The 72,089-nt window shown below is 46.2% G+C and overlaps 2 protein-coding genes across 2 annotated transcripts; one reads left to right on the forward strand and one right to left on the reverse strand.

The window, feature by feature from the left end:
• The first annotated feature begins 3,831 nt into the window (after window positions 1-3,831).
• On the forward strand, window positions 3,832-4,788 carry LOC138671858 (olfactory receptor 52D1-like). Its single transcript, XM_069759988.1, has one exon. The coding sequence runs from the start codon at window positions 3,832-3,834 to the stop codon at window positions 4,786-4,788; it is 957 nt and encodes a 318-aa protein (XP_069616089.1).
• A 32,116-nt stretch (window positions 4,789-36,904) lies between these two features.
• Window positions 36,905-37,879, reverse strand: LOC138671859 (olfactory receptor 52K1-like). Its single transcript, XM_069759989.1, has one exon. The coding sequence runs from the start codon at window positions 37,877-37,879 to the stop codon at window positions 36,905-36,907; it is 975 nt and encodes a 324-aa protein (XP_069616090.1).
• Window positions 37,880-72,089: the final 34,210 nt, after the last annotated feature.

The following is a 72,089-nucleotide window of genomic DNA, read 5'->3' on the forward strand; positions in this document are numbered from 1 at the left end:
GTGCCGTCCATGTGCATTTTTCACGAAAAAATTATCTCCTACTGAGAGGAATTATGATACTGGTAACAGGGAGCTGTTGGCAATTAAATGGGCATTTGAAGAATGGTGCCATTTTATGGAGGGAGCACTTCACCCAGTCATGGTGATCACAGATCACAAAAATCTGTTGTATTTAGAATCTGCAAAGCGTCTTACACCTAGGCAAGCTAGGTGGTCTCTGTTCTTCGCCAGGTTCAATTTCTACATTACATACAGGCCAGGAAGCAAGAATGTCAAGGTTGATGCGTTATCCCGTTGTTTTCCAGGGGGTGGGGATAATTGTGAGCCAGGTCCTATACTGCAGAAGGGTGTAATTGTCGCCGCAATTAATTCGGATCTTGAGAGAGAGGTGTTAAAGACGCAGGGGGACGCCCCAGCAGCCTGTCCTTTAGGTAAACTTTATGTTCCTGCTAATCTTCATCTTAGGGTCATCAATGAACATCGTGATTCAGTTCTGGCCGGACACCCTGGAAGTAAAGTTACCTCGGACCTTCTGACTCGGCGTTTTTGGTGGTCTGGGGTAAATCATGATGTACAGGAATATGTCGCAGCCTGCTGTGTGTGTGCGTGTTCCAAGACCCCTCGTACTCGCCCGTCTGAGTCTCTCCAACCTCTGGAGATTCCCAATAGACCTTGGACCCATTTGTCAATAGACTTCATCATTGACTTACCGGTTTCTGAGGGTCATACAGTTATTTTAGTCGTAGTTGACAGATTTAGCAACATGTCACATTTTATTGCTCTTCCCGCATTACCTAATGCCAAGACTCTGGCACAGATCTTTATCAAGGAGGTTGTGAGATTGCATGGTGTTCTTTCAGATAGTGTGCCAGACCGTGGGGTGCAGTTTATTTTTAAGTTTTGGAGGGCTTTCTGCAGCTGGTTGGGGATTCATTTGTTGTTTTCTTCAGCTTTTCATCCTCAATCCAATGGTCAGACAGAACGTGTAAATCAAAATCTTGAAACTTATCTCAGGCGTTTCATTTCAGAAAATCAGGAGGACTGGGTTAAGTACTTACCGTTGGCAGAGTTTGCAATAAACAACCGTACTCATGAGTCCACTGGTAAGTCCCCGTTTTTCGGGGCATATGGTTTTCATCCTCAATTCAGTTAGTTTAATAGGAAGGATTCCTCGGGGGAGCCTGAAGAGGACAGGTTTTCTTCGTCCATCACGTCCGTATGGCAAGGTGTTCTTGATAAATTAAAGAGGATGGGTTCCAGATATAAGAATGCGGCTGATCGGAGACGTATGAAAGGTCCGGACCTATGTGTGGGTGATTGCGTGTGGTTGTCCTCAAAGAATATTAAGCTGAGAGTTCCTTTGTGGAAATTGGGCTCTAGGTTCATTGGCCCTTATAGGATTGTGGCCGTCGTCAATCCTGTTGCATTTCGGCTGGCTTTACCTCAGTCGTTTATGATCCATAATGTTTTTCATCACTCCTTACTCAAGAGGTTTGCGGCGTCACCTAATCCATCACCTTTACCTCCCTCTCTGGTCCTGGTTAATGGAAATCTCGAGTTCCACATAGCCAGGGTCATGGATTCTCGATTTGTTTTCCGGTCTCTACACTATCTAGTACAGACCTGGGCAAGATGTGGCCGGCAGGCCCCATCCGGCCCGCCTGATGATTTTAAACGGCCCGCCAGCTACCTGTCACTTCTGACAGCCACCCCCGGCACCGCTCGGCCAGACGCTTCTGAGGAGGACTGCTGGCGGCTAGAGTGGAGGCCCCGAGCTCATCCACACGCTGTCGGAACTGTATGCGCTTGCAGCGCATACAGTTTCTGGGTCAGGATGTGATTGACACAGCATCAGGAGCCATTGGCTCCCGGCTGTCAATCATTCTTGTGACCGGAGGCAGCATTATGCCACCGGTCACAAGAGGCTGAGCTCCGCATCGGCCCTGTACGTCACGTGCATACGTCACTCCAGCGCCGCGCGGGATGTGCTGTGGTGAAGCAAGTTGCTGGCTGGCGGTCTCCTTCGGGTGAGGGTGAGTATCCGCGCGGTCGGGGGGAGAGGGGGTCCCTGTGTTGCTGGGGAGTGTGAGGGAGGGGGGCTACTACATGGGGCTGCCGCGGCTATCACATACTGGGGGGCGTGGCAGGGGTGATTGCTATCAGTGGGGATCACCTACAAGGGATGGCTACATTAATGGATATTACATATTGGGTGCTACATGGGGAATACTACCTAAAATGGTGATATCACATACTGGGGAGGGGGACGGGGGGGATTACTAGAGGCACAGAGGGGTCTGATCCCTATATGCAGGGACATAGGGGTTCTATTTTCTATATGGAGGCACAGTGGGGTGTGAGGGCACAGATGGGACACTTTCATTATGTGATAGAGGGGTCCTAAATACTATTTTTTCCTGCATCCACACCCCCACCTGGCCCATAGTTGACAATTTCATATACAGCGATACCAGATATGTTTATTTTTTTCCATAGCTATATATGGCTGCATCCATTTTCTCCAGGCAGTGGAATCCAGTGGAAAATTTGCACTTGCAAGAACCCGTACTTTCTGTAAGCTCATTCATCTCTAATCATTGCGTAGAAATCATGTGTGGTGCCATTGAGGTGACTGTGTGTTTTCTACACCTCCAGCTATTATTCCTGAATTAGACTCTGATCAACGTGTCTCAGCAGAGAGCATCCAGCCAGACATACTGTGTGTTTATGAAAAGATAGCATATGACATATGTAGACTATTGGGTAAGAATGAGTTCATTATATTAGTCCGGCCCTCTAAAACCATCCCAATTTCTCATGCCGCCCCATGGCAAAATTAATTGCCCACCCCTGATCTAGTAGATTGGAAAGGGTACGGTCCTGAGGAGAGGATGTGAGTACCTGCAGCCAATGTCCATACGGTTAGGTTAGTCCGGGCATTTCATACAGCTCATCCTGAGAAACCTGGTCCTGAGGTTCTGGAGGTCCCTCGTAGAAGGGGGGGTACTGTCACGGGGCTACCGCGACAGAGAGGTGCCAGAGAACCGCAGCGCTCTGGGCCTCATTCACAGACGATGAACAGAAGCTCTTCTGAATTCTGACCTGGCTGCTTTGTGCCAGCAGGGCAGGAGTTAAACCATATTGCTGAAGTTGCTGAGAGCTTGGTCTCTCAGCTGAATTGGTTTTTGTAATCTCCTCTCCGATATAGACTCAGCTTTGACTACAACTGTTGTCAGTGATCAGTTCTGCTGCCTGGCTTGAAGTGGGAAGGAGCGTGGTGTTGGAGCTTGGAGGTTTATCTACTAAGATTGTTGTCTGCTTTTTTGGTTGCATGTTAAACCTGTTTTCCTTCCTAGTTTTTTCCCCCCCTCTTCCCTTCTCTGTGTTTCCTCTGTGGCTGTGTGAGCATTTGGTGAGTTTGAGATTTTAGTTACCTTGTCTGCATACCCTGTTTACTTGTCATATTAATACTCTGGTGCAGTCCACCTCCCTTGGGGGGAGAGGGGGCCACTGATAGAGCTTGCACAGGAGACAGGGATGCGCTAGAGGCTCAGGCCTCCTAACCATTATAGGTACCCCTGAGATAAGGGAAATCCAAGGCCCCTTTATAGTGGCAGGGACAGGTGCGGGTCCCAGTACGCCGTCCTGCCCCTTTATCACCATAAACGGCGTGACAGTCTTCCAGGAGGATTGTGATTGATTAAGATGCCTGTGACCGCCACAATATTAACTCTTTGCTGCATATTCCATGCCTTTTCATGGTTTGTCTTCACATTGCCTCTATTTGCCTCTTAGTGGTTTAATTCCCATAGGTAACAACCACTGTTTCACATGGACAACACCAGCTCCCACATCCCATCCACATTCTTCCTCATCGGAATCCCTGGTCTAGAAGATGGACGTTTATGGACATCTATCATCTTCTGTGTCCTCTACATCTTGGCCATTCTTGGAAACTCCTCCATAACCTACATAATCTGCATTGATAAGAGCCTCCATGGACCAATGTACATCTTCCTGGCCATGCTGGCCGTCAATGACCTAGCCTTGCCCAGCTCCACTGTGCCAAAGATGCTGGAAATCTTCTGGAGGAACGATAGCCGCATTGATGCTTCTGCTTGTCTCATCCAGATGTTTTTTGTCCATTTTCTATCAGTGGTGGAGTCGGGAATCTTAATCGCCATGGCTTATGACCGGTACATTGCCATCTGTTCCCCGCTCAGATACTCGTCCACCCTCACTTATACTGCTCTGAAGAGAATTGTCGCTTCTATTCTGGTCAGAGCATTCATCTTTGTCTTGCCCATTCCCATCATGGTTGGCTGGTTGTGCTATTGCGGAAAAGACGTAGTGTTGCACTCGTACTGTGAGCACATGGCCGTGGTGGAAATCAGGTGCGGTGATACACAACTGGCATATCTTTATGGCTTCATAGTAGCACTGTTCCTCGCCAGTTTGGACGTACTACTTATTGTTTTGTCCTATGTAATGATCTTAAGAGCCGTATACAAGATGCCCTCACAAGACGCTCGGCAGAAGACGACTGAAACTTGTAGCACCCACGTCTGTGTGATTATCATTATCTATTCCTCAGCTTTTTTCTCTTTTGTGACATACACATTTGGGAAAAGTGATGTTATCCGTACTGCTCATATCTTCCTGGCCAATACTTACATCTTATTTCCAGCTTTCTGTAACCCAATCATCTACGGAGTGAGGACCCAGCCAATCCGAGAGCACTTCCTAAAGATTATGTGCCAAAACAAACAAAAAAAAAACAAGCAATAAATAGTAACAAGTAGAAATGGATGGATTGATTCACGGTACTTTGGCACTTTCGGCGTGGTCAGTAGTCTCTGGCCGCTGGATGGGAGGTTCCCATGTCTCATACTTTCCGGAATCCTCAGCTAGGCTTTATATTAGTCGACATCATGCCACAATCATGACTTCGCACCTGTCCAGCTAAGGAAACAATGGACGGTAAGAGATTCCGGCAGACAAAGACTCCTGTCCCGGCTGATGGATCGGAGTCTCATGCAGATCCGCCCATCTCTAGTCTTGGGTATACGTCAGTGGCATGTCCTAACTTCAAGTCACTGGCTCACACATTACTGATATGTCCTGGATTCACGTCACTGGTCCACACATTCCGGATATGTCCTCAGTACATTTTACTGGTATGTTCTGGATACCTGTCACTGGTATGTACTGGGTACATGTTTCTGGTATGTCCTGGGTACACATTGCTGGCCTACACATTCTTGGTATGTCCTGGGTGCACGTCGTTGGTCCACACATTCCAGATATGTCCTCAGTACATTTTACTGGTATGTTCTGGATACCTGTTGTAACGCTCGCGCCGAGACTGGTTGGCGCGGGCGTTTGGGGGTGTGGCCCCACTGGACCACAAACCAAACTTCCCTGGAAGGGGCGTAACTAAGTAGCTTCCTAGGTGTTCGCTGGAGCCTCTGAGGGTGAGGTCAGACTTGTGCAATATGAAGCTACCAGGTGCCACTCCAGGGTGGAGTCGGACTGTGGATGCTGATCCCACCAGGGACAAGACACGGGCAGGCAGGCACGGCTGTGACACTGGCTGACAGACGGGTATGGCAGAGGCCCTGACGGGCAGACTGGCTTGACGGAGATACAGACAGGCAGACGGGCACGGCTGGCACTCTGGCAGACAGGTGGGCATGGCTGGCACTGGCAGAAAGGAGGACAGGGCTGATACTCTGGTAGGAACTGGTATGCAGGCGGGTGTATGGAAACAGGTAAGAACCTGTTCAGACTGGTGAATATAAACAAACAGGTACGGAAAGTTGCTGAACAGAGGTAGAGCAAGAGCGGATGCAAAGCAGAACCACAGGAGGCGGAGCAAGAGCAGAGAAGGAGAAGGTGGAGCTAAGAGCAGAGAAGGAGAAGGTGGAGCTAAGAGCAGAGAAGGAGAAGGTGGAGCTAAGAGCAGAGAAGGAGAAGGCGGAGCTAAGAGCAGAGAAGGAGAAGGCGGAGCTAAGAGCAGAGAAGGAGAAGGCGGAGCTAAGAGCAGAGAAGGAGAAGGTGGAGCTAAGAGCAGAGAAGGAGAAGGTGGAGCTAAAAGCAGAGAAGGAGAAGGCGGAGCTAAGAGCAGAGAAGGAGAAGGCGGAGCTAAGAGCAGAGAAGGAGAAGGCGGAGCTAAGAGCAGAGAAGGAGAAGGCGGAGCTAAGAGCAGAGAAGGAGAAGGCGGAGCAAAGAGTAGAGAGAGAGAAGGCGGAGCTAAGAGAAGAGAAGGAGAAGGCAGAGCTAAGAGCGGAGAAGGAGAAGGCAGAGCTAAGAGCAGATGAGAAGGTGGAGCTAAGAGCAGGAGGCGGAGCCACGTGCAGAAACGCAGGAGGTGAAGCCAAGAGCAGGAGGCGGAGCCACATTCAGAAACGCAGGAGGCGGAGCCAAGAGCAAGAGATGTAGAACTGCAAGGAGCGGAGCCAGGTAGAACCGCAAGGAGCAGAGCCACAGAGCTAGAGCTGAGTGGAGCCGCAGAGCAAAGGCGCAGAGTGCAGAGCAAGGTCAGGGTGCAGAGCAAAGTTACAGAGAGCAGAGCTGAGAGCAAAGCCACAGAGTGCAGAGCTGAGAGACACAGAAGCACAGGTTGTGGCAGAACTGAGCAGAGAGAAGCAGAGCCATAGACAGTGGCGAACAGAGCAGCAAGATAAGACGGAGGTACACACAGCAGAGTGGGAAATTACTAATGACAAAGGAGGAACAGGAACGGACATAGACCAGAGTTCAGACAGGAACAGACGTAGACCAGAGTTCAGACAGGAACGGACACGGACACACAAACAGAACACAGATGAAGGCCTGCTAATTGCAGCCCTCTGAGATAGGAAACAGACGACCTGGCAGCTCAGAAGCAAATGCTAACTGAGGGAAATAGTTTGCTCAGGCCTCCTCCAATGGGTGAGGATGCCTTAAATTTCAGAGGACACTAGGCCATAGGCCAGGGACACCTTAGGGAGGTGCACACAGTCTCAATAAGAATCCAGAGTGGCTGGCGCCGCCCCCCTATGCACACAGCCAGGAAGTGTACACAGAGCTGGCCGCCATGAAGCACATGGCATGGAGCCGGCAGCAGACAGATCTCACAGCATGGCACTGGGTGAGTGAGTAGATGTAACAGGCAGGTGGGGAATGGAAGGCCATGCATTGATGCCGGCAGGGTTGTTACACCTGTCACTGGTATGTACTGGGTACATGTGTCTGGTATGTCCTGGGTGCACATCGTTGGCCCACACATTGGACCTTCACACGATGCAAGATCGAGACCTGACTCTTCCCATATGGAGATGGAAGAACTACCTCAAACTACACAATGAACATTATATATAAAAAAGTGACCCTAGAATGTAAGAGATGCATCAAAGCGTGTACGAACAGAAGGTGGTGAAGTCACTTGTAGCAACCAATCAGATGTTACCGACCATTTTGTAGAAGCACTTTGGTAAGTTTTTGTACAGTTTTGATTGATGCCAAATTTCTGGTGTATATTCTAGAGACCCTGTCAGGGGGTAAGTGACTTCACCCCTACGCTAAGCCCCACCTACTCATAGAAGCATGCCGGAATGGGCATAAAAACATAAAAAGTAAAAGTCTTGTGCATTTATTTTGCAAATATCTTGGACTCTCAGCCAGGAGCCACTTTTATAGGAGACCAATTTAATACAATGCCAAACTCTTAACAGGGTTGTCCATGGTTATACAAACATAGCAGTTGTCTTCTAGTCATAGCACCATGCCTGATCATGGGTTCATCTTGCATTGCTGTGCTGCCTCATAGAAGTGTATAGGACCGAGCTGCAATCCCAAACACAGGCCTGTTGAGGCACTATAGTGGGAAAATAGGAAAACTTTTCTGAAGAAACACCCAAACGGGACATATCTGCTGCAAAATTTCCTCAGCGCTGGTTGGATTTTCTCCTTAGTGCATGGATACTGTGACGGTGATACACAGTAGACAATAGTATATCCGGCGCCTGCGAAGGCACCTAACCACGGGCAATCCATCATCACCAGGATAGGCCATCAATGCTAGGTCAGAGGAGGTCCGCTTCTCCACCCACATCATCCAGCTGTTAGAAGGGGCTGCAACAAGCCAATAGCACTAAGCTACAATACCAAATACAACAACTACTAAACTGCCAGATAAAGAATGAACGAGACGCGGCGCTCCTAGTAGCCGATCACTGGAGGTGCCGAGAATCAGAACCCCACAGATCTAGTATCGATGGTCAGGAAAGTAGCACTCCGGCACTTTAATCCATTTGTAACCTGCACCCAATAACTACAGTTCATCCAGTATTACTGTAGTGAGTTGTTACTTTCTATCTGAATAGTCTTGGCTTCCTTCTCTTCTGTTGGGGCTTGTTGTGATCTCATTGTGACGCCTATGAATTGCCCGCTTTTCTATTCTGTCTGGGGATCACCAGATCTTCATGTATGAAATCAGCCCATGGACTGCACCATACCTAACACTTTCAGACAGAGACTACTATCACAGTTACTGAAGATGATTAGACAGACCCCAGAACTTCCTATATGACGCCATCACATGGACTGTACCAGACAGGCTCTCCGTAATGGAAGATAGCAACTTGTATCACAATTACTAATAATGACTTGACAGGCTCCGGAACTTCCAGTATGATGTCATCCACATGGAATGTACCGTACAGGATCTCAACGGAGAAAATCAGAAACTCCTATTACAGTTACTGATGATTATTGTACAGGCTGCAGTACTTCTTATATGATGTAATCACATAGCCTGTACCACACAGTCTTTCCACAGAGGATGATAGCAGCACTTCCAGTATGATGGACATTGTCACATGGACTTTGTCACTCAGGAACTTCACATGGGTGAATAGCAACTCATACAACAGTTCATGAGGATGATTTGACAGGCTCCTAAGCTTCCAGTATTATGTGTCCTGGAAACCCCTCTGTAGGGAGAGTTTTGGGGGAGCAGCAAGGGGTCTTCTGTATTTGCCAGGTTTGACCCAATGAAGATGTTGACCAGTCAGAGACGAAGTACACACAGGGGGTTGTGTACAAAGCCTGTCTGCTGGGCCCTATGACAAGCATGTTTATTATTACCAATTTAAAAGAGGAAGTGAATAGTGGTAACACCATACAGTGGCATCTAAAAGTTTGTTCACCCCTGGTCACAATTACTGTCATTGTGAACAGTTAAGCAAGTCGAAAATGAAATGATCTCTAAAAGGGATAACATTAAAGATGACACATTTCCTTTGTATTTTAGGCAATAAAATATGTGTTTTCATGCTTTACTTTTTAAAAATTACAAAAATGAAAATGGACCTATGCAAAATGTTTCCAGTTCTGTGAGATTCCAGGGTCGTCTTGCATCCTCTGCTGTTTTGAGGTCTAGCTGCAGATTGTCAATGTAGAGATCAGTGGACTGTGAGGGCCATTGTAAAAGCTTCATCTTGCACCTTTTGAGGTTGTCTATTGTGGATTGTGACGTGTGTTTAGGATCATTATCCATTTGTAGAAGCCGTCTTCTTCCTCTTTTCATCTTCAGCTTTTTTACAGATGGTGTTATGTTTGCATCAAGAATTTGTTGAAATTTCATTGAATCCATTATTTCCTCTACCCGTGAAATGTTCCCCTTGCCATTGGCTGCAACACAACCCCAAAGCGTGATTAATCCACCCCCATGCTTATTGGTTGGCGAGATGTTCTTTTCCTGACATTCTGTGCCCTATTTTCTCCACACATACCTTTGATCATTATGATCTAATTTCTATTTTCACCTCATTGGTCCACAGTAGAGTTGAGCGACCTTGACCTTTTTAGAGTCGAGCCGGGTTTTGCAAAACCCGACTATGTCCAAAGTCGGGTCGAGTGAAATCGGCCGATTATGACGTAAAGTCGGGATCGACCGAAACACGAAACCCAATGCAAGTCAATGGGGCAGCATAGTCGGCAGTGAGTGGGGGCCAGGAAAACACCTAGAGTACCCATTTTAATGTCAAAACCATCCATTCTTCTTAATGAAGCTTGTCAAGCGTAATTTACCTTATAATAATTGGAAGGCATTTGAAATTGGGGGTCATTTGGCTAAAGTTGTGGGGGGTAGGGCTGGTTCAAGTAATTAGTGGGCCCAGGAAATCTGGACCACGTCACGGCAGTGGAGCAGGGAGAGGTAAGTATTTCAACTTTGCAAGTGCTGTGAACCTGAGCAAGCAGGGGGGGCCCACTCGTTGGCATTGGCACTGGCACAGGGCCCCTCAAAGTACAGCGGTGTGTTTGCACGGCGGGGGCGCCTCCCACCGGCAGCAACACTTTTGCGTACTATGAGAGGCCCTGTGCCAGTGACGTCGCCAACTAGTATTCCTCCCCCCACCTGATGAAGGAACCTGCACTTTCATCTGCACCTTCCTCTTTGTCCCCGTGTAAGGTGGTATGGTATGCGGGAAGAGCAACCTGACTTTCAGCAGGGTCACAATGTTGTTGTGTAGCGTGCACGGGGAATGTTGCGTTATGGGTCAATGTACCAGCAGACTCATCTATCACTGGCTGGGCAATGGGCACGATGAAGTGGAAACACAGATATAGGCCCAAAGAAGAAAGTGGGCTAAATGCAGTTCAAAATTGGTAACACAGGAATAACCAGGGGGCATTGCAGTGGAGGACAACTGGAATGAGAGGCTGACACAGAGAGTAGGGCCAAATCAGTAAGTAGTCGAAATGCAGATCAAAATTGGCAACCGTAGTAAACAGGCGGCACAGCTTTGTTCAGTGGAGGAGAACAGCAAGGAGTGGCAGACACCGATAGTAGGCCCCAACCCAACTAGTAGGCCAAATGCAGTCTAACATTAACAACTACTTAACGAGAGGCTGAAAATGGAATTTCAGGACAGGAAACCAGGAGAACAGCAAGGAGTGGCAGACACCGATAGTAGGCCCCAAACCAACTAGTACGCCAAATGCAGTTGTTCCATTTAACCACAATTTAATGAGAGCCTGAAGATAGAAGCTCAGGAAAGGCAACCTGGGGAACACCTTGGAGTGTAACACACCATCTCTCTCCACCCCATACCCATTTTGTAGGCCTAATGCTGTGTACTTTTCTACAACTACTAAACGAGAGTCGGAAGACCGAAGCAATGGCAAGGAAACCTGGGGAACACCTTGGAGTGTAACACACCATCTCTCTCCACCCCATACCCAATTTGTAGGCCTAATGCAGCCTACTTTCCGACACCTACTAAACGAGAGCATGAAGATCGAAGTTCAGGAAAGGCAACCTGGGGAACACCTTGGAGTGTAACACACCATCTCTCTCCACCCCATACCCATTTTTTAGGCCTAATGCAGTGTACTTTTCTACAACTACTAAACGAGAGTCGGAAGACCGAAGCAATGGCAAGGAAACCTGGGGAACACCTTGGAGTGTAACACACCATCTCTCTCCACCCCATTCCCCATTTTTTAGGCCTAATGCAGAATACTTTCCGACACCTACTAAACGAGAGCATGAAGATCGAAGCTCAGGAAAGGCAACCTGGGGAACACCTTGGAGTGTAACACACCATCTCTCTCCACCCCATACCCATTTTGTAGGCCTAATGCTGTGTACTTTTCTACAACTACTAAACGAGAGTCGGAAGACCGAAGCAATGGCAAGGAAACCTGGGGAACACCTTGGAGTGTAACACACCATCTCTCTCCACCCCATACCCAATTTGTAGGCCTAATGCAGCCTACTTTCCGACACCTACTAAACGAGAGCATGAAGATAGAAGCTCAGGAAAGGCAACCTGGGGAACACCTTGGAGTGTAACACACCATCTCTCTCCACCCCATACCCAATTTGTAGGCCTAATGCAGCCTACTTTCCGACACCTACTAAACGAGAGCATGAAGATCGAAGCTCAGGAAAGGCAACCTGGGGAACACCTTGGAGTGTAACACACCATCTCTCTCCACCCCATACCCATTTTGTAGGCCTAATGCTGTGTACTTTTCTACAACTACTAAACGAGAGTCGGAAGACCGAAGCAATGGCAAGGAAACCTGGGGAACACCTTGGAGTGTAACACACCATCTCTCTCCACCCCATACCCAATTTGTAGGCCTAATGCAGCCTACTTTCCGACACCTACTAAACGAGAGCATGAAGATCGAAGCTCAGGAAAGGCAACCTGGGGAACACCTTGGAGTGTAACACACCATCTCTCTCCACCCCATACCCAATTTGTAGGCCTAATGCAGCCTACTTTCCGACACCTACTAAACGAGAGCATGAAGATCGAAGCTCAGGAAAGGCAACCTGGGGAACACCTTGGAGTGTAACACACCATCTCTCTCCACCCCATACCCATTTTTTAGGCCTAATGCAGTGTACTTTTCTACAACTACTAAACGAGAGTCGGAAGACCAAAGCAATGGCAAGGAAACCTGGGGAACACCTTGGAGTGTAACACACCATCTCTCTCCACCCCATTCCCCATTTTTTAGGCCTAATGCAGCCTACTTTCCGACACCTACTAAATGAGAGCATGAAGATCGAAGCTCAGGAAAGGCAACCTGGGGAACACCTTGGAGTGTAACACACCATCTCTCTCCACCCCATACCCATTTTGTAGGCCTAATGCAGCGTACTTTTCTACAACTACTAAACGAGAGCATGAAGATCGAAGCTCAGGAAAGGCAACCTGGTGAAAACCTTGGAGTGTAACACAACCTGTCTCTACACCCCATACCAAATTTGTAGGCCTAATGCAGCGTAGTTTCCACCAACTACTAAACGAGAGCCGGAAGATCGAAGCTCATGAAAGGCAACCCGGGGAACACCTTGGAGTGTAACACAACCTCTCTCTACACCACGAAAGGGCTGATTCTTAGGAAGGAAGGCTGTTGTAAATAAGCATTGCGCGTCCGAGGGTGATTATATTCTTATTCGGTATCTACTCACCCTCGGACGCGCCATGCTTCTTGATTTGTAATTAATGTTTATTTGCAATGTGCTTTTGACTTACTCAATTATTTTTTTAATTATTGATTTTATTAAATTAATAGTTTAACATCTTATTGGAAATAATTTAAAGGAGACGCGACAGGACAACACTCGGTGGATGCCATATCTGTGTTAACAACTCCAAAAAACTTTCAGTTAACTTCTTGCAGGAGAAAGAAATTGTAGCTGTTGGACCTTTGTAGTACAGTTCCAGATATTTGTTGTGTGTTTGTTTTGATTGTTAAAATGTCTGCATTTGAGATCTCAACACGATCTTATTTTTTATAATCAAATTAATTTTTTAAATATTTTATTAGGTTGGTTCAAGGGGTACACGGGCCGCAGTAGACAGGTCAGTGGAGGCCTAGTGGAAGGAGGGACCGCAGATGCGCCACTGTTTCACCCATACACAATTAGTAGGCCTAATGCAGCGTAGTTTCCAACAGCTACTAAACGAGAGCCGGAAGATCGAAGCTCAGGAAAGGCAACCTGGGGAACACCTTGGAGTGTAACACAACCTCTCTCTACACCACGGAAGGGCTGATTCTTAGGAAGGAAGGCTGTTTTAAATAAGCATTGCGCGTCCGAGGGTGATTATATTCTTATTCGGTATCTACTCACCCTCGGACGCGCCATGCTTCTTGATTTGTAATTAATGTTTATTTGCAATGTGCTTTTGACTTACTCAATTATTTTTTTAATTACTGATTTTATTAAATTAATAGTTTAACATCTTATTGGAAATAATTTAAAGGAGACGCGACAGGACAACACTCGGTGGATGCCATATCTGTGTTAACAACTCCAAAAAACTTTCAGTTAACTTCTTGCAGGAGAAAGAAATTGTAGCTGTTGGACCTTTGTAGTACAGTTCCAGATATTTGTTGTGTGTTTGTTTTGATTGTTAAAATGTCTGCATTTGAGATCTCAACACGATCTTATTTTTTATAATCATATTAATTTTTTAAATATTTTATTAGGTTGGTTCAAGGGGTACACGGGCCGCAGTAGACAGGTCAGTGGAGGCCTAGTGGAAGGAAGGACCGCAGATGCGCCACTGTTTCACCCATACACAATTAGTAGGCCTAATGCAGCGTAGTTTCCAACAGCTACTAAACGAGAGCCGGAAGATCGAAGCTCAGGAAAGGCAACCTGGGGAACACTTTGGAGTGTAACACAACCTCTCTCTACACCACGGAAGGGCTGATTCTTAGGAAGGAAGGCTGTTTTAAATAAGCATTGCGCGTCCAAGGGTGATTATATTCTTATTCGGTATCTACTCACCCTCGGACGCGCCATGCTTCTTGATTTGTAATTAATGTTTATTTGCAATGTGCTTTTGACTTACTCAATTATTTTTTTAATTATTGATTTTATTAAATTAATAGTTTAACATCTTATTGGAAATAATTTAAAGGAGACGCGACAGGACAACACTCGGTGGATGCCATATCTGTGTTAACAACTCCAAAAAACTTTCAGTTAACTTCTTGCAGGAGAAAGAAATTGTAGCTGTTGGACCTTTGTAGTACAGTTCCAGATATTTGTTGTGTGTTTGTTTTGATTGTTAAAATGTCTGCATTTGAGATCTCAACACGATCTTATTTTTTATAATCAAATTAATTTTTTTTATATTTAATGATGTTGGTTCAAGGGGTACACGGGCAGCAATAGACAGGTCAGTGGAGGCCTAGTGGAAGGAGTGACGGCAGACAGGCATCAAAGGCCTAACATTGGGCTGGCTGTAGGCAAGTTAAAATTGGTTCCAGGGGAACACGGCCATCAGTGGCCTGGTCAGTGTAGTTGTAGTTGAAAGAACGGGACGCAGACAGGCTTCGAAGGCCTAACATAATAACATAGGGCTGGCTGTAGGCAAGTTAAAATTGGTTCCAGGGGAACACGGCCATCAGTGGCCTGGTCAGTGTAGTTGTAGTTGAAAGAACGGGACGCAGACAGGCTTCGAAGGCCTAACATAACAAACTTGGGCTGGCTGTAGGCACTTTTAAATTTGTTCCAGGGGTACATGGGCAGCAGTGTATGGTCAGTGGAAGTCTAGTGGAAGGAGTGACCGCAGACAGGCTTCCAAGGCCTAACATTACAAACTTGGGCTGGCTGTAGGCACTTTTAAATTGGTTCCAGGGGTACACGGGCAGCAGTGGTCTGGTCTGTGGAAGTCTAGTGGAAGGAGTGACCGCAGACAGGCTTCGAAGGCCTAACATAACAAACTTGGGCTGGCTGTAGGCACTTTTAAATTGGTTCCAGGGGTACACGGGCAGCAGTGGTCTGGTCAGTGGAAGTCTAGTGGAAGGAGTGACCGCAGACAGGCTTCCAAGGCCTAACATAACAAACTTGGGCTGGCTGTAGGCACTTTTAAATTGGTTCCAGGGGTACACGGGCAGCAGTGGTCTGGTCAGTGGAAGTCTAGTGGAAGGAGTGACCGCAGACAGGCTTCCAAGGCCTAACATTACAAACTTGGGCTGGCTGTAGGCACTTTTAAATTGGTTCCAGGGGTACACGGGCAGCAGTGGTCTGGTCTGTGGAAGTCTAGTGGAAGGAGTGACCGCAGACAGGCTTCGAAGGCCTAACATAACAAACTTGGGCTGGCTGTAGGCACTTTTAAATTGGTTCCAGGGGTACATGGGCAGCAGTGGTCTGGTCTGTGGAAGTCTAGTGGAAGGAGTGACCGCAGACAGGCTTCGAAGGCCTAACATAACAAACTTGGGCTGGCTGTAGGCACTTTTAAATTGGTTCCAGGGGTACACGGGCAGCAGTGGTCTGGTCTGTGGAAGTCTAGTGGAAGGAGTGACCGCAGACAGGCTTCGAAGGCCTAACATAACAAACTTGGGCTGGCTGTAGGCACTTTTAAATTGGTTCCAGGGGTACACGGGCAGCAGTGGTCTGGTCAGTGGAAGTCTAGTGGAAGGAGTGACCGCAGACAGGCTTCCAAGGCCTAACATTACAAACTTGGGACACAGAAACTGGACACAGTACTCCATGTGCGGTCTAACTAGGGATTTGTACAGAGGCAGTATAATGCTCTCATCATGTGTATCCAGACCTCTTTTAATGCACCCCATGATCCTGTTTGCCTTGGCAGCTGCTGCCTGGCACTGGCTGCTCCAGGTAAGTTTATCATTAACTAGGATCCCCAAGTCCTTCTCCCTGTCAGATTTACCCAGTGGTTTCCCGTTGAGTGTGTAATGGTGATATTGATTCCCTCTTCCCATGTGTATAACCTTACATTTATCATTGTTAAACCTCATCTGCCACCTTTCAGCCCAAGTTTCCAACTTATCCAGATCCATCTGTAGCAGAATACTATCTTCTCTTGTATTAACTGCTTTACATAGTTTTGTATCATCTGCAAATATCGATATTTTACTGTGTAAACCTTCTACCAGATCATTAATGAATATGTTGAAGAGAACAGGTCCCAATACTGACCCCTGCGGTACCCCACTGGTCACAGCGACCCAGTTAGAGACTATACCATTTATAACCACCCTCTGCTTTCTATCACTAAGCCAGTTACTAACCCATTTACACACATTTTCCCCCAGACCAAGCATTCTCATTTTGTGTACCAACCTCTTGTGCGGCACGGTATCAAACGCTTTGGAAAAATCGAGATATACCACGTCCAATGACTCACCATGGTCCAGCCTATAGCTTACCTCTTCATAAAAACTGATTAGATTGGTTTGACAGGAGCGATTTCTCATAAACCCATGCTGATATGGAGTTAAACAGTTATTCTCATTGAGATAATCCAGAATAATATCCCTCAGAAACCCTTCAAATATTTTACCAACAATAGAGGTTAGACTTACTGGCCTATAATTTCCAGGTTCACTTTTAGAGCCCTTTTTGAATATTGGCACATTTGCTATGCGCCAGTCCTGCGGAACAGACCCTGTCGCTATAGAGTCACTAAAAATAAGAAATAATGGTTTATCTATTACATTACTTAGTTCTCTTAGTACTCGTGGGTGTATGCCATCCGGACCCGGAGATTTATCTATTTTAATCTTATTTAGCCGGTTTCGCACCTCTTCTTGGGTTAGATTGGTGACCCTTAATATAGGGTTTTCATTGTTTCTTGGGATTTCACCTAGCATTTCATTTTCCACCGTGAATACCGTGGAGAAGAAGGTGTTTAATATGTTAGCTTTTTCCTCGTCATCTACAACCATTCTTTCCTCACTATTTTTTAAGGGGCCTACATTTTCAGTTTTTATTCTTTTACTATTGATATAGTTGAAGAACAGTTTGGGATTAGTTTTACTCTCCTTAGCAATGTGCTTCTCTGTTTCCTTTTTGGCAGCTTTAATTAGTTTTTTAGATAAAGTATTTTTCTCCCTATAGTTTTTTAGAGCTTCAATGGTGCCATCCTGCTTTAGTAGTGCAAATGCTTTCTTTTTACTGATAATTGCCTGTCTTACTTCTTTGTTTAGCCACATTGGGTTTTTCCTATTTCTAGTCCTTTTATTCCCACAAGGTATAAACCGCTTACACTGCCTATTTAGGATGTTCTTAAACATTTCCCATTTATTATCTGTATTCTCATTTCTGAGGATATTGTCCCAGTCTACCAGATTAAGGGCATCTCTAAGCTGTTCAAACTTTGCCTTCCTAAAGTTCAGTGTTTTTGTGACTCCCTGACAAGTCCCCCTAGTGAAAGACAGGTGAAACTGCACAATATTGTGGTCGCTATTTCCTAAATGCCCGACCACCTGCAGATTTGTTATTCTGTCAGGTCTATTAGATAGTATTAGGTCTAAAAGTGCTGCTCCTCTGGTTGGATTCTGCACCAATTGTGAAAGATAATTTTTCTTGGTTATTAGCAGAAACCTGTTGCCTTTATGGGTTTCACAGGTTTCTGTTTCCCAGTTAATATCCGGGTAGTTAAAGTCCCCCATAACCAGGACCTCATTATGGGTTGCAGCTTCATCTATCTGCTTTAGAAGTAGACTTTCCATGGTTTCTGTTATATTTGGGGGTTTGTAACAGACCCCAATGAGAATTTTGTTACCATTTTTCCCTCCATGAATTTCGACCCATATGGACTCGACATCCTCATTCCCTTCGCTAATATCCTCCCTTAAAGTGGACTTTAGACAAGACTTTACATAGAGACAAACCCCTCCTCCTCTCCGATTTTTACGATCCTTTCTAAACAGACTGTAACCCTGTAAGTTAACTGCCCAGTCATAGCTTTCATCTAACCATGTCTCGGTTATTCCCACTATGTCAAAGTTACCTGTAGATATTTCTGCTTCTAGTTCTTCCATCTTGTTTGTCAGGCTTCTGGCGTTTGCGAGCATGCAGTTTAGAGGATTTTGTTTTGTTCCAATCTCCTCACTGTGGATTGTTTTAGAAATGTTCTTACCTCCCTTCTGAGTATGTTTTCCTGGGTCGTCTTTGTTCGAGTCTAATGTTTTTCTTCCCGTCCCCTCTTCTTCTAGTTTAACGCCCTCCTGATGAGTGTAGTCTAGTCTAGTCTAGTGGAAGGAGTGACGGCAGACAGTCTTCGAAGGCCTAACATAACAAAATTGGGCTGACTGTAGGCACTTTTAAATTGGTTCCAGGGTAACACGGCCAGCAGTGGCCTGGTCAGTGTAGTAGTTGTAGAAAGAAGGGACCGCAGACAGGCTTCGAAGGCCTAACATAACAAAAATGTCAAAACAATGGTATTGTCAGTGCCAGGCATTGAAGGATGTCAGCGCCTAGACTACACATTGGTGAAGCTGTGAGAGATAATTTTGCTAGTGGTAGAGCACTGTTTGAGCTGGGGGGGGGAACTGTCTTGTGGCCGGCGGTACAGGCACAGGGCCCCTCATATTACAACGGTGTGTCTGACGTTGGGTGCGCACCACCACCGCCAGAGACACTTTATTGTACTATGAGGGACCCAGTGGCAGTGCCGTCGACCAAAAGCGGCCACACCCACCTCTTCAGACAAACAGCACTCTCAAGGGTCCAAGCGCAAAGTGGCGATAGCACGGCCCCGTGTGGGGAGTTTGGCCATTTCGTGAGGTGGAAACATGTCGTATGCTGGACAATCAGGTGAAGAAAATTACGAGATTGGAAAAGTCATTCAGAATAGTCCACAGGCAAGACCTTTTCATAGGAAAGCTAGGTGTCAGCCGGGCAGGGTGGGGCAAAAGATTTTGAAATCCAGTTGTGGTTCATTTTAATGAAGGTTAGATCATCTACATTTTGGGTAGCCAGACGAGTCCTTTTTTCTGTTAGTATTGAACCTGCAGCACTGAATACTCTTTCTGATAGGACACTAGCTGCCGGGCAAGCAAGCTCCTGCAATGCATATTCTGCCAATTCTGGCCAGGTGTCTAATTTGGATGCCCAGTAATCAAATGGGAATGACGGTTGAGGGAGAACGTCGATAAGGGATGAAAAATAGTTTGTAACCATACTGGACAAATGTTGTCTCCTGTCACTTTGAATTGATGCTGCAGTACCTGTCCTGTCTGCGGTCATAGAAAAATCACTCCACAACCTGGTCAGAAAACCCCTCTGGCCAACGCCACTTCTGATTTCTGCCCCTCTAACGCCTCTGGTCTGCTGGCCCCTGGAGCTCGTGTGAGAACGATCACGGGCGCTGTGTGCAGGGAATGCCAGAAGCAAACGGTCAACAAGAGTTGATTGTTTTGTTGCTAATATTAGTTCCAAGTTCTCATGTGGCATAATATTTTGCAATTTGCCTTTATAGCGAGGATCAAGGAGGCAGGCCAACCAGTAATCGTCATCGTTCATCATTTTTGTAATGCGTGTGTCCCTTTTGAGGATACGCAAGGCATAATCCGCCATGTGGGCCAAAGTTCCCGTTGTCAAATCTGCGGTTGTGCTTGGTTGAGGGGCAGTTGCAGGCAAATCTACGTCACTTGTGTCCCTCAAAAAACCAGAACCCGGCCTTGCCACGCCACCAATTTCCCGTGCCCCCGGGAAAGCTTCCTCATTAAAAATTTACTCATCCCCATCATCCTCCTCATCCTCCACCTCCTCTTCGCCCGGTACCTCGTCATGTACACTGCCCTGACCAGACAATCGCTGACTGTCATCAAGGCTTTCCTCTTCCTCTGGTGCAGACGCCTGATCCTTTATGTGCGTCAAACTTTGCATCAGCAGACGCATTAGGGGGATGCTCATGCTTATTATGGCGTTGTCTGCACTAACCAGCCGTGTGCATTCCTCAAAACACTGAAGGACTTGACACATGTCTTGAATCTTCGACCACTGCACACCTGACAACTCCATGTCTGCCATCCTACTGCCTGCCCGTGTATGTGTATCCTCCCACAAAAACATAACAGCCCGCCTCTGTTCGCACAGTCTCTGAAGCATGTGCAGTGTTGAGTTCCACCTTGTTGCAACGTCTATGATTAGGCGATGCTGGGGAAGGTTCAAAGAACACTGATAGGTCTGCATACGGCTGGAGTGTACAGGCGAACGGCGGATATGTGCGCAAAGTCCACGCACTTTGAGGAGCAGGTCGGATAACCCCGGATAACTTTTCAGGAAGCACTGCACCACCAGGTTTAAGGTGTGAGCCAGGCAAGGAATGTGTTTCAGTTGGGAAAGGGAGATGGCAGCCATGAAATTCCTTCCGTTATCACTCACTACCTTGCCTGCCTCAAGATCTACAGTGCCCAGCCACGACTGCGTTTCTTGCTGCAAGAACTCGGACAGAACTTCCGCGGTGTGTCTATTGTCGCCCAAACACTTCATAGCCAATACAGCCTGCTGACGTTTGCCAGTAGCTGCCCCATAATGGGAGACCTGGTGTGCAACAGTGGCAGGTGCGGATGGAGTGTTTGTGCGACTGCGGTCTGTGGACGAGCTCTTGCTTCTGCAGGAGGACGAGGAGGAGGAGGAGGAGGAGGGGGTGCGAACGGCTACAGACAACTGTTTACTAGACCGTGGGCTAGGCAGAACTGTCCCAAACTTGCTGTCCCCTGTGGACCCTGAATCCACCACATTTACCCAGTGTGCCGTGATGGACACGTAACGTCCCTGGCCATGCCTACTGGTCCATGCATCTGTTGTCAGGTGCACCTTTGTGCTCACAGATTGCCTGAGTGCATGGACGATGCGCTCTTTAACATGCTGGTGGAGGGCTGGGATGGCTTTTCTGGAAAAAAAGTGTCGACTGGGTAGCTCGTAGCGTGGTACAGCGTAGTCCATCAGGTCTTTGAAAGCTTCGCTTTCAACTAACCGGTAGGGCATCATCTCTAACGAGATTAGTCTAGCTATGTGGGCGTTCAAACCCTGTGTACGCGGATGCGAGGCTAAGTATTTCCTTTTTCTAACCATAGTCTCATGTAGGGTGAGCTGGACTGGAGAGCTGGAGATCGTGGAACTAGCGGGGGTGCCGGTGGACATGGCAGACTGAGAGACGGTGGGAGATGGTATTGTTGCCGCCGGTGCCCTAGATGCAGTGTTTCCTAATACGAAACTGGTGATTCCCTGACCCTGACTGCTTTGGCCTGGCAAAGATACCTGCACAGATACAGCAGGTGGTGCGCTAAATGGTGGTCCTACACTGCCGGAAGGGATGTTGCGTTGATGACTAGCTTCATTGGCCGAGGGTGCAACAACCTTAAGGGACGTTTGGTAGTTAGTCCAAGCTTTCAAATGCATGGTGGTTAAATGTCTATGCATGCAACTAGTATTGAGACTTTTCAGATTCTGACCTCTGCTTAAGGAAGTAGAACATTTTTGACAGATGACTTTGCGCTGATCAATTGGATGTTGTTTAAAAAAATGCCAGACTGCACTCTTTCTAGCATCGGATACCTTTTCAGGCATTGCAGACTGAGCTTTAACCGGATGGCCACGCTGTCCTCCACCAGGTTTTGGCTTTGCCACGCGTTTTGGGCAAGATACGGGCCCGGCAGATGGAACCTGTTGCGATGTTGATGCCTGCTGCGGCCCCTCCTCCTCCGCTTCAGAACTGCTGCCGCCTGCACCCTGTTCCCCCAATGGCTGCCAATCGGGGTCAAGAACTGGGTCATCTAATAACTCTTCTTGTACCTCCTGCGCAACTTCGTCTGTGTCACCGTGTCGTTCGGTGGTATAGCGTTCGTGATGGGGCAACATAGTCTCATCAGGGTCTGATTCTTGATCAGCACCCTGCGAGGGCAATGTTGTGGTCTGAGTCAAAGGACCAGCATAGTAGTCTGACTGTGGCTGTGCATCAGTGCACTCCATGTCAGATTCAATTTGTAATGGGCATGGACTGTTAACTGCTTCACTTTCTAAGCCAGGGACGGTATGTGTAAAGAGCTCCATGGAGTAACCCGTTGTGTCGCCTGCTGCATTCTTCTCTGTTGTTGTTTTTGCTGAAGAGGACAAGGAAGTGACTTGTCCCTGACCGTGAACATCCACTAACGACGCGCTGCTTTTACTTTTACCAGTTTCACGAGAGGAGGCAAAAGAGCTAGAGGCTGAGTCAGCAAGATAAGCCAAAACTTGCTCTTGCTGCTCCGGCTTTAAAAGCGGTTTTCCTAATCCCAGAAAAGGGAGCGTTCGAGGCCTTGTGTAGCCAGACGACGAACCTGGCTCCACAGCTCCAGACTTAGGTGCAATATTTTTTTCCCCACGACCACCTGATGCTCCACCACTACCACTACCCTCATTACCAGCTGACAATGAACGCCCCCGGCCACGACCTCTTCCACTAGACTTCCTCATTGTTTTAAAAACGTAACCAAACTAACGTTATTTGTTGCAGTCACACAACTTACACGGTGAGCTATAACTTCAGTATGATTTAGCTACCCCTTTACAGGTTGGTGAGACCACAGCGAAAATCAGGCCCAATGTTACACACTCTTTTTTTGGTGGCTGCAAATTAGAGAGATGCCCCACACGCAGGACTGTCACTGAAGCACAAATGTTAATATTAATGTCACACTATTATTTTTTTTTTATTTTTATTTTTTTCAGGAACACTTTAGAAACCCCCCCAAAAAAAAAAAATAGATTTTTGCAGGGAGAATTTAGAAAACAAATGTAACAAACTATATGCTTTCTATGGGCCACTGAGTGAGAGATGACGCACACAGGAATCAGGAGTGGCACACAAGCCCAGAGGCCAATATTTTTCTACCAATGATTGATGGAGTTATTTTCTCTGGTAGATTTTGGAACCCAAATCAAGGAAAAAAAATATAGGCTTTCTATGGACCACAATTGGAGAGAGAGAGAGAGAGAGAGAGAGATGGCACACCCAGGAGTCAAGACTGGCACACAAGCAGAAAGGCCAATATTAATCTCCCATTTTTTGGGGGGGTTTGTTTTTTTTTTTTTTTGTTTTTTTTTTCAGGGAGACTTTAGAAAAAAAAATAATAAAAAAAATATGATTTTATCAGGAAGAATTTAGAAACCAAATAAAATAAAATTATTTTTTCAGGGAGAATTTATAAAACAAATAAAAACAAAAATAGGCGTTCTATGGCCCGCTGACTGAGAGATGACGCACACAGGAGTCAGGAGTGGCACACAAGCCCAGAGGCCAATATTTTTCTACCAATGATTGATGTAGTTATTTTCTCTGGTAGATTTTGGAACCCAAATCAAGGAAAAAAAAATATAGGCTTTCTATGGACCACAATTGGAGAGAGAGAGAGAGAGAGAGAGAGAGAGAGATGGCACACCCAGGAGTCAAGACTGGCACACAAGCAGAAAGGCCAATATTAATCTCCCACTGTTTTTTTTGTTTGGTTTTTTTTTTTTTTTTTCAGGGAGACTTTAGAAAAAAAAATAATAAAAAAAATATGATTTTATCAGGAAGAATTTAGAAACCAAATAAAATAAAATGATTTTTTCAGGGAGAATTTATAAAACAAATAAAAACAAAAATAGGCGTTCTATGGCCCACTGACTGAGAGATGACGCACACAGGAGTCAGGAGTGGCACACAAGCCCAGAGGCCAATATTTTTCTACCAATGATTGATGTAGTTATTTTCTCTGGTAGATTTTGGAACCCAAATCAAGGAAAAAAAATATAGGCTTTCTATGGACCACAATTGGAGAGAGAGAGAGAGAGAGAGATGGCACACCCAGGAGTCAAGACTGGCACACAAGCAGAAAGGCCAATATTAATCTCCCACTGTTTTTTTTGGTTGTTTTTTTTTTTTTTTTTCAGGGAGACTTTAGAAAAAAAAATAATAAAAAAAATATGATTTTATCAGGAAGAATTTAGAAACCAAATAAAATAAAATGATTTTTTCAGGGAGAATTTATAAAACAAATAAAACCAAAAATAGGCGTTCTATGGCCCACTGACTGAGAGATGACGCACCCAGGAGTCAAGACTGGCACACAAGCAGAAAGGCCAATATTAATCTCCCACTGTTTTTTTTTTTTTTTTTTTTTTCAGGGAGACTTTAGAAAAAAAAATAATAAAAAAAATATGATTTTATCAGGAAGAATTTAGAAACCAAATAAAATAAAATGATTTTTTCAGGGAGAATTTAGAAAACAAATAAAACCAAAAATAGGCGTTCTATGGCCCACTGACTGAGAGAGAGAGAGAGATGGCACGCTTAGTACTGGCACACAAGCCCAAAGGGCAATATTAATCTCCCTTTTTTTTTCAGGGAGAATTTCTAAAACCCAAAAAAAAAAAAAAAATAGGCTTTCTATGGCCCACTATTTGTGAGAGAGATGGCACGCTCAGGACTGGCACAGATGGCACGCTCAGGACTGGCACAGAAGCCCAGAGGCCAATATTAATCTCCCTTTTTTTCTGGGAGAATTTATAAAACCAAAAAAATATTTAAATAGGCTTTCTATGGCCCACTATTTGTGAGAGAGATGGCACGCTCAGGACTGGCACAGATGGCACGCTCACAACTGGCACACAAGCCCAGAGGCCAATATTAATCTCCCTTTTTTCAGGGAAAATTTATAAAACCAAAAAAAAAATTAAATAGGCTTTCTATGGCCCACTATTTGTGAGAGAGATGGCACGCTCAGGACTGGCACAGATGGCACGCTCACAACTGGCACACAACCCCAGAGGCCAATATTAATCTCCCTTTTTTTCAGGGAGAATTTATAAAACCAAAAAAAAAAATTAAATAGGCTTTCTATGGCCCACTATTTGTGAGAGAGATGGCACGCTCAGGGCTGGCACAGATGGCACGCTCACAACTGGCACACAAGCCCAGAGGCCAATATTAATCTCCCTTTTTTCAGGGAAAATTTATAAAACCAAAAAAAAAATTAAATAGGCTTTCTATGGCCCACTATTTGTGAGAGAGATGGCACACTCAGGACTGGCACAGATGGCACGCTCACAACTGGCACACAAGCCCAGAGGCCAATATTAATCTCCCTTTTTTTCAGGGAGAATTTATAAAACCAAAAAAAAAATTAAATAGGCTTTCTATGGCCCACTATTTGTGAGAGAGATGGCACGCTCAGGGCTGGCACAGATGGCACGCTCAGGACTGGCACACAAGCCCAGAGGCCAATATTAATCTCCCTTTTTTTCAGGGAGAATTTATAAAACCCCAAAAAAAATAAAATAGGCTTTCTATGGCCCACTATTTGTGAGAGAGATGGCACACTCAGGACTGGCACACAAGCCCAAAGGCCAATATTAATCTCCCACTGTATTTTTATCAGGGAGAATTTATACACCCCACAAAAAAAAATACAGAAAAATGAAAAGGCTTTCTATGGCCCACTATGTGAGAGAGATGGCACACACAGGGATGGCACTCTAGCAGAAATGCCAAATTGCCAATCTTAATCTCCCACCAAAAAAAAAAAAAAAAAAAAAAAACAGGGAATGTCCTACAATTACTATCTCCCTGCCTGCAGTAATCTCAGCCAGGTATGGCAGGCAGCTACTATCTCCCTGCAGTAATCTCAGCCAGGTATGGCAGGCAGCAATAAGGAGTGGACTGATGCACAAATGAAATAAAAAGTGTGGACAAACAAAAAAGATAGCTGTGCAGAAAGGAAGGAACAAGAGGATTTGTGCTTTGAAAAAAGCAGTTGGTTTGCACAGCGGCGTACACACAGCAATGCAGCTATCAGGGAGCCTTCTAGGGCAGCCCAATGAGCTACAGCGCTGAGGGGAAAAAAAAACAAAAAAACTTCCACTGTCCCTGCACACCGAGGGTGGTGTTGGACAGTGCAAATCGCTGCAGCACAAGCGGTTTTGTGGTTAATGGACCCTGCCTAACGCTATCCCTGCTTCTGACAAAGCGGCAGCAACCTCTCCCTAAGCTCAGATCAGCAGCAGTAAGATGGCGGTCGGCGGGAACGCCTCTTTATAGCCCCTGTGACGTCGCAGACAGCAAGCCAATCACTGCAATGCCCTTCTCTAAGATGGTGGGGACCAGGACCTATGTCATCACGCTGCCCACACTCTGCGTTTACCTTCATTGGCTGAGAAATGGCGCTTTTCGCGTCATTGAAACGCGACTTTGGCGCGAAAGTCGCGTACCGCATGGCCGACCCCGCACAGGGGTCGGATCGGGTTTCATGAAACCCCGACTTAGCCAAAAGTCGGCGACTTTTGAAAATGTTCGACCCGTTTCGCTCAACCCTAGTCCACAGGACTTGTTTCCAAAGGGCATCAGGCTTGTTTCATTTTATGATGAAGTCGCAGGAGAGGGTTTTTTCTGATTACTCTTCCATGAAGGCCATATTTGTGCAGGTGCTTCTGAACAGTATAACAATGTACCACAACTCCAGAGTCTGCTAAATCTTTCTGATGGTCTTTGCAGTCAAGCTAGGGTTCTGATTTGCCTCTGTCACGCCGTTCTGTCTGTATCTGGTTTTCGGTGTGACAATGCATATGTTTGCTTTAACCCTTTAAACCTTTGACCACTTCACCACCTGGCTACTTCATTTCCTTTCCGCGGACATCCCCACTATCATCATGGGTGACTTCAACATCCCCATTGACACTTCCCTCTCAGCTGCCACTAAACTTCTATCTCTCACTTCCTCCTTCGGCCTCACTCAATGGTCTTCTACAGCCACCCACAAAGATGGTCACACACTGGACCTCATCTTCATCCGCCTCTACTCCCTATCTAACCTCTCTAACTCACCTCTTCCTCTCTCTGACCACAACCTTCTCACATTCTCTTCCCTCTCCACTCCATGTCTACAATCCCCACCCCACAAACTTTCACACCCTCGCAGAAATCTTAAACATCTTGACCTACATTCATTCTCTGAATCCCTCCTCCCTTTCGCAGATATAAGTTCCTTACACAATGCAGATGACACTGACGCTCTATATAACACCACAATAGCTGTAGCTTTGGAATCTGCTGCCCCACTTATACATACCAAAGCTCGCAAAATCAACAGACAGCCCTGGCACACCAGCCTGACCAAAGAACTGAGGCGAGCTTCCAGGGCTGCAGAGCGGAGATGGAAAAGATCCCACTCCAACGAGCACTTCATCGCATTCAAACAGTCCCTCACTACTTTCAAGACCACACTCGCCACAGCTAAACAAACCTATTTCTCATCTCTCATATCCTCCGTCTCACAACCCTAAACAGGTATTCAACACCTTCAACTCTCTCGTCCATCCCCAGCACCTCCTCCCTCCCCACTTATCTCAGCTGAAGACTTTGCCGCATTTTTCAAGCAGAAGATTGATAACATCAGAGACAGTTTTGGTCAACAACCCCCAGAGCCCTTCCTCCCGACTTCCCAGCCCTCCACCTCCAAAACCAACTTCTCCACCATTACAGAAGATCAACTCTCCAGTCTACTCTCAAGATCGCATCTCACCACCTGTGCACTTGACCCGATCCCATCCCACTTCATCCCAAACCTCGCCACAGTCTTCATCCCAACCCTAACTCATCTCTTCAACCTATCACTAACAACTGATGTTTTCCCCTCAAGCTTTAAACATGCCTCCATCACACCTATCCTCAAGAAGCCTTCTCTTGACCCATCCTCTGTATCTAGCTATCGCCCTATATCACTTCTCCCCTATGCCTCCAAACTACTGGAACAACACGTCTACCTTGAACTGTCCTCCCATCTCTCTTCTTGCTCCCTCTTTGACCGCTTACAATCTGGCTTCCGGTCACACCATTCCACTGAAACTGCCCTAACTAAGGTCACCAATGACCTCTTAACCTCCAAGAGCAAGCGCCACTACTCTGTCCTCCTCCTCCTCGACCTGTCCTCTGCCTTTGACACAGTGGACCATTCCCTATTATTACAGACCCTCTCATCCCTTGGCATCACAGACTTGGCCCTATCCTGGATCTCATCATACCTAACAGACCGGACATTCAGCGTCTCCCACTCACACACCACCTCCTCACCTCGCCCCCTATCTGTCGGAGTCCCACAAGGTTCAGTCCTTGGGCCCCTGATCTTCTCCATCTACACCTTTGGCCTGGGACAGCTCATAGAATCTCATGGCTTTCAGTATCATCTCTATGCTGATGACACACAGATCTACATCTCTGGACCAGATATCACCACTAGGGTTGAAAGAAACGGATCAGACAGATTAAAAAATCGTCGACTTTCGGCAAAGTTGGGTTTCATGAAATGCGACCCGATCCTAGTGTGGGATCGGCCATGAGGTCGGCGATCTGCGCGCAAAAGTCGCGTTTCGTATGACGCTTTCAGCGCCATTTTTCAGCCAATGAAGGTGCACGCAGAGTGTGGGCAGTGTGATGACATAGGTCTCGGTTGCAACCATCTTAGAGAAGGGCATGACAGTGATTGGCTTGCTTTCTGCGGCGTCACAGGGGCTATAAAGGGGCGTGCACGCTGACCGCCATCTTACTTCTGCCGATCTCAGCATAGGGAGAGGTTGCTGCAGCTTCATCAGAAGAAGGGATATAGTTAGGGAGGGAAGATTAAACCCCAAACTGCTTGTGCTATAGCGATTTCCACTGTCCAACACCACCTTTTCTTTGCAGGGACAGTGGAGTTTATATTTTTGTGCATCAGCTCTGTAGCTTATTAGGCTGCCCTATAAGGCTCCCTGATAGCTGCATTGCTGTTTGTACGCCGCTGTGCAAACCAACTGCTTTTTTAAAAGCAAAAATCCTGTTGCTCCTTTCTGCACAGTTCTCTTGTTTATTTGTCCACACTTTTGTGTGCAGCAGTCCTTTTTATTGCTGCCATACTTGTCCTGCGATCATTGTAGGGAGATTGAAATTGTACTACAGCCCTTGTATTTTTTCATATATCTTCCAGCCACTTTCTGCCACTTAGATTGTGTTGTTATATACACTGAGCCTGAGTTTTGGGTCAGTCTCAAAAAAAAAGGGAGATTTAAATTCTCAACAAGTTTATATACACTTTCTACCTTGTTTTACAGTAACATATAACGGTTGATATTTTGGTTAGATTTTCCAAAAAATGAGGAAGTCTGGTGGAAGAGGCCGTGGGCGGTGATTGCCAGCTGGTACTGATGGTGGTGGAGCATCTGGTGGTAGTGGCAAAAGCACAATAGCAGCTAAAGCTGGAGGTGTTGAGCCTGCGTCATCGTCTGGCTACACAAGGCCTCGAACGCTCCCTTATCTGGGAGTAGGAAAATGCTTTTAAAGCCGGATGATCTAACCTTCATTAAAATGAACCAATCATGGATTTCAAATTATTTTGCCCCACCTTCCCCTGCTGACACGTAGCTTGCCTGAAAAATGTCTTGCTTTTGGCCTCCTCTTATTGACTTCTCCAATTCCTCCATTTGCAGCTGCTGAATGTCCACCATAGGCCATTTTTATACCTCCCTAAATGGGCTGACGCTGACCCGTGCGAGTGCCGTTTGCATGGACAGGTGGGTGTGCCCACTCTTGGGCGACGGCACTGGCACAGGGTCCCTCAGAGTACAATGAAGTGTCTCTGATGGTGGTGGTGCACAACCAACATCAGACACACCGTCGTAATATGAGGGGCCCTGTGCCAGTGCCGCCGCCCACGAGAGAGTGTCCCCCCCAGCTCGAACAGTCCTCTACCACTTGCAAAACTTACCTCTCCCTGCTCCACCACTGTGTAGTCTGTGCTGTTAAATCCTTCAATGGCACTGCCAATACAAATTTGTTGAAATGATAGATGATAGTTAAAATATACAGGGGCCCTGGCCTCCATTTAGACCAGTTAATACTTTGCGCCTACTACCACTGTCTGCTGCTCAGCAAAGGAGCCCACCCCTGTACCTCGCTATGCCACCTATTTAGTCCTGTTACCAATTTTGAACTGCATTTAGCCAACTTTAGTATCTGGGCCTACTAACTGTGTCTGCCCCTCATTACAGTTGTCCTCTACTGAACAAAGCTATGCCCCCTGTTTAGTCCTGTTGCCAATTTTGAACTGCATTTAGCCCACTTTATTATTTGGGCCTATATCTGTATTTCCTCCTCATCCTGCCCATTGCCCAGCCAGTGCTTGATGGGTCTGCTGGTACATTGACCCAGACCGCTACATTCCCCGTGCACGCTACACAGCCAGAATCTGACCCTGCTGAAAGTCAGGTTCCCCTTCCCGCATACTATACCACCTTACACGGGGACAAAGAGGAAGGTGCAGATGAAAGTGCAGGTTCCTTCATCAGGTGGGGGGGGGGGAATACTCGTTGGCGACGTTACTGGCAGCCCTATCCCCCCACAACTTTAGCCAAATGACCCCCAGTTTTCAATGCCTAACTATTATTATAAAGTAATTTAAGATTGACAAGCTTCAGTAATAAGAATTTATGTTTTGGGCATTAAAATGGACACTGTAGGTGTTTTCCTGTCCTCCACTCACTGCCGACTTTGATTCCCCATTGACGTGCATTGGGGTTCATGTTTCGGTCGGCCCCCCGACTTTTCGCAATAATCGACCGATTTCACCCGACCTGACTTTTGACAAAAAGTCGGGTTTCGCGAAACCCGACTCGATCCAAAAAAAGTAAAAGTCGCTCAACTCTAATCACCACCCTACTAAACAGAATCCCTCAATGTCTGTCCGCTATTTCGTCCTTCTTCTCCACTAGATTTCTGAAACTTAACATGGACAAAACAGAATTCATAATCTTTCCCTCATCTCATGCGACCCCCCCAACGAACCTATCCATTACAGTAAATGGCTGCCCACTCTCCCCAGTCTCACAAGCTCGCTGCCTCGGGGTAATCCTTGACGCTGATCTCTCCTTCAAACCACATATCCAAGCCCTTTCCACTTCCTGCCGACTTCAACTCAAAAATATTTCACGAATGCGTACATTCCTCAACCAAGAATCTGCAAAAACCCTAGTCCATGCCCTCATCATCTCTCGCCTTGACTACTGCAACCTCCTGCTCTGTGGCCTCCCCTCGAACACTCTCGCACCCCTCCAATCTATTCTAAACTCTGCTGCCCGACTAATCCACCTGTCCCCCCGCTATTCCCCGGCCTCTCCCCTCTGTCATTCCCTTCACTGGCTCCCCATTACCCAGAGACTCCAGTACAAAGGCCTAACCATGACATACAAAGCCATCCACAACCTGTCTCCTCCATACATCTGTGACCTCGTCTCCCGGTACTTACCTACACGCAACCTCCGATCCTCACAAGATGTGAACATCTTTCTTTGTGTGTAGGCCTAATTTATAGTCAACCTGAAGGTCAAATTTCTAGACCAGCCTCTCAAGTTAATATTATAATTGCTGGTTTGTGACTGAACTGTTGTGAATTCTACTTTTGGGCTCCCTCCGGTGGTTGTAGGTGGTAATGCAGTTGTCCCAGGGCTGCAGTCATGGTCAGGTGTTTCTGCTGATTGCAATTCTGACTGGGGTATTTAGGTTTGCAGGATTCATTAGTCCTTGCCAGTTGTCAATGGTTCTTGGGAGGTGTCTCTGTCTGGCTTCTCCTGCTTAGCTGCCAATTCAGCAAAGATAAGTGTCTGTTTCTTTTTCTATGGCACACAAGCTGTGTGCTGGATTTTTTATTGTATTTCTGCTCTGTGTGTAGGATTTTCTGGAGTTGCAGATATACGTTCCATGTCTTTAGTTAGATGGAGGAATTTTTTGTATAATCTGCTGTGGATATTTTTGGAAGGGTTTTAATACTGACCGCACAGAACTCTGTCCCATCCTTTCCTATTTTAGCTAGAGCGGCCTCTTGTGCTAAATCCTGTTTTCTGACTGTGTTTGTCTTTCCTCTCCTACTCACAGTCAATATTCATGGGGGGCTGCCTATCCTTTGGGGTTCTGCTCTGAGGCAAGATAGTATTCCTATTTCCATCTATAGGGGTATTTAGTTCTCCGGCTGTGATGAGGTGTCTAGGGTTTGTTAGGCACACCCCACGGCTACTTCTAGTTGCGGTGTCAGATCAGGATTTGCGGTCAGTACAGTTACCACCTACTCCAGTGAAAGTTATTCATGCGGCTCCAAGGTCACCAGATCATAACACTGAACCATGGCCACTCCACCAATGAATATATTATTTTCTCTGAAACTCTTTGTGTAAGCTTTGTCATGCAGTGACCTATGCTGAAGCTAGGGGGCGCTGTGTGTGCTCCTCAGGATATACATGGAGGTGTATCTGTAATAGTGATAATGAGATAGTGGCTGACATTATTGTAAATGGCCGGTATGTGTCGCAGAGGGGGTCTGAGCTGTAAGCCAGAAGTGCTGTTGTTCTGAGACCTGTAGTCCCACAAGTATTTGTATAGTTGTAAAGGGAGGCTTGCAGGGTTAGGTAGAGAGCTGGGCGGGTCTAACTAACCACACACACCTCACATCTATGGGAGTGGTTACAACTACATAATGTGACCATGGTGTGGTCACATGAGGAGTGTGTGTAGGCCCTGGAAGGCTTGTGTGTTGGGAGGTCCTGTGTGTGGACTGGATCACTGAATAGCACACTGAGAGGCCATGGACCTGAAGACGTATGCTGGGAGATCTTCGGAGTACGATCGGATCCCTGAATAGCGCACTGAGAGGCCGAATGTGCAGAGTTGGTCGGCTACTGTGTTCGGGAGCTACCAACCTTCTGAAGCTGTGGACTGCTGAGAGTGCCCTGGTCGCAAGGACAATGATCCCTGTTAGGCTGCTTCCCAGGAGTGTGGACTGACAAGGAGTCAGCGTGTGGAGCAGGAGTTCCAGGAAGGTAGCCCAGAGTTGGGGAACTGTGTTGTCACGCCGTTTACGGCGATAAAGGGGCAGGATGGCATACTGGGACCCGCACCTGTCCCTGCCACTATAATGGGGCCTTGGGGGTATCTATAATGGTTAGGAGGCCTGAGCCGCCAGCATATACCTGTCTCCTGTGCAGGCCCTATCAGTGGCCCCCTCTCCCCCCAAGGGAGGTGGACTGCACCAGTGTATAAATACGGCAATTAAACAGGGTATACAGACAAGGTAACTAAAAGTCTCAAACTCACCAAATGCTCACACAACCACAGAGGAAACACAGAGAAGGGAAGTGAAGGAAAAAACTAGGAAGGAAAACAGGTTAAACATGCAACCAAAACAGCAAACACCAATCTCTGTAAATAAACCTCCAAGCTCCTAATACCACGCTCCTTCTCACTCCAAGCCAGGCAGCAGAACTGATCACTGACAACAGTTGTAGACAAAGCTGAGTCTTTATAGGAGCGGAGATTACCAAAACCAAATCAGCTGAGAGATATAGCTCTCAGTAACTTCAGTAACAAAGTTTAACTCCTGCCCTGCTGGCAAGACAGCCAGGTCAGAATTCAGAGCTTCTGTTCATCGTGTGTGAACGAGGCCCAGAGCGCTGCGGTTCTCTGGAACCTCTCTGTCGCGGTAGCCCTGTAACATGTGTGCACTGACGAAGGTCAGTAATGAACTTTGTAGTCTCCCACAGTTACTGGACGAAGTGAGGACCAATGTCGTGTGCGCTATATGAGTAGAGACATTGATATGGTGTACGGACACTTCCCCCCAGGGACTAGTCAAGGAGGACTGTCGGGTGTAGAGTCTGAACTGTGAGTTAAAGCCGTATATGAAGTATCTAAGTTAAAGCTGCAAATTAATGTCAACTGTTGGTGCCTATTGTGTTCCATGAAGTATATAATGAACTGTGCATGACCTGGTTTATGACTGCATAATATGCCTGTGTGACTGAATCCTATTGCTAAGCGAGTGTCCCCCAACACATGCAGTAAGCGCTATCTCACAGCTTTCTCATAGATAGTGTCAGGCTGTAATTGACATCTCTCTTCAAAAGAGCCAGAAGGTGTTAATTGTTTGCACTTCCTGGTTCTTAGCAAGGCCCCCTGGCAAGATTGGAGACATGAGACTGCCTTCTCAGGATAACATAAGCTGTGACCACTGTGAGTCCTGCAGTCTCAGGACAGATGTTAAATTACTGCTAGTCATACATCCATACCTATACATATTTCACTATAGTCATTTTACTATCTATGGGAAAACTTTCAAACTGGACTATTCAGGCATTCTGATTTTCAGAGTAAGTACATCTGTCTACAAAGACCTTGGGTCCACAAAGCTGAAATACAACAGACTCATGTAAAAAGGATGATTTTCTCAAGATTTATTTTTACATAATTATGTCCAAATGTAAAAAGTCATTGTGAGAGAAGACCAGGGTCGTAGTCCTGGCCAAGGATGTGGGGGCTTCTGTGCCCTGGCCTCCCATCACATGAAAACAATGTCCATTACTTTGCATACCTGTGGCTCCACTTTCTTCGTCATCGGGGTCCCCTCTGCTCTGCTGTAGGCTCCCATTAGGCGGTGTTAAAAAAAATTGAGACACAATCCATTCCAAATTTCAAATAAACTACTTTACTATTTTCTTTACGCAGCACATCCAAATCCTACACAGCATTTACAACAGGATTCACATTACTCATCTCTTCTTCTTTCCCTGCACTTTCTTTGCTGTCACATAGCACACCCCCGGGTCGGACAGCGCCACACGGTTCCTCAGCATCCTCCCAATTCAGCTCTGCTATGGTTAGTCCTTCCTTAGTCTGTTTCACACCAGACCAGAGAATTTCCATCCCCGAAGACAATTGCAACCTGGTGAGCGACCTGCCCTTGTGTACTGTACTACGTGGCAACCCAACGTACTCCTGTTCCAAGCTCACTGCTTCTGAGAGTTCCCTCAGCCGTTTTGCACCGGTACTGAGGGCATCTGCCCAAGCTATAAGCTGCCACATCATGGAGCTACCCGTGTCCCCATCCTGTCACTGCTTCTTTCTTGATTCTCCTTTCCCGCTGTTGTACTGGCCACTGTTGCTCAGGCCCGATGCTGTGGATGGCTGGGCTCCTCTCTTAACAAACGTTGCGTGGTCACTGCTATTGCCCTGGGCATTTAAGCCTTTGTGGACTGTCTGGGCACCCAGGCCCTTCTGTCCTAAATCAGGAAGTCTTCCCTATCTTAGGCTACGTTCACATTAGCGTTGCGTCAGGCGTAGCCGCGGCGACGCATGCCTCATGCGCCCCTATATTTAACATGGGGGTGCATGGACATGCGTTGTCTTGCGTTTTGTGACGCATGCATCATTTTTGGAGCAAGCGTCAGGGCGCAGAGGACGCAGCAAGTTGCATTTTTTTTGCGTCCAAAATCAAGCCAAAAATGGACACATGCGTCACAAAACAATGCGTTTTTGCATGCGTTTTGCATGCGTTGTGCGTTGCGTCGCCGACGCAACACACAACAACGCAAATGTGAACGTAGTCTTAATTGCAGCTGACCCCTCCTACAATAAACTATGTATACTTTTGTTCCCCCGTATAGTGACCAGAAACGAGGACTACACTTTCCATATGTAACAAGTGCACGACATGTCAAATTATATACATTACATTATGTACATAACAGTATTCTCAAATATTCACAGTAGGGAAAAGCAACACGCGCATACTTCACATTAATTATAACCATATTAACACAAGAGGAGGGAGTAGGGTATTGCATGATCCCGGAAAAATCCTTACATCATCAATCACAAAAACAATTTGTATTTCATTTATATTTTGGCAAATTAGTGTCTTCACCTTCCATTGAAGACATCACTGATATAATATAATCACATGTGATCAGACTTAAGACCACACTCCTTATGCAAAACAAGCTCCTCATCTATTACTGCTGACAACCAGCCTGTATATCATGTGTGAGAGATTGTCAGCTCAGCCCCCTGTTAATACAGTATCTTCATGTCTTAAGTGGCCTCTTTCCTGCCTTTATTGACACTCGGCAGCCTCCAGAAGCTTTCACTTCACTGTGTGCAGATGCGCTGACACCTGCCGCTGCCATTTCTGAGCAAGCTCTTCACTGCTGTTGGACCGATCCTGTAGCTGAATCCTCTTTAGGAGACGGTCCTGGCACTTGCTGGACTTTTTTGGGCTTCATGAATCCTTTGCAGCAATTGAACTTCATTCCTTAAAGTTTTTGATTATCCAATAAATGGGTGATTTAGTGGCAATCCTATAAGCAGCAATGTCCTTGCCTGTAAATCCCTTTTGATGCAATTCAATGATAACTGTGCGTGTTTACTTGGAGGTACCTAGGGTTAACAGAAAAAGACAATAATCTCAGGCACCAGACCAATTAGAAAAGACCCAGTCTGCTCTCATTATTAAATCAGCACGACAGAGTGATACCAGCTGCCTTGTCCTTGTTTACACTTTCTCCTGAGCTAATGAGAAGATCACTGAAATTATGTCAGCAGGTCATATTATGATTTTACTCAGTGAAAATGGAGGGTTTGCAGTTAAATTAATTTTCATAGCAAGGAATAACTTTAGCTGGTCCACCTCTTTTTTTCTTTCAAGGATTGTCTTTGCAACTTTTGCAGTTCATCTGATCCCTCTTCACAATCTTACAGTTAATGCAAATTACCGCAAAAAACTGAAGCAACAAAATTTGTGAAGAACAAAACTTGTGTCGGTTTTAAAACTTTTGCCCTTGACTGCACATCTTCTGCTTCACCTGGAGCATCTTCAGGGCCGAGTCTCTAATTTGCTTTGTCTTCACACCATAGATGATCGGGTTCAAGAATGCCGGGAACACAATGTAGATATTTGCTAGGAAGATGTGAACATTTTGTGGAACTATCTTCTGTCCAAACCTGTAAGTCACAAAGGTGAATATTCCAGGTACATAGGCTGCAATGATGACACAAATGTGAGAGCCACACGTTCCCACTGCCTTACGGCGAGCGTTCCTGGACGGCAGCTGGAATATGGCCTGCAAAATCATCATATACGAAAGACCAATAAACATCAGGTCAAAGCCGGTGATAGAAAGAGACAAGACAAGGCCATAAATACTGTTCACTCTTTTATCTCCACACGCCACATTCACTACGGCCATGTGATCACAGTACGAGTGCAACACCACGTCACCGACACAATAGTGCAACCGGCTGACCAGAACTGGAATGGGGAAAATGGTGAGAAAGGCTCTGACCAGGATGGATGCCGCAATTCTCTCCAGAACTATGAAGGTAAGAATGGACGTGTATCTGAGTGGGGAACAGATGGCGATGTAACGGTCATAAGCCATGGCGGCCAAGATCCCCGACTCCACCACTGACAGGAAGTGAACAAAAAACATCTGAACAAGACAAGAAGAAGCATCAATGCGGCTATCACTCGTCCAGAAAATTCCCAGCATCTTTGGCACGGTGGAGCTTGAGAAGGCCAGGTCATTGATTGCCAACATGGCCAGGAAGAAGTACATGGGTCCATGGAGGCTCTTATGAGTCCAAATTATGTATGTTATTGAGAAGTTTCCAAGAATGGCCAAGATATAGATGACGCAGAAGAAAATGGATACCAAAATACCAAGATCTTCCAACCCAGACATCCCGAAGAGGAAGAAGACGGCTGGCATTTGGGTGCTGATATTGGAGATGAGAAGCATTGATTGTAATAAGTCAACTACTAGGAGAGACAAAACTTGTGTGAGATCATTTTCGGTATCTGAGGAAGAGGAGACAAGAAATATAAGGATTTATTGTGAAGCAGATTTTTGGAGCATAAACAACTGCAGGCTTGTGTTGTGGAGGGACTTTTCGATTGGTTTGTGGGTTTCTTTTTAATGTAATACTCAGTACTGTGGTGATAAAGATAATGGTCGTTTTGTGTCCCAAGTAAAACAGTTCATTCTCCCACATTGAATTGTGGTGCCCCAGGGTCCTGGTCGTCACAGTGGTATTGCTTTCCTCTCGGGGAGAGTGTTGCTACGTTTGGAGGCAAGAAAGGATAACTGCATCCAGGTATCACAAACATGCAATGCATTTCATACTCCAGGCCACCAGGGGGAGCTTTTGTTCCTATTTATTAGGTCACTCCCCATATATATATATATAACTGGTAGTCTGTAGGGAAAGTAGTTAGCTGCTGGCTGAGCTCAGTTCAGTTAGTTCCAGACCGGAGTCTGAGGAGGACAGAAGGTTAACGGAGCTGTGCATGCCCTCAGAGCTGCAGCTCCCAGAAAGAGACATTGAAAGGCAGAATTGCATTGCAGTGAGCATCAATGAAGTTGAAGCAAAGGAGAGGATACCAGAAGGGGACCAGCCCCACTCAGGCTGCCTCCTTCTGAGGCGCAGAATCCCGGTAGCCAGAACACCGAGGGAGTAAGGACCTCTACGCCTTATTTCAGAGACCGGCAGGACAACTAATTGCAGGTTACCTGTCCGCACCTACACCCAGAAGGCACGGTGACACCTACAGAGCCGGATTTAAATTTTAAAAAACTGACCATCACATCCAAACATAGAATAAGTGTGAACAGGTGCTGAACCTAGAGTCACCAACTCATATACAGTCAAATAAATAAGGCAGTACACTGCGGCACTAAAACATGCAAACATGAAACATGAAAACTGAACTGCATTACTGCACTAGAAATATAAAAAAATTAGAGAGTTTAGTGCATAAATTGGTCAATTCATGTGTACCTGGTAGCCACATTAGGGCATCTCTCTTATACCAGGACCTTGACATTCCTTTCCTCGCTGAGAATAAACGTCTTCATCTGAATGGATACCTGTGAAACCTTTTCTTAGACTAAAATTCTCTCTCTCTGTGGAGGGGTAATGGACCTGTTGTGATTAAAACACCTGCGGCTAAGAGGCAGAGTGCTCAGTCAGAAGGCTAATGAATACAAATTTCAAAAAACTGACCGACACATCCAAACATAGAATTAGTGTGAACAGACCTACAGAGCCGGGTTATCTAAGAGACCCTATAAACAGGCTCAAGTCACCAGTCATACGAGTTTTGTCCTATCCTATATGGGGGACAGAGAGAGCACATCTGTGAGACCCTTATGTGAAGCCATAGGCAGTAAGGGACTACACCACTGAAGCGCAAGAGAAGGCTACAGATTTCCACCTGGACAAGGGAACTCTGGATTTGCCTCCAAACCGGCCGGACTCTGTCTGCCCTGTGGTCTGGTGCTCTGGATTGTAGATGTAGAGACTGAAGCCTTGTGCCCTTGTTCTTCACTGCGCCTCTCACCATCCACCATCTACATATTGGGAAGCCCTGGGGACATACTTCACCTGTGGGAAGATATACCATCTAGCTGCCATAACATCACCCCAGCGGACCCCACAGCAGCGTCGGTCACCCTGACCGAATACCACAGGTGGCGTCACGAACATAAACTTTATCCCTTTAAAGACTTTTCCCTTTTATACGGACGTCCCAGGGCCACGGAACGGGTCAGCCACCGTGACATCCCCCCATGAACATTGGACCCGGTACCGAGTACCCCACGGCACTTGGGGGGGTGATCCAGAATGCTGATGAGTATGTAGTAAAAAATGGAGAAAAAAAACCCAAATGGGGTGAAATGGTGAAAAAAAGCTCAATTCCAGCACTGTTTTGGGGGGTTTTGTTTTTACACTGTTCATTGTGTGGTAAAAATGATTTGGGAATCTGATTTCCCAGATCAAAATAATTATGGCAATATCGAGACCGAGCCGCACCGGAGACTAGTCAGACAGGCGGGTCCCTTGGGGCTTCTCCACACCCACTGTTTTTGAGTAATACACGCATGCAGGGAAAGACTCGTCACTGCAGGGTGGAGGGCGGGGAGAATCTGCCAAAGACCCGCCTGTTTGACTAGTCTGCCACACGGCTCGGTCCCTGGCAGATATAAGGCCGCTGTCACACTTGCGAGTTTTACGGACGTATGAGCACAGAAAATATGTCCGTAAAACTCTCAAAACAAACGGCACAATTATTCTCTATGCCCCTGCTCCTATCTGCCGTATTTTACTGATCCGTATTAAACGGCTTTCTACGGCCGTAGAAAATCGCAGCATTCTGCGTTTGTCACCGTACTGCGCAAGAAATACACCAATGAAAGTCTATGGAAGCCCCAAAAATACGGATTACACACGGACCAGCAGTGTGACTTGCGAGAAATACGCAGCGGTGTTAGAGAGAAAAGCCGGTAATTCAGTGCGGTGTACAGTAAAATCACACTGACAGCTTACAATAGAATAGGTAGAATAAATGTGTACACATAGAATAGGAATATATGTCAGTAGACACATATATGTATATATATTAATATTTCTTCCAGCGCTAGATAGCTTTAAAGCCGGTAATTCAATTACCGGCTTTTGCTCTCTCCTTCCTAAACCCGACATGATTTGAGACCTGGTTTACATACAGTAAACCATCTCATATCACCTTTTTTTTTTGCATATTCCCCACTACTAATGTTAGTAGTGTGTATATGCAAAATTTGGCCGTTCTAGCTATTAAATTAAAGGGTTAAATGGCGGAAAAAATTGGCGTGGGCTCCCGCACAATTTTCCCCTCCAGAGTAGTAAAGCCAGTGACTGAGGGCAGATATTAATAGCCTGGAGAGGGTCCACGGTTATTGGCCCCCCCCTGGCTAAAAACACCTGCCCCCAGCCACCCCAGAAAAGGCACATCTGGAAGATGCGCCTATTCTGGCACTTGGCCACTCTCTTCCCATTCCCGTGTAGCGGTGGGATATGGGGTAATGAAGGGTTAATGTCACCTTGCTATTGTAAAGTGACATTAAGCCAGATTAATAATGGAGAGGCGTCAATTATGACACCTATCCATTATTAATCCAATACTAGTAAAGGGTTAAAAAAAATACACAAACACATTATTAAAAATTATTTTAATGAAATAAAAACAAAGGTTGTTGTAATAATTTATTCTACGCTCAATCCATCTGAAGACCCTCGATCTGTAACAAAGAAAAAATAATAAACCAACAATATACATACCTTCCGAAGATCTGTAAGGTCCAACGAGGTAAATCCATCTGAAGGGGTTAAAATATTTTGCAGCCACGAGCTTTGCTAATGCAATGTTGTTCGTGGCTGCAAAACCCCGGGGAATGAAGGTAAAGTAGGTCAATGACCTATATTTACCTTCATTTGCGGTGAGGCGCCCTTTGCTGGTTGTTCCTAGATCGTGGGAACTTTCCTAGAAAGCTTCCAGGCTCGAGTTCATAAGAGGCGCCCTCTGCTGGTTGTCCTCATATGAACTCGAGCCTGGGAGCTTTCTAGGAAAGTTCCCACGATCTAGGAACAACCAGCAGAGGGCGCCTCACTGCAAATGAAGGTAAATATAGGTCATTGACCTACTTTACCTTCATTCCCCGGGGTTTTGCAGCCACGAACAACATTGCATTAGCAAAGCTCGTGGCTGCAAAATATTTTAACCCCTTCAGATGGATTTACATCGTTGGACGTTACAGATCTGCGGAAGGTAAGGATATTGTTGGTTTATTATGTTATTTTTGTTACAGAACGAGGGTCTTCAGTGATTGGATTGGGCGTTGAATAAAATATTACAACAACCTTTGTTTTTATTTCATTAAAATAATTTTTAATAATGTGTTTGTGTATTTTTTTAACCCTTTACTAGTATTGGATTAATAATGGATAGGTGTCATAATTGACGCCTCTCCATTATTAATTTGGCTTAATGTCACCTTACAGTAGCAAGGTGACATTAACCCTTCATTATCCCATATCCCACCGCTACACGGGAATGGGAAGAGAGTGGCCAAGTGCCAGAATAGGGGCATCTTCCAGATGTGCCTTTTCTGGGGTGGCTGGGGGCAGGTGTTTTTAGCCGGGGGGGAAATAACTGTGGACCCTCTCCAGGCTATTAATATCTGCCCTCAGTCACTGGCTTTACTACTCTGGCGGAGAAAATTGTGCGGGAGCCCACGCCAATTTTTTCCGCCATTTAACCCTTTAATTTAATAGCTAGAACGGCCAAATTTTGCACATACACAATACTGACATTAGTAGTATGGAATATGCAAAAAAAAATGGTGATATGAGATGGTTTACTGTATGTAAACCAGGTCTCATATCATGTCGGGTTTAGGAAGGAGAGAGCAAAAGTCGGTAATTGAATTACCGGCTTTAAAGCTATCTCGCGCTGGAAGAAATATTAATATATATATATATATATATATATATGTCTACTGACATACATATATATATATATATATATGTATATAGACAGTATATATATATATTTTTTTTTTTTTGGTAACACATGGATCCCTTGTATATCCGTATGTCGGTTTTGCAAGCCTGCGAGAAAAACACGCAGTACGGATGCCATACGGATTACATACGGAGGATGCCATGCGCAAAAAACGCTGACACACCCTGCCTACGGAGGAGCTACGGACCACTATTTTGGGGACTTTTCAGCGTATTACGGCCGTAATATACGGACCGTATGGTTTTACGCTGTGTGTGACGCCGGCCTTAAACTGTGGTATTTCAGAATCAAACATACCCGGCTGAGATCTTATAGCCGGTGCCTGATACATTGCTGCTCGTGGGTCAGCACATGTATCAGCTGTCATGTTACCTTCTAAGTTTTCTAAAAAAATATTTAGATTTTAGTGATTAAAATGTTTTTTTACAGACTCTTGCTTTTTTTCTACCAATGGAGCTGTGTGAGTTCTTACTTTCTTGCTTCCTGAGTTGCTCTTTTTGCTGATGCCATTTTGGGTATATACAATATATTGTTCGCTTTTTATTATAATTTTTTAGGGAAGTGCGGCAACAAAGAAAAAGCAATTCTGGACTTTGTTATTTATTTTTGTCTTTTAAAAAACGCACAAATTGAGCTTGGCTTGTGTTGGTACACATGCAGCACATAAACGCATGTTCACACTGGCCATAAAACATACAACACCTACAAGAGAAAAAATGAGCAAAAACCCTGCTGTAACTAAATAAGTAAAAAGCAAAGGTGCATTTAAATAACACAGGCTTCTTAGTAATACGGTTTTTGATCAAAAATAGCATAAAACAGTATTACTAAGAACTCTGTGTCTTTTAACAAATAGTTGAAACAACATGATATTTTCGATTGGTCTTTTATAGACACAATGTTCCCAAATATGTATATTTTTCATTTTTAATTTCTCTACTTTCCCAGGTGATTTAAACATTTTATATTGTTTATTTGCTTTTAAACTTTTTTTTTACTCCCCTTTTAGCTTGCGATGGTTCGATTCCGTGCACTAAATGCTGCAGTATTGCAGTGTATGGTGTAATTGTGGATCTCCTATAAAGCCTAGCTTCTGGTTAAGGCCGGAGTCTCACTACAGCGAGATACGGCCGAGTCTCGCAGGTTAAAAACAAGCTCTGGTACCGGCACTCCGGAGCGGAGCGTGCGGCTCCGTGTATTGCTGTGCGGCCGAAATTGCATTTGAAGAGTATAAAGATCTAAATAAGAAATGAAAAAAAGAAATCAAGCTGCAAAGTTATCTACAAAGAAGCAAATCGCCAACGACATTAAATTAAATTCCAAAAAGTTTTCTAAATTCATAAATGCCCCCCAAAAAATAGATGGTATTGGCCCCTTTAAAGGCAGCAATAACAAGATAATCACAGAGGACAAAGAAAAGGCTGAGATATTAAAACCCCTTCCCGCTGCGGTCCTTTTTCGTTTTTGTGTTTTCGTTTTTCGCTCCCCTCCTTCCCATAGCCATAACTTTTTTATTTTTCAGTCAATATGGCCATGTGAGGGCTTATTTTTTGCGGGACGAGCTGTACTTTTGAACAACACCATTAGTTTTACCATGTCTTGTACTAGAAAACGGGAAAAAAATCCAAGTGCGGTGAAATTGCAAAAAAAGTGCAGTCCCACACTTGTTTTTTGTTTGGCTTTTTTGCTAGGTTCACTAAATGCTAAAACTGACCTGTCATTATAATTCTCCAGGTCATTACGAGTTCATAGACACCTAACATGTCTATGTTATTTTTATCTAAGTGGTGAAAAAACATTTCAAAACTTTGCTAAAAAAAAGCGCCATTTTTTGATACCCATAGTGTCTACATTTTTCGTGATCTGGGGTCGGGTGAGGGCTTATTTTTTGTGTGCCGAGCTGATGTTTTTAGTGATACCATTTTGGTGCAGATACGTTCTTTTGATCGCCCGTTATTACATTTTAATGCAATGTCACGGCGACCAAAAAAACGTAATTCTGGCATTTCAACTTTTTTTCTCGCTACGCCGTTTAGCGATCAGGTGAGTGCTTTTTTTTTTATAGATCCGGCGATTCTGAACGCGGCGATACCAAATATCTGTAGGTTTGATTTTTTTTAATTGTTTTATTTTGGATGGGGCAAAAGGGGGGAGATTTAAACTTTTATATTTTTTTTTATTTTTTTCATATTTTTAAAAACTTTTTTTTAACTTTTGCCATGCTTCAATGGCCTCCATGGGAGGCTAGAAGCTGGCATAGCCTGATCGGCTCTGCTACATAGCAGCGATCATAAAATCGCTGCTTTGTAGCTGAATTGCAGGCTTGCTATGAGCACCGACCATAGGGTGGCGCTGACAGCAGGCCGGGATCAGTAACCATAGAGGTCTGAGGCATCGCCGAACCCCCATCATGTTACATAGTTACATAGTTACATAGTTATTAAGGTTGAAGGAAGACTTTAAGTCCATCTAGTCCAACCCATAGCCTAACCTAACATGCCCTAACATGTTGATCCAGAGGAAGGCAAAAAAAAAACCATGTGGCAAAGAGTAAGCTCCACATCGGGGAAAAAAATTCCTTCCCGACTCCACATACGGCAATCAGACTAGTTCCCTGGATCAACGCCCTATCAAGGAATCTAGTGTATATACCCTGTAACATTATACTTTTCCAGAAAGGCATCCAGTCCCCTCTTAAATTTAAGTAATGAATCACTCATTACAACATCATACGGCAGAGAGTTCCATAGTCTCACTGCTCTTACAGTAAAGAATCCGCGTCTGTTATTATGCTTAAACCTTTTTTCCTCCAAACGCAGAGGATGCCCCCTTGTCCCTGTTTCAGGTCTATGATTAAAAAGATCATCAGAAAGGTCTTTGTACTGTCCCCTCATATATTTATACATTAACATAAGATCACCCCTTAGTCTTCATTTTTCCAAACTAAATAGCCCCAAGTGTAATAACCTATCTTGGTATTGCAGACCCCCCAGTCCTCTAATAACCTTGGTCGCTCTTCTCTGCACCCGCTCCAGTTCAGCTATGTCTTTCTTAAACACCGGAGACAAGAACTGTGCACAGTATTCTAAGTGTGGTCGAACTAGTGACTTGTATAGAGGTAAAATTATATACTCCTCATGAGCATCTATGCCTCTTTTAATGCATCCCATTATTTTATTTGCCTTTGTAGAAGCTGCCTGACACTGGCCACTGAATATAAGTTTGTCATCCACCCATACACCCAGGTCTTTTTCATTGACGGTTTTGCCCAGAGTTTTAGAATTAAGCACATAGTTATACATCTTATTACTTCTACCCAAGTGCATGACCTTACATTTATCCCCATTAAAGCTCATTTGCCATTTATCAGCCCAAGCTTCTAGTTTACATAAATCATCCTGTAATAATAAATTGTCCTCCTCTGTATTGATTACCCTGCAGAGTTTAGTGTCATCTGCAAATATTGAAATTCTACTCTGAATGCCCCCTACAAGGTCATTAATAAATATGTTAAAAAGAAGAGGGCCCAGTACTGACCCCTGTGGTACCCCACTGCTAACTGCTACCCAGTCCGAGTGTGCTCCATTAATAACCACCCTTTGTTTCCTATCCCTGAGCCAGCTCTCAACCCACTTGCACATATTTTCCCCTATCCCCATTATTCTCATTTTATGTATCAACCTTTTGTGTGGCACCGTATCAAAAGCTTTTGAAAAGTCCATATACACTACATCCACTGGGTTCCCTTGGTCCAATCCAGAACTTACCTCTTCATAGAAACTGATCAAATTAGTCTGACATATGACATGTGACGGGGGTCGGCGATGTGCTCATTTCCGGCTGCGTGGCCGGAAGCGGTAGTTAAATGCCACTGTGAGCGATTGACAGCAGCATTTAACAGGTTAAAAGCGGCGGGTGAATCGCGATTTCACCTGCTGCTATGGCGCGCACATGTCAGCTGTACAAAACAGCTGACATGTCGCGACTTTGATGTGGGCTCAGCGCATGTCGGGAAGGGGTTAAGCAGATGCGTCTCATTCGTGTTCACCAATGAACTGTCTGTTACAGGGATCACTCAATAAGGCAAAAAAATCAAAGTTCACAACCTGATATAACTAGTTTAACACAAAAAGAAGTACATCTGAGCAATTTAAACAGTGACAAATCCCCTGGTCCAGACGGCATTCATCCCCGGATACTGAGGGAATTGAGCGCAATAATTGACAGACTGCTGTATCTTATGTTCTTAGATTCTTGTAACGGTCGGTGTCACCGGATAGGAGGAGGCTCATGTGCCAATATTTAAGAAAGGTAAGAAGGTGGATCCAGGCAACTACCGTCCAGTATGTCTGACATCAGAAGTGTGTAAAGTAAGCTGCAGAGACACCATCACGTGTTTCTCAATGCAAGCAATGAATAGCCAGGCCTTTCCCCGGGAAGGAACAACCACGGGAAGGGCAGCATCCAATAAAGGAAAACATCCAATAAAGGAAAACCACCTATGCCAAGCATGGTATCCATCCACAGACAGCTGTTTCGGGGTTTTTGCCCCTCATCAATGTGGAGTAGGAAACTGGCTATTAGGAGTAGTGCCTAGTAAAAGGCTGTGAAGGTACAGATGAATTACCTCGGGGAGACCAAAACATCCAACACCGCGGAGACACCATCACGTGTTTCTCAACGCAGTGATCCAGAACACTGCCCCCATCCCTTATGGGAAATATGCAAATGCATGTAACGTAAGCTGCGGAGACACCATCATGTGTTTCTCAACGCAAGCAATGAATAGCCAGGCCTTTCCCCGGGAAGGAACAACCACGGGAAGGGCAGCATCCATAAGGGATGGGAGCAGTGTTCTGGATCACTGCGTTGAGAAACACGTGATGGTGTCTCCGCGGTGTTGGATGTTTTGGTCTCCCCGAGGTAATTCATCTGTACCTTCACAGCCGTTTACTAGGCACTTGTTATGAAAGGCAATTCAGTACCACAATGGACATAGCGGTCAGAGCACATACAGTGATCTGACAATAACCCAAAATCATAGAACGAGCTCTGAGACGTGGGAACTCTGCAGACCGCAATCCCTAATCCTCTCCAAACAACACTAGAGGCAGCCGTGGATTGCGCCTAACTCTGCCTATGCAACTCGGCACAGCCTGAGAAACTAACTAGCCTGAAGATAGAAAATAAGCCTACCTTGCCTCAGAGAAATACCCCAAAGGAAAAGGCAGCCCCCCACATATAATGACTGTGAGTTAAGATGAAAAGACAAACATAGGGATGAAATAGATTCAGCAAAGTGAGGCCCGACTTTCTTAACAGAGCGAGAATAGAAAAGGTAACTTTGCGGTCTACAGAAAACCCTAAAGAAAACCACGCAAAGGGGGCAAAAAGACCCTCCGTACCGAACTAACGGCACGGAGGTACACCCTTGGCGTCCCAGAGCTTCCAGCAACAAAATAGACAAGCTGGACAGAAAAAATAGCAAACAAATGGCAAAGAAGAACTTAGCTATGCAGAGCAGCAGGCCACAGGAATGATTCAGGGAAAAGCAAGTCCAACACTGGAACATTGACAGGAAGCCAGGATCAAAGCATTAGGTGGAGTTAAGTAGAGAAGCACCTAACGACCTCACCAGATCACCTGAGGGAGGAAACTCAGAAGCCACAGTACCACTTCCCTCCACCAACAGAAGCTCACAGAGAGAATCAGCCGAAGTACCACTTGTGACCACAGGAGGGAGCTCTGCCACAGAATTCACAACAGTACCCCCCCCTTGAGGAGGGGTCACCGAACCCTCACCAGAGCCCCCAGGCCGACCAGGATGAGCCACATGAAAGGCACGAACAAGATCGGGAGCATGGACATCAGAGGCAAAAACCCAGGAATTATCTTCCTGAGCATAACCCTTCCATTTAACCAGATACTGGAGTTTCCGTCTAGAAACACAAGAATCCAAAATCTTCTCCACAATATACTCCAATTCCCCCTCCACCAAAACCGGGGCAGGAGGATCAACAGATGGAACCATAGGTGCCACGTATCTCCGCAACAATGACCTATGGAATACGTTATGTATGGAAAAAGAATCTGGAAGGGTCAGATGAAAAGACACAGGATTAAGAACCTCAGAAATCCTATACGGACCAATGAAACGAGGTTTAAACTTAGGAGAGGAAACCTTCATAGGAATATGACGAGAAGATAACCAAGCCAGATCCCCAACACGAAGTCGGGGACCCACACGGCGTCTGCGATTAGCGAAACGTTGAGCCTTCTCCTGGGACAAGGTCAAATTGTCCACTACATGAGTCCAAATCTGCTGCAACCTGTCCACCACAGTATCCACACCAGGACAGTCCGAAGACTCAACCTGTCCTGAAGAGAAAAGAGGATGGAACCCAGAATTGCAGAAAAATGGCGAAACCAAGGTAGCCGAGCTGGCCCGATTATTAAGGGCGAACTCAGCCAAAGGCAAAAAGGACACCCAGTCATCCTGATCGGCAGAAACAAAGCATCTCAGATATGTTTCCAAGGTCTGATTGGTTCGTTCGGTCTGGCCATTAGTCTGAGGATGGAAAGCCGAGGAAAAAGACAAGTCAATGCCCATCCTACCACAAAAGGCTCGCCAAAACCTTGAAACAAACTGGGAACCTCTGTCAGAAACGATATTCTCTGGAATGCCATGTAAACGAACCACATGCTGGAAGAACAATGGCACCAAATCAGAGGAGGAAGGCAATTTAGACAAGGGTACCAGATGGACCATCTTAGAAAAGCGATCACAGACCACCCAAATGACTGACATCTTTTGAGAAACGGGAAGATCAGAAATAAAATCCATAGAGATATGTGTCCAAGGCCTCTTCGGGACTGGCAAGGGCAAAAGCAACCCACTGGCACGAGAACAGCAGGGCTTAGCCCGAGCACAAATCCCACAGGACTGCACAAAAGTACGCACATCCCGCGACAGAGACGGCCACCAAAAGGATCTAGCCACTAACTCTCTGGTACCAAAGATTCCAGGATGACCAGCCAAAACCGAACAATGAACCTCAGAGATAACTTTATTCGTCCACCTATCAGGGACAAACAGTCTCTCCGCTGGACAACGATCAGGTTTATTAGCCTGAAATTTTTGCAGCACCCGCCGCAAATCAGGGGAGATGGCAGACACAATTACTCCTTCCTTGAGGATACCCGCCGGCTCGGACAAACCCGGAGAGTCGGGCACAAAACTCCTAGACAGAGCATCCGCCTTCACATTTTTAGAGCCCGGAAGGTACGAAATCACAAAGTCAAAACGGGCAAAAAACAGCGACCAACGAGCCTGTCTAGGATTCAACCGCTAAGCAGACTCAAGATAAGTCAAGTTCTTATGATCAGTCAATACCACCACGCGTTGCTTAGCTCCTTCAAGCCAATGACGCCACTCCTCGAATGCCCACTTCATGGCCAGCAACTCTCGGTTGCCCACATCATAATTTCGCTCAGCAGGCGAAAACTTCCTGGAAAAAAAAGCGCATGGTTTCATCACTGAGCAATCAGAACCTCTCTGCGACAAAACAGCCCCTGCTCCAATCTCAGAAGCATCAACCTCGACCTGGAACGGAAGAGAAACATCTGGTTGACACAACACAGGGGCAGAAGAAAAACGACGCTTCAACTCCTGAAAAGCTTCCACAGCAGCAGAAGACCAATTGACCAAATCAGCACCCTTCTTGGTCAAATCGGTCAATGGTTTGGCAGTACTAGAAAAATTGCAGATGAAGCGACGATAAAAATTAGCAAAGCCCAGGAACTTTTGGAGACTTTTCAGAGATGTCGGCTGAGTCCAATCATGGATGGCTTGGACCTTAACAGGATCCATCTCGATAGTAGAAGGGGAAAAGATGAACCCCAAAAATGAAACCTTCTGCACACCAAAAAGATACTTTGATCCCTTCACAAACAAAGAATTAGCACGCAGGACCTGAAAAACTGTTCTGACCTGCTTCACATGAGACTCCCGACTGTGGAGACCTGGGTGTCGTAACCAGTGCCTTCCCCCCTCCCATCAGTCCCGTAATGAAACACACACAGTCCTAGGTGGGTTGAACAGGTCGGTCACAGTTTATTAATTAAATAATCGGAGAAAGGGCAATTACATATCGTAACGAGCGGCTCGCGCCGAGCTCCTGTCCGTGATCGACAGGGGAATTGGCCCAACGAGCGGTTACGACCTTTGCCCTCCTCCGCTTTTTCCGCTGTGACTTAATAAAGGTTACCAGGGTTTAGTTCTATCAACATACGTAATAATTAATTTTTTTTTTTTTTTTTTTTTTTAAACTTACAACATAATTCACACATTTACATTCTCCTGCGGGTTAGTATCATAATTAGCCTTTAAAAGGGAGGGTGGGTGGGACAAAAGCTTCCAGGTGTCCTGCCGAGAGTGAAAGAGAAAGTTCTCGGCCGGACACCTGGATTTAACCCCTGTAGGAGTGGCCGTAGGACCCCTTCCCTCTAGTGCCCACTGGCCGGCTGGGGGTCTTCCAATTAATGCATCACTAAGGGGGAGTGATGCTAGGGGGGATCTGGCACAGACCACCTTTTCGTGCAGCTCTCTGTGTGCTCCCCAGTCAGAGACGCGTTCCTTATTCAGTACCGCGTCTGCCAGACTGTGGAGACCTGGGTGTCGTAACCAGTGCCTTCCCCCCTCCCATCAGTCCCGTAATGAAACACACACAGTCCTAGGTGGGTTGAACAGGTCGGTCACAGTTTATTAATTAAATAATCGGAGAAAGGGCAATTACATATCGTAACGAGCGGCTCGCGCCGAGCTCCTGTCCGTGATCGACAGGGGAATTGGCCCAACGAGCGGTTACAACCTTTGCCCTCCTCCGCTTTTTCCGCCACGGAGGATCCCGTGTATTATCTACGCGGGACTCCGACCCCACCCCTCGATGTTAGGGCCTGTTCAACCCCATCCTGTAAACCAGACAGAAAAATATCGAGGCCAATGTCCGTTAGGTGAACTCCGTCCGGTCTTAATTGTGGCGTGTTATCCCCTTGTAACGGGAGGTGACGAATCACGATACCGCCTCTTCCTCTCACATATTTTCCAATCCGAGCATTGAATTTACCCCTTGTCCGTTCTATGGCTCTTTTATCTCTTGCTCTTCGCCAGACGGCCCGTGGTGTTATATCCGACCACACCAGGATCATGTTCCTGTAAAGACAGCTGAACCAATCCATATCCGTTGTCACCCATTTGTACAATTCGGCCACCTTTTGTATCCATATCCGTTGTCAACCATTTGTACAATTCGGCCACCTTTTGTTTGCCAAGGTCATTGCCACCCGTGTGTACCACCATTACCACAGGGCTTTCCGCCCTCCTTGCTATGCCAACCATCTCCTTGAACACCTGTTTCCACTGGAGGCCTCTGATACCCCTCCAGTTAACTTTTATGCCCGGGAGGTAAAGATTTGTTCCTCCTGGCCGCAGTTTGGCCCTCTCCTTGGCCCAGTAAACGTAGGAATCTCCTACAACCCACACTTCCACCCCTGTAAGAGACAACACATGTTAATAAAGCAAGTCAGGTCTTATGTATCTGGCGAAGTATGCGGACTTCCAGCGACCCATTCTCTGCGCCTCGGCCTCTGACACTCCTGCCTTAGCTGCCGCTGTGGCCGCCCCTATGCGGAACGAATGTGTTCCGTACTCCTTTGGATTAGCACCGGTTTTTCCCAAGCATAGCTTGAACATTGCCTGGAATTGGTACTTGGTCAGAGGGGACATGTCTTTATGAGTGAAGAAAAAATCTACCAGCGTGTCTTATCCCGGCGTATCTTCTAACCATTTTTAGCGGACAAGCTGGGCCATCTGTAGAGTTAACTAGGACCCATGTGCCCCTACCGGTGGGATCGCATTTGGACTTTCGAACCCTGATGCGCAGGGCGTCGCTGCATATATGCGCAGGGCGTCGCTGCATATAACTATGCCCTCATTAATTAGGCCTCCTTCCGACGCAGCAATCAGTTCCTGCAATAGTCTCAGTGAAATGGGGCGGCGACATTCTTGGCTTGGCTGAAGCCTTTTCCCACCTTTTATGGCTTGTCTTATGCAGAAGGACTTAGTTACGTCTACCCATCCCAATAGTTGAAAGAAAAATGCTAGCCCCGATAATTTCCGTTGTGCCGAGGTACCCGACGCCGAGCCTTCCCTCATCCGTAATAAAAATTCGCTTGTAACCGCGCTTCGTGCTCCGTCGCATTCGTCGACTGGCCTACCAATAAATAAAGAAGAAATTTACTTTTACTGGGGATAGAACCCATGTTTCCCACTCTTCAGTGAAAGAGCTTAACCACTCAGCCATCAGCTGAACTGGCTGAATTAGTGAGCGCCACTCCTCCCAAGCCTTACCATACACCTGCTAGGCCCGGATTAAGGGCATCAATGATTGTCCACTGTATCCCACAGGGACAGTGGACACAGGATACCCAAGGGTTGCGCGTTGGGCTGCTGGATTCTGAAAGCCTGCCAATTGGAAAACAACAATGGGTTAATGATATTATCATCTACTTCCGCCACCACGATGGCTCTACACCAGATATTGTTTTCAAGGCATATCAGTGCGAGCCGGCGCAAGAGAGCGAGTATGGGCAAGGATGAAGAAGACATGTGATTTAAATTCTTCGCTGTTTTCGTATTTTTAGTTTGGAAACGAATGTTCATGTTTCTCAACTGATCGGCCCATATCTCCACCGCTGCTACTACCGCAAACAATTCCCATAGGGCTGGGTCTTGCCCCCACTTTGTTGTCGTCCAATTCTCTGGCCAATCAGATTGGCACCATTGTTTTTTATAGATTGTTGCAAAACCCTCTGTTTTGTTCCACCCTAATGTCAGCCCTAATTCTTTGCTTGCGATCTCTCTAACCATGACGCACGTGTGACCGTTGTACGAATGTAGGAACGTCTGCCATACCAGCAGATCTGCTTTTAGCGAACGAGTGAGCCTAATTCTATGGCCGTGCTGAGAAGCGCCTTTTGTTGCCAAAGATAGTCTGCGTGAGAATGCTCTGCCGGCCGGCATTACGCGGCAGGCGAACGTCAGTAAACCCGATAACGCCTGCATTTGCTGTAGGGTTACCTTCTTAAATTCGCGGAAGCCTTTCGACATTTGTTGGGTTTTTTGTATTCTATCCTCTGGTAAGCGGAACACCATCATGTTGGTATCTATTTCGATGCCCAAGAAGGGCAATACATTACATGTTTTTTTTTTGTTTTTTTTTTGTGACCATGGCACGGCGAATTTGAGTGAGATAGATTTGAATTTTTCTTGTAAATCAGAGCAGAGATTAAAATCACTGGGGCCGACGAACAGGAAATCGTCGAGGTAGTGAATTAGGGATTTACTGCCCGTTTCGTACTGAACTACCCAATCTAGGAAGGTGCTGAACAGCTCGAAATAGTGACATGAGATGGAACATCCCATCGGGAGGCACATGTCGAAGTAATAGTGTTGGTCCACTTTGCAGCCCAGAAGGTGGAAACATTCGGGGTGCATGGGTAGCAAACGGAATGCCGATTCAATGTCGTATTTGGCTAGCAGGGCGCCTGGTCCGGCTGCCCGGACTAGTTCTACCGCTGTATCGAAAGACACATACGAGACAGAAGCTTTTTCTGGGGAAATAGCATCGTTAACCGAATCGCCCTTTGGGTGAAAATGATGGATTAAACGGTATTTACCGGGTTCCTTTTTTGGTATGATGCCTAACGGAGAAATTGTAATGTTTTTGAAGGGGAGCGACTTAAAGGGGCCTGCTATTCTACCCAATTCTACCTCCTTCCCAATTTTTGTCTAAGAATTTTGGGAATTCGCGAGCCGATTTTAGGTTATCGGATAGGGTTGGCGTTCTTGTTAGCCTAAAGGGAATAAAGAACCCGTCGGAGAAGCCTGATTGCAGTTGCTGAGCCGCTTCCTTATTGGGGTAAAGCTTTAGCCAGGGGGCCACCCATAATACAGCCCAATACTACGAAGGCCTGGAGCCAATTATTCATGGTTAATCCGATTTTTGATCTCCCCCTATCGAAAACCCTATCGTTAGCTTTATCCACCGTTTGTTGGTCCGCTGATAACAGCGACCATATGTCAATATAATCGTTGCTCCTGATTTTCTGTCTAGTTTCCTGATCTATAGTTAAAGCTATTTTTGATCCAGATCTTTGTTCACCACTTATCCGTTTGGATGTGATAGTTGTAGGCGTAACTCCTTTACCGCTGAAGTTAGCTCCATTTCCTTTATGTTAACCCTGTAACGTAAGATTTCCTCGTTACCCTTGGTACACTCACCGCTGTGTGACTCTGGACGAGTGTGCTCCGATCCTGGAGGAACCCCCGCAGATGTTGACGGGGGGATGTCGCAGGACGGGGAAACTCTGGCTCCCGCTACAGCGAGGGATTGGCCGATGTGCTGTCCGATGCACAGAATATCGTGCGTTGGAGCCCGATTACTACCACATAGTGGCGGATTAATGGCTCTGTCTTCAGCGACTGCATTGCAGTTGTCGTGGCTGGAAGCCGCGGGGGATTGTTCTTCCCTGGCTGATTCGCTACCCTTGGAACACTCACCGCTGCGTGATTCTGGACGAGTGTACACCGATCCTGGAGGAACCCCCGCAGATGTTGACGGGGGGATGTCGCAGGACGGACCCTGGCTTCCAGGTGTCCTGCCGAGAGTGAAAGAGAAAGTTCTCGGCCGGACACCTGGATTTAACCCCTGTAGGAGTGGCCGTAGGACCCCTCCCCTCTAGTGCCCACTGGCCGGCTGGGGGTCTTCCAATTAATGCATCACTAAGGGGGAGTGATGCTAGGGGGGATCTGGCACAGACCACCTTTTCGTGCAGCTCTCTGTGTGCTCCCCAGTCAGAGACGCGTTCCTTATTCAGTACCGCGTCTGCCAAATCATCCGAGAAGATCAAAATGTCATCCAAGTACACAATCAGGAATTTATCCAGGTACTCTCGGAAGATGTCATGCATAAAGGACTGAAACACTGATGGAGCATTGGCAAGTCCGAATGGCATCACTAGATACTCAAAATGACCCTCGGGCGTATTAAATGCAGTTTTCCATTCATCGCCTCGCCTGATTCGCACCAGATTATACGCACCACGAAGATCTATCTTGGTGAACCAACTAGCCCCCTTAATCCGAGCAAACAAATCAGATAACAACGGCAAGGGGTACTGAAATTTAACCGTGATCTTATTTAGAAGGCGGTAATCTATACAAGGCCTCAGCGAACCATCCTTCTTGGCTACAAAAAAGAACCCTGCTCCTAATGGTGACGATGACGGGCGAATATGCCCCTTCTCCAGGGATTCCTTCACATAACTGCGCATAGCGGCGTGCTCAGGCACAGACAAATTAAACAGTCGACCTTTTGGGAATTTACTACCAGGAATCAAATTGATAGCACAATCACAATTCCTATGCGGAGGTAGGGCATCGGACTTGGGCTGTCATGATTCCAATGGCAGGGAATCACAAAAGGACAAGCACCAACGAGCTCTAGGGTGATGGAACCTGAGCTGACCGCGACCCTAAACCTGAACACACAAATAACAATAGCCGGGGAACATGCCTACGTTGATCCTAGACGTCTCGCACCAGCCGAAGATCTAACTTCCCCTATTAGAAGAAACACAGACCTCTCTTGCCTCCAGAGAAATACCCCACAGAAATAGCAGCCCCCCACATATAATGACGGTGAAATGAGAGGAAGGCACATACACAGTATGAAAACAGATTCAGCAAAATGAGGCCCGCTAAAACTAGATAGCAGAGGATACAAAAGTAAACTGCGCGGACAGCAAAAAACCCTTCAAAAAACCATCCTGTAATTACTTGAACTCATGTTCCAACTCATGGAACATGAGGAGCAATTACAGCCCGCTAGAGCAACCAGCAGCAAAGAAACAATTATATGCAAGCTGGACAAGACAAAAATAAAGCAAAACGTGGAACAAGAAAATCAAAAACTTAGCTTGTCCTGAAGATTACTGAAGCCAGAAGCTGAGGTAACAAAACACTCTGATAACCTTGATAGCCGGCGGGGAAATGACAAGAAAGCCCGGTTAAATAGGAAACTCCCAAATCCTAATAGAACAGGTGGACACCAGAGACAGCAGAACACAAATCACCCAGTACCATCAGTAACCACCAGAGGGAGCCCAAAAGCAGAACTCACAACAGTACCCCCCCCTTGAGGAGGGGTCACCGAACCCTCACGAGAACCACCAGGGTGACCAGGATGAGCCCTATGAAAAGCGCGGACCAAATCATCAGCATGAACATCAGAGGCAACCACCCAAGAATTATCCTCCTGACCATAACCCTTCCACTTGACCAAATATTGGAGTTTCCGTCTGGAAACACGAGAATCCAAGATCTTCTCCACAACATACTCCAATTCTCCCTCCACCAGCACCTGAGCAGGAGGCTCAAGCGAAGGAACAACAGGTACCTCATACCTCCGCAACAACGACCGATGGAACACATTATGAATAGCAAACGATGCCGGGAGATCCAAACGAAACGACACAGGGTTAAGAATTTCCAAGATCCTATAAGGACCGATGAACCGAGGCTTGAACTTAGGAGAAGAGACCTTCATAGGAACAAAACGAGAAGACAACCACACCAAGTCCCCAACACGAAGTTGAGGACCCACGCGGCGACGGCGATTAGCAAACTGCTGAGCCTTCTCCTGGGACAACTTCAAATTGTCCACCACATGACTCCAAATCTGATGCAACCTATCCACCACCATGTCCACTCCAGGACAATCAGAAGGCTCCACCTGACCAGAGGAAAAACGAGGATGAAACCCCGAATTACAAAAGAAAGGAGAAACCAAGGTAGCAGAACTAGCCCAATTATTAAGGGCAAACTCGGCCAGCGGCAAAAAGGTAACCCAGTCATCCTGATCAGCAGAAACAAAACACCTCAAATAAGTTTCCAAGGTCTGATTAGTTCGCTCCGTCTGGCCATTCGTCTGAGGGTGGAATGCAGACGAAAAGGACAAATCAATGCCCATCTTAGCACAGAACGTCCGCCAAAATCTAGACACAAACTGGGATCCCCTGTCAGAAACGATGTTCTCCGGAATCCCATGCAAACGAACCACGTTCTGGAAAAACAGAGGGACCAACTCAGAGGAGGAAGGCAACTTAGGCAAGGGTACAAGATGAACCATTTTAGAAAAGCGGTCACACACAACCCAGATGATGGACATTTTTTGAGAGACAGGGAGATCCGAAATAAAGTCCATGGAAATGTGCGTCCAAGGCCTCTTCGGGATAGGCAAAGGTGACAACAATCCACTGGCTCGAGAACAGCAAGGCTTAGCCCGAGCACAAACCTCACAAGACTGCACAAAAGAACGCACATCCCTCGACAAGGAAGGCCACCAAAAAGACCTGGCCACCAAGTCTCTAGTACCAAATATTCCAGGATGACTTGCCAACGCAGAAGAATGGACCTCGGAGATGACTCTACTGGTCCAACTATCCGGAACAAACAGTCTCTCAGGCGGACAACGATCAGGTTTACCCGCCTGAAACTCCTGCAAAGCACGTCGCAAGTCTGGGAAGACGGCCGACAAAATCACCCCATCCCTATGGATACCAGTGGGCTCAGAATTTCCAGGGGAGTCAGGCACAAAACTCCTAGAAAGAGCATCCGCCTTCACATTCTTTGAACCTGGCAGGTATGAAACCACAAAATTGAAACGAGAGAAAAACAGTGACCAACGAGCCTGTCTAGGATTCAGACGCCTGGCAGACTCAAGGTAAATCAGATTTTTGTGATCAGTCAAGACCACCACACGATGTCTAGCACCCTCCAGCCAATGACGCCACTCCTCAAATGCCCACTTCATGGCCAAAAGTTCCCGATTACCCACATCATAATTCCGCTCAGCGGGCGAAAATTTTCTAGAAAAGAACGCACATGGCTTCATCACCGAGCAATCGGAGCTTCTCTGTGACAAAACCGCCCCCGCTCCAATCTCGGAAGCATCAACCTCAACTTGGAAAGGAAGCGAAACATCAGGCTGACGCAACACAGGAGCAGAAGAAAACCGGCGTTTAAGTTCCTGAAAGGCCTCCACAGCCGCAGGAGACCAATCAGCAACATCAGCACCCTTCTTAGTCAAATCCGTCAAAGGCTTAACAACACTAGAAAAATTAGTTATAAAACGACGATAGAAATTAGCAAAGCCCAAGAACTTCTGCAAACTCTTTAGAGATGCAGGCTGCGTCCAGTCACAAATAGCCCGAACCTTGACGGGATCCATCTCAATAGTAGAAGGGGAAAAAATATACCCCAAGAAAGAAATCATCTGGACTCCAAAGAGACACTTTGAGCCCTTTACAAACAAGGAATTAGCCCGCAGGACCTGAAACACCTTCCTGACCTGCTGAACATGAGACTCCCAGTCATCAGAAAAAACCAAAATATCATCCAAATACACAATCATAAATTTATCCAGATATTCACGGAAAATATCGTGCATAAAGGACTGGAAGACTGAAGGAGCATTAGAAAGTCCGAAAGGCATTACCAAATACTCAAAATGGCCCTCAGGCGTATTAAATGCGGTTTTCCACTCATCACCTTGCTTTATTCGTATAAGATTATACGCACCCCGGAGATCAATCTTAGTGAACCATTTAGCCCCCTTAATGCGAGCAAACAAATCAGTCAACAAAGGCAAAGGATACTGATATTTTACGGTAATCTTATTCAAAAGACGATAATCTATACAAGGCCTCAAGGACCCATCTTTCTTGGCCACGAAAAAAAAACCTGCTCCCAAAGGGGACGAAGATGGACGGATATGTCCCTTTTCCAAGGACTCCTTAACATAATCCCGCATAGCAGTATGCTCTGGCACTGACAGATTGAACAAACGACCTTTAGGAAATTTACTACCAGGAATTAAATCTATAGCACAATCGCAATCCCTGTGAGGAGGAAGCGAACTGAGCTTAGGCTCCTCAAAAACATCCCGATAATCAGACAAAAATACAGGAACCTCAGAAGGAGTAGATGAAGCGATAGAAATCGGAGGTGCATCATCATGAACCCCCTGACATCCCCAGCTTAACACAGACATTGTTTTCCAGTCAAGGACTGGATTATGAGTTTGTAACCATGGCAGACCAAGTACTAGAACATCATGTAAATTATACAATACCAGGAAGTGAATCACCTCCTGATGAACGGGAGTCATACGCATGGTCACATGTGTCCAGTACTGAGGTTTATTCATAGCCAAAGGTGTAGAGTCAATTCCCTTCAAAGGAATAGGGACTTCCAGAGGCTCCAGAATAAACCCACATCGCTTGGCAAATGACCAATCCATAAGACTCAGGGCAGCGCCTGAATCCACATAGGCATCGACGGAAATGGCTGATAATGAACAAATCAGAGTCACAGACAGAATGAACTTAGACTGTAACGTACTAATGGCAACAGACTTATCAACCTTTTTTGTGCGTTTAGAGCATGCTGATATAACATGAGCTGAATCACCACAATAAAAGCACAACCCATTTTTCCGCCTATAGTTTTGCCGTTCACTTCTAGACTGAACTCTATCACATTGCATTGTCTCAAGTGCCTGTGCAGAAGACACCGCCAAATGGTGCACAGGTTTGCGCTCCCGTAAACGCCGATCAATCTGAATAGCCATAGTCATAGACTCATTCAGACCCGTAGGCGCAGGGAACCCCACCATAACATCTTAATGGCCTCAGAAAGGCCATCTCTGAACTTTGCAGCCAGGGCGCACTCATTCCACTGAGTAAGCACTGACCATTTCCGAAATTTTTGACAATATATTTCTGCTTCATCTTGCCCCTGAGAGAGAGCTAATAAAGCTTTTTCAGCCTGAATCTCTTGGTTAGGTTCCTCATAGAGCAAACCCAATGCCAGAAAAAACGCATCCACATTAAGCAACGCAGGATCCCCTGGTGCCAATGCAAATGCCCAATTTTGAGGGTCACCCCGCAGGAAAGATATAATAATCTTAACCTGCTGAGCAGGGTCTCCAGAAGAGCGAGATTTCAAAGAAAGGAACAGCTTGCAATTGTTCCTAAAATTCAGAAAACTAGATCTATCTCCAGCAAAGAACTCTGGAATAGGAATTCTAGGTTCAGACATAGGAGCATGTACAACAAAATCTTGTATATTTTGAACCTTAGCAGCAAGATTATTCAAGCTGGAAGCTAAACTCTAGACGTCCATGATAAACAGCTAAGGTCAGAGCCATTCAAGGATTAAGAGGAGGAGAAAAAAAAAAAAAAAAAATCAGCCAGGCTGCAATAAGGGCTAGGCAGCAACCTCAGAGGAGAAAAAAAAAAAAAAACTTCCTCAGACTACTTTTCCTCCTACTTCAGCCCAAACATTTTGGGCCGGCTATACTGTCATGATTCCAATGGCAGGGAATCACAAAAGGACAAGCACCAACGAGCTCTAGGGTGATGGAACCTGAGCTGACCGCGACCCTAAACCTGAACACACAAATAACAATAGCCGGGGAACGTGCCTACGTTGATCCTAGACGTCTCGCACCAGCCGAAGATCTAACTTCCCCTATTAGAAGAAACACAGACCTCTCTTGCCTCCAGAGAAATACCCCACAGAAATAGCAGCCCCCCACATATAATGACGGTGAAATGAGAGGAAGGCACATACACAGTATGAAAACAGATTCAGCAAAATGAGGCCCGCTAAAACTAGATAGCAGAGGATACAAAAGTAAACTGCGCGGACAGCAAAAAACCCTTCAAAAAACCATCCTGTAATTACTTGAACTCATGTTCCAACTCATGGAACATGAGGAGCAATTACAGCCCGCTAGAGCAACCAGCAGCAAAGAAACAATTATATGCAAGCTGGACAAGACAAAAATAAAGCAAAACGTGGAACAAGAAAATCAAAAACTTAGCTTGTCCTGAAGATTACTGAAGCCAGAAGCTGAGGTAACAAAACACTCTGATAACCTTGATAGCCGGCGGGGAAATGACAAGAAAGCCCGGTTAAATAGGAAACTCCCAAATCCTAATAGAACAGGTGGACACCAGAGACAGCAGAACACAAATCACCCAGTACCATCAGTAACCACCAGAGGGAGCCCAAAAACAGAACTCACAACATTGGGCTCATCAAATACATCCCGGTAATCAGACAAGAACTCTGGAACCTCAGAAGGGGTGGATGACGAAATTGACAGAAATGGAACATCACCATGTACCCCCTGACAACCCCAGCTGGACACCGACATGGATTTCCAATCTAATACTGGATTATGGGCTTGTAGCCATGGCAACCCCAACACGACCACATCATGCAGATTATGCAACACCAGAAAGCGAATAACTTCCTGATGTGCAGGAGCCATGCACATGGTCAGCTGGGCCCAGTATTGAGGTTTATTCTTGGCCAAAGGCGTAGCATCAATTCCTCTCAATGGAATAGGACACTGCAAGGGCTCCAAGAAAAACCCACAACGCCTAGCATACTCCAAGTCCATCAAATTCAGGGCAGCGCCTGAATCCACAAATGCCATGACAGAATACGATGACAAAGAACAGATCAAGGTAACGGACAGAAGAAATTTTGACTGTACCGTACCAATGGTGGCAGACCTAGCGAACCGCTTAGTGCGCTTAGGACAATCAGAGACAGCATGAGTGGAATCACCACAGTAGAAACACAGCCCATTCTGACGTCTGTATTCCTGCCGTTCAACTCTGGTCAAAGTCCTATCGCACTGCATAGGCTCAGGTCCAAACTCAGGTAATACCGCCAAATGGTGCACAGATTTACGCTCACGCAAGCGTCGACCGATCTGAATGGCCAAAGACATAGACTCATTCAAACCAGCAGGCATAGGAAATCCCACCATGACATCCTTAAGGGCTTCAGAGAGACCCTTTCTGAACAAAGCTGCCAGCGCACCTTCATTCCACTGAGTGAGTACGGACCACTTTCTAAATTTCTTACAATATACCTCTATCTCATCCTGACCCTGACAAAGAGCCAGCAAATTCTTTTCTGCCTGATCCACTGAATTAGGTTCATCGTACAGCAATCCAAGAGCCAGGAAGAACGCATCAATATTACATAATGCAGGATCTCCTGGCGCAAGAGAAAATGCCCAGTCCTGAGGGTCGCCGCGCAAAAAAGAAATAATAATCAAAACCTGTTGAACTGGATCACCAGAGGAGCGAGGTTTCAAGGCCAGAAATAATTTACAATTATTTTTGAAACTCAGAAACTTAGTTCTATCTCCAAAAAACAAATCAGGAATAGGAATTCTTGGTTCCAACATAGATTTCTGATCAATAGTGTCTTGAATCTTTTGTACTCTTGCCGAGAGCTGATCCACAAATGAAGACAGACTTCTAATGTCCATCGCTACACCTGTGTACTGAACCACCCAAATGTCTAGGGGGAAAAAAAGGCAAAACACAGTGCAAAGAAAAAAAAATGGTCTCAGAACTTCTTTTTTCCCTCTATTGAGAATCATTAGTACTTTTGGCTTCCTGTACTGCTTACTGTTGTGAATTCTGTGGCAGAGCTCCCTCCTGTGGTCACAAGTGGTACTTCGGCTGATTCTCTCTGTGAGCTTCTGTTGGTGGAGGGAAGTACTGTTATGAAAGGCAATTCAGTACCACAATGGACATAGCGGTCAGAGCACATACAGTGATCTGACAATAACCCAAAATCATAGAACGAGCTCTGAGACGTGGGAACTCTGCAGACCGCAATCCCTAATCCTCTCCAAACAACACTAGAGGCAGCCGTGGATTGCGCTCGGCACAGCCTGAGAAACTAACTAGCCTGAAGATAGAAAATAAGCCTACCTTGCCTCAGAGAAATACCCCAAAGGAAAAGGCAGCCCCCCACATATAATGACTGTGAGTTAAGATGAAAAGACAAATGTAGGGATGAAATAGATTCAGCAAAGTGAGGCCCGACTTTCTTAACAGAGCGAGAATAGAAAAGGTAACTTTGCGGTCTACACAAAACCCTAAAGAAAACCACGCAAAGGGGGCAAAAAGACCCTCCGTACCGAACTAACGGCACGGAGGTACACCCTTTGCGTCCCAGAGCTTCCAGCAACAAAATAGACAAGCTGGACAGAAAAAATAGCAAACAAATAGCAATGAAGAACTTAGCTATGCAGAGCAGCAGGCCACAGGAATGATCCAGGGAAAAGCAAGTCCAACACTGGAACATTGACAGGAAGCCAGGATCAAAGCATTAGGTGGAGTTAAGTAGAGAAGCACCTAACGACCTCACCAGATCACCTGAGGGAGGAAACTCAGAAGCCGCAGTACCACATCCCTCCACCAACAGAAGCTCACAGAGAGAATCAGCCGAAGTACCACTTGTGACCACAGGAGGGAGCTCTGCCACAGAATTCACAACAGGCACTGCTCCTAATAGCCAGTTTCCTACTCCACACTGATGAGGGGCAAAAACCCTGAAACATCTGTCTGTGGATGGATACCATGCTTGGCATAGGTGGTTTTCCTTTATTGGATGTTTTCCTTTATTGGATGCTGCCCTTCCCGTGGTTGTTCCTTCCCGGGGAAAGGCCTGGCTATTCACTGCTTGCGTTGAGAAACACGTGAAGGTGTCTCCGCAGCTTACTTTACATGCATTTGCATATTTCCCATAAGGGATGGGGGCAGTGTTCTGGATCACTGCGTTGAGAAACACGTGATGGTGTCTCCGCGGTGTTGGATGTTTTGGTCTCCCCGAGGTCATTCATCTGTACCTTCTCATGACATCAGAAGTGTGACATATATGAGGGCATGAAAATTAAATATTTTACCTGCGCTAAACTATAAACTACATTAGTTAAACTTTCGCGATGAGTAATTACCTGTTTGATGGGAAGGGTGTTGTGAATTCTGTTGTCGAGCTCCCTCCTGTGGTCGTGAATGGTACTTCGGCGAGTTCTGTCTATGGGCTCCCACTGGTGGCTGTGAGTGAAGCTGCTGCTTCTGAGGTTCCTTACACAGGTGACGTGGTTTATCCTTTGGTTGGCTGCTCTATTTAACTCCTCTCAGATCGTTACTCCATGCCAGCTGTCAATGTTTTTGCATTTGTTCAGTTCGCTCCTGGATCTCTCTGGTGACCTGCCTTCTCCTGCAGAAGCTAAGTTCCTGATAGTCATTATTTGTTCTCTGTTTTCTTGTCCAGCTGGTTATCATGATTTTGTCTTGCTAGCTGGAAGCTCTGGGATGCAGAGTGGCCCCTCCGCACCGTGAGTCGGTGCGGAGGTCTTTTTTTGCACACTCTGCGTGGTCTTTTGTAGGTTTTTGTGCTGATCGCAAAGTTACCTTTCCTATCCTCTGTCTATTTAGTAAGTCTGGCCTCCCTTTGCTGAAACCTGTTTCATTTCTGCGTTTGTGACTTTCATCTTTACTCACAGTCATTATATGTGGGGGGCTGCCTTTACCTTTGGGGAATTTCTCTGAGGCAAGGTAGGCTTTATTTTCTTTCTCTAGGGCTAGCTAGCTCTGAGGCTGTGTCGAGGCGCCTAGGTAGCGTCAGGAGCGCTCCACGGCTATTTTTAGTGTGTGCGATAGGATTAGGGCTTGCGGTCAGCAGAGCTCCCACATCCCAGAGCTCATCCTGTATGAGTTTAACTATGAGGTCGGGTGCTCCTAACCACCAGGTCATAACAGAAGGGTACTCAAATTATTATATAGTTTCGGAATGACTGCGGATTCCTTCATCAGGGTTGGCTTCCCCTGCACTAAAAGGCTTTATATAGCTACGGCTTCCTCTCCCATAGGCTTAATTAAATGCGAACAGTTCTACTTAATTATTCAGGCCCCTAGGTTTCAATGTGTCCATTTCAAAGATATACTTAGTTTCTTCACGGGACATCTGTCTTATATAATCCCCATTTCGCCAGTCACGTTGGACTACTGTAATGCCTGTAACTTTAATTCCCTGTTTAGATCACCTATGATGAGTCAAAAAATGTTTAGATAATGGATGTGCGTCATATTTATTACGTATATTTCGAAGATGTTCCTTGATCCTTTTACATAGGGGACGTTTGGTGCGCCCCACATATTGTTTCCCACATGGGCATTCATAACGTAAATTACCCCTTGCGTTTTACATGATATAAAATCTGTGATGGGGATTTCTTTACCGCTCTTTGATGACACACATTTTTGTTTAGTTGGTTTCAGTAATTTGCACATTTTACATTTTTGACATGGGAAAAAGCCCTGTATTACTTGCTTGAAGGGTCCTTTTGTATTACCCGAGGGATTTGGGTTACATACCGTAGGGGCAATAAATCAGACCCAAGTTACGCGCCTTCCTAAAGACAAAACGTGGACGCTTTGATAGTATATCTCCTATTGTTTTGTCCTCTTTTAAAAGGCCCCAGTGTTTATTCACAATTTTTGTCAATATTTGGATATTCGAATTATATTGAGTGATAATTGGTATTGAAATTTGGGCCTGTTGATTAGAGGAATAATGATCATCCTTTTCATTATCACCTAGGAGTTTTATTCTGTGTATTCCTTTCACCTCATTCTTTGTTGCAAGTAGCCCTTATTAATAAATTTACTAATAAGTACATCTGCCTCCCTCTCATAATCCAAAGTGGTAGCGCAGTTACGATTTGCCCTTGTAAATTGACTGCGAGGGACATTCAGTAGCCACCTTGGAAGGTGGCAACTGTTCATAGAAATAAAACTGTTTTATAGAGGAATTTGAGTACCAATTCTTTTTAACCTCTTTATTAATTACCTTGTGGATGGATTGAGAGTCAAGCATCAGTCTTATTCTTTGCTGATGACTCCAAACTATATAGGATATTAAAATCTGACCCTGACATTACAATATTGAAAAACGATCTGAATAAAATGTCTGATGGGCAATCACTTGTCAGAGGAGGTGTGATGTAGATAAATGTAGAGCAATCCTACAGCTGCATATATAATACACTCAGGACCACAGGACAGGAGAAGGACCGCTGATTCTGGTTACTAGTAAGCTGAGCAGCAGCACTCAATGTCAGGCTGCAGCCGCAAAAGCAAACAAGATTTTAGGGTGTACAGTCATGGCCAAAAGTATTGACACCCATGCAATTCTGTCAGATAATACTCAGTTTCTTCCTGAAAATGATTGCAAACACAAATTCTTTGTTATTATTATCTTCATTTAATTAGTCTTAAATGAAAAAACACAAAAAGAATTGTCCTAAAGCCAAATTGGATATAATTTCACACCAAACATAAAAAAGGGGGTGGACAAAAGTTTTGGCACCATTTGAAAAATCATGTGATGCTTCTCTAATTAGTGTAATTAACAGCACCTGTAACTTACCCGTGGCACCTAACAGGTGTTGGCAATAACTAAATCACACTTGCAGCCAGTTGACATGGATTAAAGTTGACTCAACCTCTGTCCTGTGTCCTTGTGTGCACCACATTGAGCATGGAGAAAAGAAAGAAGACCAAAGAACTGTCTGAGGACTTGAGAAACCAAATAGTGAGGAAGCATGAGCAATCTCAAGGCTACAAGTCCATCTCCAAAGACCTGAATGTTCCTGTGTCTACCGTGCGCAGTGTCATCAAGAAGTGTAAAGCCCATGGCACTGTGGCTAACCTCCCTAGATGTGGACGGAAAAGAAAAATTGACAAGAGATTTCAACGCAAGATTGTGCGGATGTTGATTAAAGAACTCTGACTAACATCCAAACAAGTTCAAGCCGCCCTGCAGTCCGAGGAAACAACAGTGTCAACCCGTACTATCCGTCGGCGTCTGAATGAAAAGGGACTGTATGGTAGGAGACCCAGGAAGACCTCACTTCTTACCCCGAGAGATAAAAAAGCCAGGCTGGAGTTTGCCAAAACTTACCTGAAAAAGCCTAAAATGTTTTGGAAGAATGTTCTCTGGTCAGATGAGACAAAAAGTAGAGCTTTTTGGGCAAAGGCATCGACATAGAGTTTACAGGAGAAAAAAAGAGGCATTCAAAGAAAAGAACACAGTCCCTACAATCAAACATGGCGGAGGTTCCCTGATGTTTTGGGGTTGCTTTGCTGCCTCTGGCACTGGACTGCTTGACCGTGTGCATGGCATTATGAAGTCTGAAGACTACCAACAAATTTTGCAGCATAATGTAGGGCCCAGTGTGAGAAAGCTGGGTCTCCCTCAGAGGTCATGGGTCTTCCAGCAGGACAATGACCCAAAACACACTTCAAAAAGCACTAGAAAATGGTTTGAGAGAAAGCACTGGAGACTTCTAAGGTGGCCAGCAATGAGTCCAGACCTGAATCCCATAGAACACCTGTGGAGAGATCTAAAAATGGCAGTTTGGAGAAGGCGCCTTCAAATATCAGGGAACTGGAGCAGTTTGCCAAAGAAGAATGGTCTAAAGTTCCAGCAGAGCATTGTAAGAAACTCATTGATGGTTACCGGAAGCGGTTGGTCGCAGTTATTTTGGCTAAAGGTTGTGCAACCAAGTATTAGGCTGAGGGTGCCAATACTTTTGTCTGGCCCATTTTGGGAGTTTTGTGTGAAATGATCAATGTTTTGCTTTTTGCTTCATTCTCTTTTGTGTTTTTTCATTTAAGACAAATTAAATGAAGATAATACCAAATAATTTGTGTTTGCGATCATTTTCAGGAAGAAACTGAGTATTATCTGACAGAATTGCAGGGGTGTCAATACTTTTGGCCATGACTGTAAAAAAAGAGAGAGAATCCCACGATCCCATCGTATTATTACCCCCTTATAAATCACCAGTGAGGCCACATCTAGAATACGGGATCCAGTTTTGGGCTCCATATTTTAAAAAGGAGATTCAGAAGTTAGAATCAGTTCAAATACGGGTGTCATGCCCTCAGCTGCAGGCCGGGTCATGGACAGGGAGACCGGTGCCTATCATATAGCTCCACTGGTACTGCTCACTCCGTGGCTCCAGACGATCGGTAGCTCCTTTCTCTGCTAGGAACCTGCATCCCCTGGTTCTGTGCATAAAAGGCATCCTCCCCTTAAGGGAGGTGCCTGGGCAATATGTTCATTCTTAGGATCTTTGCCTCCTGCTCAGGCCACGCTCTGCTGTGCTTTACGATTGGAAGTCTGTGGCTTTCACTGTAATAATATCTCGGTCTCCACAGAATCCTGGCAGTTCCCTATCCTGAATTCCTCTGGGATCTATCCAGAAACCACTACCGGCTGGATCAGTCTTCCCAGAATCACACGGAACTCCCGGGTTTCTCGCCAGTATTCTACAGTCTCTGTTCTCCGATCTGTACGGGTTGTCTCTCTGGTCCGGGATTCGCGGCATTAAGGCCTCCTGGTGTAGTGATGGAGGGATCCCTGTATAGGGTTGTACCTTGCCCGGGCTGCACTACGTGGTACAGTGTCATGGTCCAGAGGGTCCACCCCTCAGGCACCTTTTCCCTTTTTGCTAAACTTCCTTTAATAAATATCTTTGGTTTTATGAAGCTCATTCTCCTGTCTCTTAAGCATCAGGTATACAGCTACCACTGCACCATCGGTGGTCTAGTTAGTCCACTATACATCATCACTCCAACTTGCACCTATATTATTACACGGGATGGAGGCCTCTCATATAATACACGGGATGGAGGCCTCTCATATGATGAAAGGTTAGAAAAATTGGGCTTGTTTAACTTTGAATACAGACGCCTCCGAGGAGATCTCATTTACATGTATAAACATATGTGTGGTCAGTACAGAGGACGGCACAGGACTTATTCCTTCCAAGAGGACCAGGGGGCACTCACTACGGGTGGAAGAAAGGTGATTCCGACAGATAAATAGGAAAGGGTTCTTTACAGTTAGAGCAGTCAGATTATAGGATGCCGAAGGGGTAGTAATGGCCGACACTATAACAGCTTCTATACAAGGGCCGGATGATTTTCTTCATACACAGAACATTGGGGGTTATAATTTAGTCACAAATGTATAATTGGTGGAGAAAGAGTTGGAGCGCCCCCAGACACAGGGCCACAAGTCACTCGGTACCGGTCCTTTCTGCTCGGTTATGCGGTTGTCACGGTGGCTGGACCCGGTTGTGACCTTGCTAAGGGGCGTCCAATAAAGGTGGTACAGTCTGTCAGGGGTTCGTGACGCCACCTGTGGTGTTCGGTCAGGGTGACCGACGCTGCTGTGGGGTCCGCTGGGGTGATGGAATGGCAGCTGGATGGTATACCTTCCCACAGGTGAAGTATGTCCCCAGGGCTTCCCAGTAAGGTAGATGGTGATGGTGTGAGGTGCAGGCAGTAACGAGGACACAGGGTTGCAGTCTCTTTACCTCTTTACTGAAGGCTTCAATATCCTCAGTCCAGAGCACGTTCAACCGGGCTATCAGAGACCGGCCGGTCCGATGGGCACTTCCAGAGTTTCCTTCGCAGATGGAAATCGTTGCCTACCAATAGCGCCTGTGTGTTGTAGTCCTACCCTGCTGAGCATTCGGAATAGTCCTCACAACTGCTGCTCTCGGTCACCGTCAGGACGGGGAGCGGTCGCGGGAGCCGGATCGGTCAGGAGGGCAGGGGCGCTTCCCATACCTCCATCTGATGTGGTTCCACCGATGCCGATTGGTTCCGTTGATGAGGACACTGGAGTCGGCTGCGGCTCGAACTGCGGTTCTCCCGACACGGCTCTCGGTGGTGGTTCCGATCTCCATAGGCTGACTCGGCTCCTCCGCCTGCGACCCCAAGAAGTCCGAGTCCTCCAGCCGTGGCAGATTCGAGTCCAGGTCCCCCTCCGGCTGACCGGAGCAATCCAGGATCACTCCTTTGTCGCTCAGGTACCCGTTGGTCGTCATCCCTTCTCTGGGATCCGCAATGGCACTCACACGCTGCTCCTCCATTTCCTGGGGGTGGAGCTCCTTCTTGTCTTGGTTCCCGCCACTGCAAATCATGAGGCGGTTCTCCTCTCCTTCGGGGCAGATGTCCTCCCGCAACAGCAATTGGAGGGGGCGGTCAGCACTTCTGGCGCCACTTTGATAGTCTCCTCCCATGGCACGCCCTCCTTCTTCTCCTGCGCTCCTCGTGGCGCGGCAATGGCGGCGGTTTTGGCGGGAATCTTGCGTCAATAGCAATACACAGTCTTGGCAATAAATCACAGTCCAACACGTTTCAATCACAGTTCCAAGGCACACATGACCCAATTCTTCTGGCTTAAGTAGGATCCTGTTCGTGACGCCAAGTTGGAGCGCCCCCAGACACAGGGCCACAAGTCACTCGGTACCGGTCCTTTCTGCTCGGTTATGTGGTTGTCACGGTGGCTGAACCTGGTCGTGACCCTGCTAAGGGGCGTCCAATAAAGGTGATGGTACAGTCTGTCAGGGGTTCGTGACGCCACCTGTGGTGTTCGGTCAGGTTGACCGACGCTGCTGTGGGGTCCGCTGGGGTGATGGAATGGCAGCTGGATGGTATACCTTCCCACAGGTGAAGTATGTCCCCAGGGCTTCCCAGTAAGGTAGATGGTGATGGTGTGAGGTGCAGGCGATAGCGAGGACACAAGGTTGCAGTCTCTTTACCTCTTTACTGAAGACTTCAGGATCCTCAATCCAGAGCATGGTTAACAGGGCTATCTGAGACCGGCCGGTCCGATGGGCACATCCAGAGTTTCCTTCGCAGATGGAAATCGTTGCCTACCAATAGCGCCTGTGTGTTGTAGTCCTACCCTGCTGAGCATTCGGAATATTCCTCACAACTGCTGCTCTCGTCCGTTCGTTCTCTACAGCTTTCTTTCTCACTCTCGTTCTTTGGTTCCAGATGTTGCTAGTTTCTAACGTCCCCCAGGTATATTTTGGCTAGGACGCCACCCGTTTGACGGGAAGGCTTGGAGGTCTTCCGGGACCCTAGAGATGCCCCTCTCCCAATGTTGCCCCCTATGTCTTCGTAGGTGTAGAAGGTAGACAGCCAACCTATGATTAACTGTCCAGCGGAATTTGAAGTAAGGCCTGAAGTCAGTTACTCCTACGGTGATCCGGCCACCGACTACGCGCCTCAGTAAGATGTTGCCTTCCTCTCTCGGCACGACTCTTACTGGCTCTCCTTTGTGCTGATCTCGTTTACACTGTTCCACAATATCCTTCCCTTCGTGTCTCTCCTGGATACCGCTGCAGGGTGTGCAGGCGCGGTTCCGTTACGTTCTGTTCTGTTCGCTAGGCACCTGCCAGGTTCCCACGCCTCACAGGGCCCCCCCTGTGCCTTCTCCCTGCAACACCCCCTGCCACGGGATTTTGCCTGGTTCCAACCCAGTCAGCTTCTAACTAACTTCCTCCCCAGCCCCTAGTTTTACCAGTGTGAGGAGTGGCCCAATAAATAAAGCCTTTTTCTCCCCCTAGTGGCCGGAGTGTGAAGTGTAATGTGTTCTAGTGATACCTGGTCAGGAGAACTCCTTAGGGCCATCAGACGTACCGCTGCTCCCCTTAGCGGCAGAACGCCATACTGCAACGACCAGGTCTCTGGGGCGCTGCACGTTGAACTTGACCGGGGTCTTTTGTCAACCTATT

The sequence above is a fragment of the Ranitomeya imitator genome, chromosome 3, assembly GCF_032444005.1.
Source record: "Ranitomeya imitator isolate aRanImi1 chromosome 3, aRanImi1.pri, whole genome shotgun sequence".
Lineage (NCBI taxonomy): Eukaryota > Metazoa > Chordata > Amphibia > Anura > Dendrobatidae > Ranitomeya > Ranitomeya imitator.

Bases quoted from the DNA above. Each gene is read 5' to 3' on its own strand.
- LOC138671858 (XM_069759988.1), top strand. From the start codon at position 3,832: ATGGACAACACCAGCTCCCACATCCCATCCACATTCTTCCTCATCGGA.
- LOC138671859 (XM_069759989.1), bottom strand. From the start codon at position 37,879: ATGCTTCTCATCTCCAATATCAGCACCCAAATGCCAGCCGTCTTCTTC.